This window comes from Panthera leo, chromosome C1 (assembly GCF_018350215.1).
Source record: "Panthera leo isolate Ple1 chromosome C1, P.leo_Ple1_pat1.1, whole genome shotgun sequence".
NCBI classification, from domain to species: domain Eukaryota; kingdom Metazoa; phylum Chordata; class Mammalia; order Carnivora; family Felidae; genus Panthera; species Panthera leo.
Genome location: NC_056686.1, coordinates 84,367,135 through 84,428,082, shown reverse-complemented (window position 1 = coordinate 84,428,082; position 60,948 = coordinate 84,367,135). Strand labels below are relative to the sequence as shown.

At 39.0% G+C, this 60,948-nt stretch overlaps 1 non-coding gene across 1 annotated transcript; it reads right to left on the bottom strand.

Annotated features, from left to right (window-relative positions):
* Positions 1-16,934: 16,934 nt before the first annotated feature.
* TRNAI-UAU lies at positions 16,935-17,007 on the bottom strand. Its single transcript has one exon. It is a non-coding gene; the product is annotated as a tRNA-Ile (tRNA).
* Positions 17,008-60,948: the final 43,941 nt, after the last annotated feature.

Below are 60,948 nucleotides of genomic sequence, written 5' to 3'. Positions count from 1 at the left end.
CCTCAATGATCCATTTGATCAACACTCATTCAACAGTAACCATTGGTGGGCAAACAGTCCAGTGGGGGAGAAAAACACTAAAACAGAATTACAGATCACCCCATACTTAGAGTTGTGTTAAATGCAATGAAGAAAATTTCTAATTCTGAGAACACTGTATAGAGGGACCTATTATAGACTGGTGTGTGGGGGGGGGAGAGGGTTGACAGAAAGTGTCCCTGCATACGTTACACATAAGACTTGAAGAATAAATAGGAATTGGCCAGGTGAAGCTGGTGGTGGAAAGAGTCAAGTGCACATGACAGATCTTACTCTATTCTTTATATTAAAAGGGTTTTGTAACTTCAGAGTCAGCCAGTTGACTATTTCTGGTGGGGCTGATTGAAGGGAATGTGATGAAATTTGGAAAGCTCACATAATAACAACAGGACACTGGAGTGACACCCCTTTCTCCTAAAACACTCCTCTCCACCTTGGAAAGCAGAGACCTGTGGTAGAATTATTGAAATGTAGGTGAACAGGTTGCCTTCCTTTTGGCTTTGATGATGCCAGAAGAGGGAAAGAAGAGTCTGCATGGTCTCAGTAGAGGTGGAAGATAGCAACCAGGAACCATTGGGTTGCTCTTCTCACCATAGCGCAATTATTATGGGCTTTCAGGGACCTCTCTCTGGACAGACAGGGAATGTGTAAAATGCCTTCTGAGGTTGGCAGATATAAAAAGCCCAGATGGCTGATATAAAAATCCCATCTCCAAAGGCATTCTAAGGGGAATTCAGTGCTGCTCTCAGAGCATGAGTTTTAAATCTACACAACCTAGGACCATTGTTTTGCAGATAGCTTCAGCTATTTATTTTTACTGCAACATGGGGGAGAGGTGACTTCAACAACTTTTTCTGTGCTTAATGCTGGATTCCATAAATCACCTCAGAATAAGTCTGGCATTAAAGGCAAAAATGAGTTAAAAATCCTATGTTTTTTTAAAAAAAAAGCTGTGTGGGAGGCAATGCTCAGTCTGGGAGGTTTGAGAGGAAAGCTCTCACGATGTTCACAGCCCACACAATCACAGGGTGTAAGTTCTCGGGGAGGGAATTCTTTGGCAGTAGCAACATACATAATCGCATTTTCCTCAGAGCAGGCTTTATGTTCAAGTTTTTAATTCATGTTAAGGTTTAAAGAATTGCCTTTAATTATAAAAATGGCTAAACATTTTTATCTAGTATCCTTTCAGAAAACAGATTCCTTGAGGAATGATTTAATCCAATGATTAGGGTGGTGATAGAAAAGCACAGACTTGTTATGCACTCAGCTAGGAACATGTGTGTGTTTAAGTGTGAAGCCCAGATAGGAATATGCATTAAATTATTCCATTTTCATGCAATCACATGGACAATAAGCAAATCCCACAAGTATTGTTCTCCTGCAAGAATCCTGGCTATTGGCAGTTCATTTTCAAGTACAGATTTCTCTACATGAAATCGAAGTAACCAAACATAATCGTTTCTCTGTCAGCTCTTGATTATTAGTGTGTAAATTATGTCTTAATGCTTTCCAGAGTCGCTAACATCACTTCATCAGGGAGCCCAGGTTTTGAGTTCTGCCAGATGTCAGCTTAATGCTGGAGATATGAAAAGTTTCATAGTAATGGTAATAATAATCATTAATATTTACTGAGCATTGTCTATGTGCCAGGCAATATTCTAAGTGCTTTCCATGTTTTATTTTGACTCCCCCCAAAACCTCCTGGAGTAGATATTATTCTTATTTCTGTTTTACAGATCAGAGGAAGGGAACTTGTGAAAATTGGCCAAAATCACATTGAGGAGGGCACTTGTTGGGATGAGTACTGGGTGTTGTATGTAAGCGATGAACCACAGGAATCTATGCCCCAAACCAAGAGCACACTTCACACACTGTATGTTAGCCAATTTGACAATAAATTATGTTAAGAAAAAACAGAAAATTGGCCAAAATCAGACATCTCATCATTGTGATCAGGCTGCCAATCTGACTTCTCTACAAATGTGTTACATCAGAAGTGACATATTTTATTGGTTCTTTTATTTTCAGAACGTACTCAATTAAAATTTTATCCAAATTGTTCCTTAGTCATGTATTTTATTTTGCTTACTGACACAAAAGTTAGTGACAGTAGAAGCTAAATATTATTGATCAACACTTGTGGACTTGTTTTAGGATGCTATTTTTGCTTTCTTGCTTTGGTATTATCAGTTTGTAAGTAAATGATAACCACCCCTGCACACACACCACCCCCCCCATTTTCTCATTAGAAAATTCTGAATAGATCTTTAAGAAATGTCCTTGTAGGTATAAAGTATGCAGCATGTCCAAAATGTATTTGACCTTAAGCCTCTCCGCATTTTGGGGGAGCATTTTGTGCAGCAAGTATTTCCCAACTGTGATAAATGCTATTCTAATATTTTATCATAAGCATATCTTACCTCCTTTTCATCTCTCAAATGACTATAATCTAGATAGTCTTCAAGACTTCCATAATTTCAAATCAAATGGCCTCTTCTCAGATGACATCTCATGATCTCCCAGGAAACAACTTTATAAACCGTTTCTGACTTGGAATGTTCTCCTTTCTGGGTTTGAGTTCACCATTTCCTTTTGGTTTTTTCTTTTCCCCTCTGTCTTCTCAGTTTTCTCTATTACCTTGCCTTTGTCTAATTCTTAAAATTTCCCTAAGGGCCTATCCTTGACTGCCATCTCAATGTTAAATTTCTAGTTGCTTCATTCAGACTGCCACACTCATCTTTACTTTCTGAATATTCCCCGACTTCGTTAGAAATAACTAATTCCTCTTCCCTTTCCCTGTCAAGGGCACTTTATTTATGCCATGGTACATAGTTGTATCCTGCCTGCCTTATAACTAGTCTCCTTTGTGAGGAAACAGTAGGCTCTGTTGTGGGTAACTCAGACGATTATCAGAACAAAAGTTTACATCTCACTCATGCAAGAGTCTGAGGCAGATCAGGGCAGCTCTCACGGACGGCTGTCTGCCATTCCATTCAGGGATTCAGAGATCCAGGCAACTTCAAATTTGAGGCTCTACCTTCTCAGCAAAAGGGATTTTTCTCTGACTTCCATGGCAGAAGAGAAAGATTTGAAATTTAATAGGGGCATCCTGACTCATCCTGGTCTGTGCTGTTCATATTTCACTGTCCATCACAAATCGTAGGGTTCTAGATAGCAGAACTGGGCTGTTTAGTCTTCCATGTGCCCAGGAAAGATGGGAGAACTACTGGTGAACAGCTTGGTACATGGATTGTGTCATAACCATTTTTCTACCCCCCATAGTTGGCACAGAATTTGATAATAAACACCAATAATGTCTCATAAACTGAATCTAATCTAGTTCAAACTTGCATCACTTTACAGATGGAAAAGCTGAAGCCCTCCCCAAGGAAAGAGGGTTTCCCCAAATTAGTCAAGGAGATATTTACAGAACTAGGAAAAAGAATCTAAGTTTATTGCTCCTTTTACTACACTTGCTGTTCCTGAAGGAATTTATTCTAGAGGAATTATATGATTTTGCTGGGTTGAGCATTATGTCCATTAAGATTGTGAGGTTTGTTTTTGTCTGTTTTCTTGCTTGCTTTATTTTCTTTTGAAGTTTATTTATTTATTTTTTAATTTTTTAATTTTTAATTTTTTAATTCTATTTTTTTTAATTTACATCCAACTTAGTTAGCATATAGTGCAACAATGATTTCAGGAGTAGATTCCCTAATGCCCCCTACCCATTTAGCCCATCCCCCTCCCAGAACCCCTCCAGTAACCCTCTATTTGTTCTCCATATTTAAGAGTCTCTTATGTTTTGTCCCCTCCCTGTTTTTATATTCTTTTTGCTTCCCTTCCCTTATGTTCATCTGTTCTGGGTCTTAAAGTCCTCATATAAGTGAAGTCATATGATATTTGTCTTTCTCTGACTGACTAATTTCTCTTAGCATAATAACCTCTAGTTTCATCCACGTTGTTGCAAATGGCAAGATTTCATTCTTTTTTGATTGCTGAGTAATACTCCATTGTATATATGTACCACATCTTCTTTATCCATTCATCCATTGATAGACATTTGGGATCTTTCCATACTTTGGCTATTGTTGATAGTGCTGCTATAAACATTGGGGTGCATGTGTCCCTTTGAAACAGCACACCTGTATCCCTTGGATAAATACCTAGTAGGGCAATTGCTGGGTCATAGGGTAGCTCTATTTTTAATTTTTTGATGAACCTCCCTACTGTTTTCCAGAGTGGCTGCACCAGCTTGCATTCCCACCAGCAGCGCAAAAGAGATCTTCTTTCTCCGCATCCTCACCAACATCTGTTGTTGCCTGGGTTGTTAATGTTAGCCATTCTGACAGGTGTAAGGTGGTATCTCATGGTGGTTTTGATTTGTATTTCCCTGATGATGAGTGATGTTGAGCATTTTTTTCATGTTGGTTGACCATCTGGATATCTCCTTTGGAGAAGTGTCTATTCATGTCTTTTGCCCATTTTTTCACTGGATTGTTTGTTTTTTGGGTGTTTGGGTTTGATAAGTTCTTTTTAGATTTTGGATACTAACCCTTTATCTGATATGTCATTTGCAAATATATTCTCCCATTCTTTCGGTTGCCTTTCAGTTTTGCTAATTGTTTCCTTTGCTGTGCAGAAGCTTTTTATTTTGATGAAGTCCAAGTAGTTCATTTTTGCTTTTGTTTCCCTTGCGTCCAGAGACGTATTAAGAAGTTGCTGTGGCCAAGATCAAAGAGGTTTTTGCCTGCTTTCTCCTCAAGGATTTTGATGGCTTCCTGTCTTACATTGAGGTCTTTCATCCACTTTGAGTTTATTTTTGTGTATGGTGTAAGAAAATGGTCCAGGTTCATTCTTCTGCATGCCGCTGTTCAGTTTTCCCAGCACCACTTGCTGAAGAGACCGTCTTTATTCCATTGGATGTTCTTTCCTGCTTTGTCCAAGATTAGTTGGTCATACGTTTGTGGGTCCATTTCTGGGTTCTCTGTTCTGTTCCATTGATCTGAGTGTCTGTTTTTGTGCCAAAAGTTAAGTTATTTATTTTGAGAGAGACAGAGACAGTGAGATTGGGGAAAGGCAGAGAGAGAAGGAGAGAGAAAGTGAGAGGGGAGAAAGAGAGAGAATCCCAGGTAGGCTCTGCGCCATCAGCATAGAGCCCAACCTGTGGTTAGAACCCATGAAACTGTGAGATTATGACCCAAGCTGTAATCACAAGTCAGATGCTTAACTTACTGAGCCACCCATGTGATGGTTGCTTGCTTTAAATCTTGGTTTACATAGTTAGTATATGGCCTGAAATATATCAGGAAAATGAATCAAATGCAACAGAATAATCTTAAATAGATTATCGGTTAGTTGCCAGGCAACATCAATAACTGTTTCCAGTTCCTAAGTAGACAATGTCTCCTTTGCTACTTGGTCTTTAATTGTATAGCAAATACTTTTATTGGTACAGGGGAAAAAAGACATTTGAAAAGTGAACTGTGGTATTGTAAATGATCACGTATACTTCTTTACTATAGTTTCTGGAATAGTAATTCTAAGTGTTTACTTAGCAATTTGGGGACTCAACCCCCATTTTATGTTTACAAACTTTTAAATTAATAGGTAGGGATTCTCTCAGTGCTATTTTATCTATGAAAATATTACATTTTATGACTACTGTAATATCTTTTTTGGGCAATCTTATTTGTTTCAAAGCTTGGTGTTCTCATTTACTTGACAGCTTCAGGGTTCTCCAAACCCCATTGAGATTCTCTCAAACTCTATTTCTACACGGGAAATTCCATTTAAACATATAAACTAATCTTAAACTCAGTGTTTTTAAAATAAACTTGTGATCTTCTTCCTTTCTCCCAAGCCTCTTCAAACAAATAAACATTTATAGAGATTGCTAGTTGTGGCATGTGGCTGATTTCTAGTCAATGGGGTATGTACAGAGGTTATGGGCATCCCTTCCCAGTCTGGCCAATACCATCTTCCAGGCCCACAGCAAACCAACAAACCATCACCACCACCACCACCACTGTCACCACAACCACCACTGTCACTGTCACCACTACCACCACCACCACTACCACCACCACCATCACCGTGATCACCACCACCACTACCATCACCACCACCACTGTCACCATCATCACCATCAGCACCACCACCACCACCGCTGTCACCGTCATCACCACCACCACCACACCACCACAACCACCACCACCACCACCGTCACTGTCACCACCACCACCACCACCACCACCGTCACTGTCATCACCACCACCACTACCACCACCACCACCACTGTCACCGTCATCACCACCACCACCACCGTCACAGTCACCACCACCACCACCACCACTGTCACCATCATCACCATCACCACCACCATCACCACCACCACTGTCACTGTCACCACCACCACCACCACCACTGTCACCATCATCACCATCACCACCACCACCACCACCGCTGTCACCGTCATCACCACCACCACCACCACCACTGTCACAGTCATCACCACCACCACCACCACCACTGTCACAGTCATCACCACCACCACCACCACCACTGTCACCATCATCACCATCACCACCACCATCACCACCACCACTGTCACCATCATCACCATCACCACCACCATCACCACCACCACCACCACTGTCACCGTCACCACCACCACCATCACCACCACCACCACTGTCAACATCATCACCACCACCACCACTGTCACCATCATCACCACCACCACCACCACCACGGTCACCATCATCACCATCACCACCACCACTGTCACCATCATCACCACCACCACCACCACCACCATGGTCACCATCATCACCACCACCACAACCGCCACCACCACCACTGTCACCGTCACCATCACCACCACCACCATAACCACCACAACCACCACTGTCACCGTCACCACCACCACCACAACCACCACCACCACAACCACCACAACCACCACTGTCACCGTCACCACCACCACCACAACCACCACCACTGCTGTCACCATCATCACCACCACCACCACCACACCACCACAACCACCACAACAACCACTGTCACTGTCACCACCACCACTGTCACCGTCATCACCACCACCACCACCACCACCATCACAGTCATCACCACCACCACCACTGTCACCATCATCACCATCACCACCACCATCACCACCACCACCACTGTCACCGTCACCACCACCACCATCACCACCACCACCACTGTCACCACCACCACCACCATCACCACCACCACCACCACCACCACCACCACCACCACGGTCACCATCATCACCATCACCACCACCATCACCACCACCACTGTCACCATCACCACCACCACCATAACCACCACAACCACCACTGTCACCGTCACCACCACCACAACCACCACAACCACCACCACAACTACCACTGTCACCGTCATCACCACCACCACAACCACCACCACCGCTGTCTCCATCATCACCACCACCACCACCACACCACCACAACTACCACAACTACCACTGTCACTGTCACCACCACCACCACCACCACCGTCACTGTCATCACCACCACCACTACCACCACCACCACCACTGTCACCGTCATCACCACCACCACCACCACCACTGTCACCATCATCACCATCATCACCATTACCACCACCATCACCACCACCACTGTCACTGTCACCACTACCACCACCACCGCCGTCACCATCACCACCACCACCACCACCACCACCATGGTCACCATCATCACCACCACCACAACCGCCACCACCACCACTGTCACCGTGACCACCACCACCATCACCACCACCACCACTGTCACCACCACCACCACTGTCACCATCACCACCACCACCACCACCACCACCACCACCACCACCACGGTCACCACCATCACCACCACCACCACCGTCACCACCACCACCACTGTCACCATCACCACCACCACCACCACCACCACCACCACCACCACGGTCACCATCATCACCACCACCACCACCGCCACCACCACCACGGTCACCATCATCACCATCACCACCACCATCACCACCACCACTGTCACCATCACCACCACCACCATAACCACCACAACCACCACTGTCACCGTCACCACCACCACCACAACCACCACAACCACCACCACAACCACCACAACCACCACTGTCACCGTCATCACCACCACCACAACCACCACCACCGCTGTCTCCATCATCACCACCACCACCACCACACCACCACAACTACCACAACTACCACTGTCACTGTCACCACCACCACCACACCACCGTCACTGTCATCACCACCACCACCACCACCACCACAACCACTACTGTCACTGTCATCACCACCACCACCACTGTCACCGTCATCACCACCACTACAACCACCACCACTACCACCACCACCACCACAACCACCACTGTCACCGTCACCACCACCACCACCACGTCACTGTCACCACCACCACCACCACCACAACCACTACCACCAAAACAGGTAGAAGCCCCTCCTTGCTAGTTTCCACTTGGCTGGAGATGCCAAACTTGGAAATCATACCGTTGAACATGGCAAAGCTTTTAGAGACCTCAATTCTTAAGTGGCTATGGCAGTAGAGCCCTGTCACACTCCTGGACTGTTCTGACAGCAAGAAATAAACTTATTCCATATTGAATCATTGGTTGATGTTATTATTACCCTAGCCTACTGTAATATAGAAACTTCAGTTTGCTCATCTGGGAAATGGGAATAATACCTATTTTGAGAACTGAATGAGATAATATAAACAAAGCATTTGTTTTAGTGCATGATTCATAAAAGATACCTGATAAATTTAATTTCTTTACTTCCTTCCATCTTCCCTTAGATATAAGGAATGCAGTCCTTTTTCTCACTTCTTAAACCTCTGATTCTTCTATCATTTTTTTTTCTGCTCTGTACTTGGTGAAGAATAGTGGTTATGTGACTCAACCTGTTAATTTCCTGTTGCCAAATCTATACATAGTCACGGATCCAAATCCCCATTTCATCCTTTCCTCCTATCCCAACTCCACTCCTTAAGCTATTTAATATTAACCAGTATTTATGAAGTGATTAGTATATTCCAGGTAATATGTGAAGCTCTGTATGGGTTATGTCATTAGAGCTCGTGAAGTCAGCACTATTTTATATCCCCATATTGCAGATGAAAGAGTTGGGATCAGAAAAATCAAGCAGTTTGCTCACAAAGCAAGTGTGATTGAACCACCATGTACCTTTAAAGTCCCTCATTCTATTTTCACTTTCTACTTGTATTTAAACATGCTCAAATGTCTACAATCTCAAGGAAAACTATCCCCTGAAGCTTACTGCTCCATTCTTCACGATCTTCATTTACTGTTTCTACCTCCTCACCTCCACTCTCCAAGCACCCGGTTTGTGTCCTCACTACTCAAATAAATTGCCTCCTCTTTTCGAGTAATACATCCAGTGGAAACTGCCTAGTTCTTAAATCACTTACCCTTTCTGAAATATTTAGTTCTGTTGACTACTCTCTTCTCTTTTTCCTTCTCTCCAAGCTTCCTGTTTTAGTGTCCTTTTCATTCCACCCTACTTGTCTTTCTCAGTCTCATTTTGGGTATTCTTTTACCTCTTTAAATGTTGGTGCTCCTTGGGGTTCTAGCCCCCAATTCCATTTTTTTAACTCTAAATATTCTGCTGATATCATTCACTCCTATTATAAACTATATGCCACTCATGCCCATGTCTTTTATCCACATGAATATGAACATTGGTCTTCAATTCTATAACCATTTAAGCAATTTCTATGTGACATTCTCAATTTAAATGCTGCACAAGCACCTCGAACTCATTTCTAACAGATTTCATAATCTCTCTCCAAATATCTTTCCCTGTAACATTTCTCCCTCTGAACTTCCCCATCTCAGCAATTTGTCCATTTGTCCAAGTTGGAAACTGCACATCATTTGAGGCTCTACTCCTTCATCATTCCTCACACCCCAATCAATTTCTAAGTCTTTTTAAAAATTTTTATTTATTTAAATTCAAGTTAGTTAACAACAGTGTAGTATTCATTTCAGGAGCAGACCCAGTGATTCATTGGAATACTCAGGGCTTATCCCAGCAAGTGTCTTCCTTAATGTTCATCACCCATTTAGCCCAGCTCCCCACCCCCCCTTCCCCTCCAGCAACCCTCAGTTCTCTGTAGTTAAGAGTCTTTTATGATTTGCCTCCCTCTCTGTTTTTATTTTCTTTTTCCTTCCCTTACCCTATGTTCATCTGTTTATTTTTTCTTAAATTTCACATGTGAGTGAAACCGTATGATATTTGTCTTTCTCTGACTTATTTTGTTTAGCATAATACACTCTAGTCTTGTTAATTAACAAGAAATTCTGTTTCTAAAATGTAACTCAACTTGAAATGATTTTTTCACTTCCCATTTCCTACCATTTGTCATGATCCATGTCTCCGGAACATTGAATGCTGAAACTACATTATTTGCCATTCTCCGAAAACAGTGGGCCCTTTCATACTTTGAAAAAGCTTACTTATCTTTTTCTTCCTTTTATGCTTGGAAAAATATTTCAATAATAAGCTATATTGTCACTGCTGTTGTGAACCTTGTGAAGTTTTCCTTGAGGCAGAGTTGGCTGCTCCCCTCCCCTGCTTCCTGTGCTACCATAGAACTTTGCACCCACCTCCTTTCTAAACATTTATCAGAAAGTTTGCAATTATTTGAGTATTTATCTCTCCTGCAGATTGTGAGAGACTTGAATTAAGAGAGCTTATCTCTGTTACAGTGAATCAGACACTTCCTAATTTGAAAACACTTTGCTAAAGGACCAGTTCACTGAATGACCATTTGCCAAATGCTTGGATTCATCAGATTTATCAATTTATTCCTAACAGTCTTAAGAGTTAAAGCTCTGTGGATGTTTAAGTGTGTTTCCCAATGATGAAATAAGATTTTATGGATACTAACTTTTTAAGGTTGATGTATCACCTGGGAACTTGGCAGAATGGTAAGAATAGCAAAAACAGTATCAGTATTTATTTAAAAATTTTTTTTCAAAGGAAAAGCTATTTTCCAACCTCCCCCCACCCCGTCATTTTATATGTAATGGGATCACTTGTCTACCTCTGAAATATTTTCAGTTATCTTTGAATGTCATTTTCTATTTTGGTGAATTTTAAGCATTTTTCTAATTCTTTTGCCAATTCCTCAAATGGCATCCAGCTTTCCTTTTATATATCTAGCATTTAAAGTTTAAGATTAAATTAAACTTTAATGAAGATTAAACTTTAAATTTAACTCACAGGCACTAAAATAAATCAGAATTTTAAACTAGATTAAAATTTAATGAAATAAAATGTTTAAATTAACTTAAATTTAGAATTACAATTTAAAGTCATCCAAAAGAATCAGAATTAGTTAAAAACATTACTTCTCCATGAAACTAAAAATGTCATTTCTGTCAAAGAACAGTTAGGGTATCACGACTTGGTTAGCAATTAGCAAAATGATTCAGAAAAGCACAAAAAACAATGGAAAAAAAACAAGGAACACAATAAATCAAATCAAAAAGATGTTGAAGAAGGGTAAAAAATAAATTGATTAAAAATATAATAAACGATAACAGGTGAAAGCTGAAAGATTGGATCAATACAAAATTACATTTTATTTTATTTTTTGTTTTTATGTATTTATTTAAGTTTATTTATTTTTGAGAGAGAGAGAGAGAAAGAGCATGAGCAGGGGAGGGGCAGAGAGAGACAGAGACACAGAATCCAAAGCAGGATCCAGGCTCTGAGCTGTCAGCACAGAGCCCAACATGGGGCTCAAACTCACGAACCCCGAGATCTTGACCTTAGCTGAAGTTGGACGCTCAACAGATTGAGCCACCCTGGGGCCCCCATTTTTTAAAATGACATTTTAAAAAAGAAGTAAAAACCAGTGTAAACTGAGAATCCCCATATGAAAAGCAAAATTTTACTTAGTTCATGTGAACTATTTCACATTTGGTCATCAAATCAAATACTCTTCTTAAAACTTATAAGATTATCTTTTGTCAAATCCATATATTTGATGGATTGGTTGTCAGTGATTTGGCCATTTGGTGAACTGAGTTTTGGTGAATTTGTCTGCTTGTTTGCCACAAAAGTTGCCTGTGCTGTCAATCTTGTCTCCAATTTCCCCAACTTGCTTGTGTTAACTCAAGTCTCTCTTCCTCTGGCATCCTTCTTAAGTGATATCTATGAATTCTTTCACAACCTAGGTACTTCTCTGATCATAGGTTTCTAAGCTTCTGTGGTCAGAGGTTATTTTCCTCTTCTTTTTTAAACTCATTGTCTCTTGTCTGGCTGATAGATACTTGTCCTCCTTAAGGACAGTACTCTATGCTGCTATAAAGGCAGCATATAATTTTCTTAGCCCCTCTTTTCTTAACATTTATTTAAAACATTTTAATATATTTGTAAAATACAAATCAGATTATGTCATACTCCTATTTAAAACTTTTTAAATTTAAAATTAGGGAGACAGAACATGAGTCAGGGAGGAGCAGAGAGAGAGGGAGACACAGACTCTGAAGCAGGCTCCATGCTCTGAACTGTCAGCACAGAGCCCAATATGGGGCTTGAACTCTTGAACCACGAGATCATGACCTGAGCCGAAGTTGGACACTTAACCAACTGAGCCACCCAGGTGCCCCACCCTATTTAAAACCTTTTAATAGCTTTCTATTACTCTTACAAACTTTTAATAGCTTTCTATTACTCTTAAATTCATAAGATGGCCCATATGCTCATGCAGTTTTTGGCCCCTGGATACCTTTTTGGGTTTCTTGGAGGACTCATTCTTTTTCCGGGCTCCAGGCATTGACTGGCCTTTTCAGACTCTAGAATATGCCACGCCACTGTTCAGCCCAGAACCTTTGCCTGTTTGCTTTCCTGTGCATGCCTCTTCATACCTACCCCAGTGTCCTTTGTTATGAAATGCCTCTCTCTCTCTCCTTTTTTTTTTTTAAACTAGACTTTATTTTCTAGAGCAGTTTAAGGTTCACAGTAAAACTGAGCAGAGAGAACTCAGGGAGTTCTCATATACTCCCTGCCTCCAAATGCACAGCCTCCAAAATGCTCTTCTATTTTTTAGGCTCCCCTCTGCTAGATATATTTCTTCTCATAGGATCATATTGTCTTCTTCAAACGTCATTTGGAGATTGTAATTTTTTAGTATGATTATATGTTGCTTGTATTTTTTCTCCACAAGGCATAAACTCCATGAGGGAAAAGACTGTTTATTATTGTTTTTCCAAACAATTATTTGCTTCCCAAAATATAAGCCTATGCCTGGCATATGGTAGATCTTCAGTAAACATCCATCATCTTGGGTGAATGACATATATCATATAATCCTTTGTAGTCTATGGTTAAAACACAGTTCTGTATAATTACCATTACAGGACTTTGAATACCTAAAATAAAAATTAACCATAATTTTGCTATTTCTTTCTGTCTCAGACAAATTTAGATTTTGCATTTATAACTATTCTTGTACAGCAGCTTTTAAAAATTAACCACAGATGTTACACTAACATGCATGCTAATGGAAATAACATTATTTTATTATGTATTAAATATAATAATTCCTTTCTACTTTAATTCTCTCTTCTCTGTTTTCAAAACTGACGTGTTGGGTTTCAAATCTATAAAAAATTTGCTTGTTTTACCTAAGAGGCACATACCACCACAAGGGGGCAGGGGTAGACAAATATTCGGGGTTTTTTGACTCCAAGTTCTGAATCACCAGAATATTCTTCTTTGACAGCGTTAATTTGGGCCATTATTTTTTGTATGAGTTTCTTTTTTCATTTGACATTCAGTTTAAAATCTATACATACTATTACCCTTTTAACAGAGTATATGTCTTTTAAAAGATGAACAGACCTCCACTACACAAATTGTAGACATGAAATAACTTGTCCCTTTGGTACATTAAGTCATATTACAGAGTTATAAGAATAATATTCCAAGCATTGCAATAAATTGTTCATTGCTAATTTTATAGCTAGTTTCTATTCTTCTGTTTTATCTTTAGCACCCCTCCAAAACCCCCTGCCACCTGGCTCCCCTCTCCCCACCCCTCATACACACAGAGAGGCTGGTAGGGGGAAAAGGAAATTTTGTGGGTTTTTTTTTTTAATATAACTTAGGAAATATTTAGGTATTTATTGCATATAAGTAAGATATTGAAGATTTTCTGGGAATAGGATTTTACAGCTTAGTTTGCTTTATTTTTCTATCTTTTATGCCCTAAATACTAAATACACTAAATACTAGATACTTCTTCACTTTGATAAAGAAAAACATGACCTGAGCTCTATGTAGCTAGCTTGACATAGTTCTTCTAAACAGTGTGGGTAGAAATTTACATTAGTGATCTAATTTCATGACTAACTTTATTTTATTAAATATTCTGAAATTTAGATCCCTGTAAATGAAGAGTTCATTGAATTCAGAGTTGAATTTTTAAAATGTGATTTTTTTAAAATTAAAAACAATTTTTTTGAACATTTATTCATTTTTGAGAAACAGAGCCCCAGCAGGGGAGGGGCAGAGATAGAGGGAGACATAGAATCTGAAGCAGGTTTAAGGCTCTGAGCTGTCAGCACAGAACCCATCCCAGGGCTTGAACCCACAAACCGTGAGATTATGATCCAAGCCGAAGTTAGGTGCTTAACCAACGCAGCCACCTAGGTACCCAAGAATGTGATGTTTAATGGGGCACCTGCGTGGCTCAGTCAGTTAGGCCTCTGACTTTGGCTCAGGTCATGATCTCATAGTTAATGAGTTCAAGCCCTGCATTGCTGGGTTCTCTGCTGTCAGCACAGAGCCTACTTCAGATCTTCTGTCCCCCTCTCTCTCTGCCCCTCCCCTGCTCGCTCTCTCTCTCTCAAAAATAAATAATAAACATTTAAAAAAAGAATGTGATGTTTAATGACAATGGAAACAAGATAATATGTATGTGAACAGATGCCTTGGTTAGGAGGAAGTTTAGAGGAGAAAGAGGGCTTTTTTAAAAAAATGTTTATTTTTGATAGAGACAGAGTATGAGCCGGGGAAGGGCAGATAGAGAGAGAAAATCCAAAGCAGGCTCCAGGTTCCAGGCTCTGAGCTGTCAGCGCAGAGTTCAATGTGGGGCTTGAACTCACAAACTATGAGATCATGACCTGAGTTGAAGTCTGAGGCTTAACTGACTGAGCCACCCAGTGCCCCTGGGAAAGCAGGCTTTTTAAGAGAAACTAATAGAAAGAATGAGTGACCACAGTGTGAACAAGTTTCAAGTTTAAAAACTTGTGTTACAGAAGCAGATGGTCTCTGGGGCACTTGTCATCTGTTGACATGTTGAGGAAAAGGTTATGAAATGCTTCAGAGCTAATCAATGGAATACATTGTAAGGTGCTTAGATTATCTGTGTCAGTGCTGTCCCATAGAACTTTTTGCCATAATGGCAATGCTATTTGTATTGTTCAGTACAGTAGCCACTAGCGATATGTGGCCATTGTGCACTTGAAATGTGGTTAGTGCAACTGAGGAATTGAATATTTAATTTTATTTAAAACTAGTAATTAAAATTTATATTTAAATACCACATGTGACTAGTGATACTTTATTTGCACAGTGAAGGCCTAGAGGAATAAATGCCTAATTAGAGTGTTGCAATTTTTGAGATGAGATATTAAAAATTGTAACAAACAAGGTATCAGACTAAACTAATGGAAACCTAAAGAATGGTAGTTATGAGAATTTTAAAAAGCAACAAGTTAAGCATATACCATGTACTTGACTCTTGTTAGGCACATTATCCTACTGAATGCTTATAAAACTCTGCAAATAAATATTTTATCTTTATTTCATAGGCAATGGATCAGAAGTAAAGCTTCCTTAATGGAAATAAGATTAGAATTTATACCCATTTGGTTTCAAAAGCCATATTTTTGTAAAATTTGAGTGAGCAGAAAAAAACTACCCAGATGCGATTGTGGATTGTGTTCTAGGAAGCAAGGTCGGCGCTTGTATGAGTATCACATCCACATATTAGTTTATAATTTCTTAAAACCCATTCCTAAGGCTAGGATTGGTTTCTGATGATGTAACAGGGCTGAAGGTAAGGGTGGATTAGATGGTCTGGGTGGGGTGGAAGAAGGATGGTTGGGTCCATGAGCAACAATTGTTAGACTTGCTATTTCCATTAGCCATGCTAACTTGTGACAGCATCCTTGGCTGTAATTTTATGGTTGGATTCTACTTTGATGTTATTTTTCTCTCCAGTAATGCTCTGTGACTTGATTTTATCCTCATTCATCATATGAATTATGCAATGTGTTATTCACCTGGTAAGTGTGAGTTGGGCATTTCCTTGTCATAATTATGTTGAGGAAGAGCTTATGGTGCAGAGGATGGAGATGTGCCTTTACTTGTCAACTGTGTCACTAAATCTAATGTGTCCGGATGCATATATTTTTCTTAACACCTAAATCATCCTGTGGAAAAATGTGTCCTATATCCTCAGAATAAAAGGATAACAGTAATTTTTTCTGCCTGGTGTTCAGAGTGTGTGCCACACACAAAAAAGAATGATTCTGCACTAGCTTAAATATTAAATAATGGAGTCTGCTTAAAGAAAGCTGAATATCTTGGTTTAAGAAGTTGGCTTTACCAGTGATTGAAATACATTGGATATGACTGATAGCCAGGGTATCTATATCAGGCTAGCCCTGTACCTTGTTATCCTGAGATTCTTTTAAAACTAGAAATCCAGTATTAAAATTCTTTGATAAAGTTTCAGATTCTGAGACAGGGTTCACCAAATTTCTTTTGAATGGAAACTAAAGCAACTTTGTGGTTCCACTGGCAATTGAACCCAGGATCTTCTGGGTATAAGGCAGATGTGCTAACCACTACACCATGGAACCTAAAGATAAGATTTTGATTCCGAGACAGGATTATGTAACCTAACCTAATTAGGATCCTAATTTAGGATTGGGTCTGGGGCTCATCAAGTGGGGCTATAAATGGGCATAGATGTCTTGGAGGTCCAAATATGAATCTTTTGCAAGATGGGGGACTCTATAGAAGATTATCAGTCCATGGAAATAGTGGGCTTAGGAGACAGTATGTGAGCCCAGAAGTGGGACATGAAAAGGAAACTAGATTTCTGAAAAAGCAGATGAAATGGTGCATCAATCTTTAGGGGCAAAGCAGGAGGGGAGCTGGAGAAAGAACACAGAAACAGAAACAAGATTGTCACAAGGCGCTAGGGAGCAAATTACTTGAATTGCAGCCCACTCACATTTGAGCAAATGTGCTTCTGGGAGCTTGGGGCTTGTTCTTAAAAGAACCAGTCCTATAGGATAGGTGCCTTGCCAAAGTCCAGATCGGCTTTAGTGCTAGAGAAACAAACACATTTTGCAAAATCCAACTGTTCATAGCTGGGAGAGAGCTGAATTCCCAGGAAATGATTGTTCTTTATTTGATATTCTTAAGCATCAACCACATATTAGACAATGTGGTGCTTTAGAGAGTTGAAACAAATTTCTTCCAGCATAGCCCAATTGCTGGGTGTCTTCTGGAAAAATAAGAAATCCTATTGAGGAACTACGTCAGAATCAGCTTCTATCTCTCCCTCGCCCTCCATGTCTGGCATTTATAAAGAAGGGTAATAAATCTTTCTGAACTTATCTCAATTATGGCAGAGGGAAGTAGAAATATTCTGTGTCTTTGAGAGAGAGGAAGGTTATCTAAGTACCATAGTACATGATTTGTTAGATCCTACTTGATTTAAACTCTGATTATACCCCAAATACTCAGTTCGGCTTCACACATGGTAAAGATGTCTTATAGCCAGTTCTATCTTCCAATCATTCACACTTCTTGTCTACCTTGTAGGGGAAGGCAGACTGCTATTAGCCTATGGAAAACACATCCTAGGTTTCATGTATTATGGAGAACTCTCCTATGATACCTATTAATTTTCCTCTTATTTTATTTCCCACAATGACTGTGGTTGTGTCTGCAAGTGCATAGCTGGCCGTGGCGCTGGATGTGATGCTATGATGGGTAACACAGGGAACAGAAAGGCTGCCTCCTTACTGTCCATAAAAATCACCTCACATTTCTCTCCCTCTGTACATGTAGGCATGTCTGTCAACACACTTGGACACATATGAAATATATGATAGGGTTATGTGTTAATTCAAATCCATCCATTCTTTCAATAAATATGTGTGTTGAACATGCTTTATGGGCAAGAGTTGCCCTAATGAATTGTCTATACACATTATTTTGTATGTTCTTTCCTTCTCCATTGGTCATTTCCTTATTGTCAGCAGATGATTTTGTTTCTTGCTACAAGCTTTCTTTTTGAGAGCAGAAAGTAGAAATTCTTTGAAAGCTACCCTCTTTCTGAAAGACTGTGTTCATAGAGAGTGGAGAAATGGGGAGAGCGGAACACTGTCAGGGTCACTGAGAAAGAATGCTGATTTCCCAGACTAGGGTGGGAGCATGGCTGTTGGGTTTGCCAGTTGAATGACCCTAACCCTTTTCCTTGGCAGCACCCTTGGGCAATGGCAGGACTCAAAGTGTATCCAGAGACTCAAGTCCTAGACATGGACTTTTCACTCTCCTCCATAAAGATTCCTGGGTCTCAAGAGAGGTACAAAGCAGGTAGAGACCATGTGCGACAATGTCAAAAGGGCAAAAAAGCAGTACGGTATTCAGTGCATACCAAAAACAGGACAGGCCTCTGCAATGATTTGGGGCAGAATAAGATGCCTCACCTGGATTTTTATAGGACACTAAGGAAAAGAGGACAGATACTTGTAATAATTATTGGGACTAAAAGCTCTGCAGATTGGTGGGATTTGGAATCAAGTTGTTTAAGCAGTGTTGGATTTAAGTTAATTTAAAGAAAACAAAGCAATGCTTTATTGCTTGCACATCTGGATTTGTGGATTAAGGTCTCTACCTGCTACCACTCCACAAAGAACACAAGTGTAAACAAGTGATTACTATTGTGACTCGACTGATCTATGAGGGAAAAATGCAGGGTACTGTAGAAACAGAACTGGAAGCTTAGTTGGGAGTGTGTTTGTGGAATAGGATGGATGAAGGACATAAATATTCCATGAGTGAACATTAAAAATTTTTTTTAAACATTCATTTATTTTTGAGGGACAGAGAGGTAGAGCGCGAGTGGGGGAGGGGCAGAGAAAGAGAGGGAGACACAGAATCTGAAGCAGGCTCCAGGCACTGAGCTTTCAGCACAGAGCTGAACAGGGGGCTCAAACACACAAACCATGAGATCTTGACCTGGGGCAAAGTCAGACGCTTAACCAACTGAGCCACCCAGGCCCTCCCCCCCCCCCCCCCCCCCCGCCTTGAGTGAACATTTTAGCTGTTTTATTTATCCTGCAGACAAATAAGAGTTAGCTTGGTTAAGGGGACATAAGAGAATGTTGGAGAATGTTCCAGGAAGTGAAAAATATTTGAAAATATCTTGATGTGGAAAAGAGCTTGGACCAACCAATGTGGCCAAGAAATGAGCACAAGGCTGAGAAAGGTCAGAAGCAAAGAACAAAAAGGGGACAGGCTTCAGGTTGTTTGGGGCCTACTAGTATTAAACACAGATAATAGATATGGAAAGCCACTGAAGATTTTAAGTAAGGGAGTGAAATAAAAGATTTGAGATTTTCTAAGATTAACTTTGGCTGCAGATTGGAAAATAAATTAAAGTGACAAAAAGGATTTAGAAGACCAATGAGTAGGCCTCATGATTATAGTTCGTTGGCCTAGATGGCAGCAGGAAAGATGGTGAGAAGTTAAAAATAAAGAGATTTTGGGGAGATTTGGGAGATTGAATCAATAGATCCTAATGACTAATATTGAGGTAGGGGCCTGAGGTAGAGGGTTACAAGAGTGAGAAAAGTTCCTACATTTCCAGCTTGAGTAACAAAACAGAGGAGGGGAAATTATGGAGTTAACAAACACTGGTTGAAGAATACATTTTAGATTTGGGTTTGAGAAAATGAGTTTGATTGGCTTTGGAGACATCTAAGACATCTAAGCTTTTATATACATGTTATAACAACCACATTACTGAATGTAATAGTAATTTATTATTAGACTAAAAGTGATTGTAATGAGTGCTATGATAATAATAAGTTACAAATAAACGATTTTATGTTGTTAGATATGTTAAAAATATTTAAAAAAGAATTAAAATGGATGAGCAATTACTGAAAAAGTTAACACCCTTGACCAAAAGACTGACCGAAGATAGATTGTAGACCAAATAAAATTTCCTCAGATTTTCAGATGACAAGAAGCTGGTGGAAGAAATATCCTGAAGTGGCTAACACCACCCCTTGAAATGCATGAGATACTGATTTCTTTAATTTCAGATTGTCAGGCAATGTCAGTCATTAACATAAACAGCAGATATGCCATCAAGCCACTAGGAAGATAGCTTAGTCTGCACACCTCAAGTGGTGACCCTCCAAGTGCCTCACCTCCAAGGAACCATGAACCGAGTGGAAAATGTGTGGTTGTTGGTCAGAAGGGTCTTTACAACTTGAAATTATAATGTTAGTGATTAAGAGCTATCATTATCAAACTGAGATGTTTGGCTTCTGGCATCAATTTTATCAAAAAGCTTGCCACAGATTGGAGAATCCAGGTAGTTTCTAGCCTGTCCTTGCTTTCCTTTGTGTGGGGGATCACGGTAGAGATTGCTTGTTCACATAAAAAAAGCTTTTCCTTAAAGAAAAGGGAAATGGAAACTGAATAGATGCTTCAGGAAGCAAAATAGTGAGATAACCAGTAAGAGATTATTGGGATTATCAAGGCCTCCTGGCTTAAATTTCTCTTCATGTGGTTTATGAAAGACATAGTGAGGAGCCAGGTGAGTTCCTCGAGGTTCTGTGGCATCTGTTTCCCGAAGCATCTTGTGCTTTTCTTAGTAACATTAAACAGACTCTACCTTTTGCTATAGTTAAATGGCAAGTTTTCTTCTTTCTAAATAAGTCTACGTTGCAACTAGCAGACAGGAAAGCCTTACAGGGTTTCTATGTGCTTATCCCAGCCAGGATCACTTTGGCAGAAATTGATCACAAGGCTGGTTACAACAATTGGGAGGCATTTGGCCAGGACCAGAGGTGGTGGTGGTGGTGGTGGGGGGGTGTTGAGAAGGAAATAGGAAAAGACTATGAAGAAGGAATCCTATTGTTCCAGCAATATGGTCTTCCTTGTGGCCTGGTGCCTGGGAACTCTTTGAACACTTGTACAGCAAAAGGCCTCAAATAGGGGGTAATGCATAGGAAGGGGCAGTCCAAGAAGGTAGTGTGGATCTGTCAGATTGCAAATATGAAAGAGCCTACAAAGCTAGGAGGTGGCTGCGAGCATAGACCACTCGTAGATAGTAGTAGGAATGTATGGGAAGAACACTGTGCTGGCTTTGGTGGGAATGAGAAGGTAAGAACACTTGGCTGGACTGTATCTACTCAATGGGTGGTTGTGAGGATGAACTGAGACAACTGGCTCATTGTGACTCAATAAACATTGGCTGTGGACATTATATGTCAGGCTGGTTAACAAGGCCAGACATGAAATATGGCCAATAAGTGGGGCGCCTCGGTGGCTCAGTCAGTTGAGCGTTTGACTTCGGCTCAGGTCATGATCTTGCAGTTTGTGAGTTCCAGTCCTGCATCAGGCTCTGTGCTGACAACTCAGAGCCTGGAGCCTGCTTCAGATTCTGTGTCTCGCCTTCTGTCTACCCCTCCCATGCTTATGCTCTGTCTCTCTCTTTCTCTCACTAATAAATTAACATTAAAAAAATTTAAAAAGATATGGCCAATAAGGTCACTGAAGTTGTGGCTGTTGGGAGAGAGTACTCACATTTATTATATGTGGCTTCTCTGCTAGATGCCTCGTACAAGTTATCTCCTTCACACTGACATCAAATCTATGCAGAAGCATTAACATCTCTATGTTAGAGAGGGAGAAATTCAGACTCAGAGAAGTTAAAACAATTTGTACAAAGATACATAGCTTATCAGCGATGGAGCCAGATTTAAAGTCTATCTCGTTATGTGTTTCTCCCAGTGGTCTCTGTTTTTAGAGTACTGGGAGAGGTGAGTTAGAGGAAGAAGGGCTAGCAAGGAGAAGGTTTGAAATTTGGAAACTAGGCAGAGAGGAACTTAAAAATGTAAGCATAGTGGCCTCTATTCGGTGCTCCCAGAACACCCTGGGCATGCCTCCATGGCCCATTATACTTAGGAATCCATTTGGATAGCCAAATCTATTGCACTGGATGTTCCCCTTGAGTCAAGAGATAACTTTCTTTTTATCCTCAGTGCCATGTAGGATGTCTAGAGCATAGTTGGTGCTTATATATTTGTTGAATTAATGAATTCATTAAAGCTAGCCCAGAATTGCATGCTACAGCACACGAATGCATGGAAATTGGTAACAAAACACAAACAGAATCAGTGGCATCTGTAAGCAGAAATCTTTTTACAGCAAAGTAATATGTTCTCATATGTTTGGGTTAACCTGTTAAATAGAGTGTTACAGACATTAACTTGAGAGCAGATCTCTTCTTACTTATTGTATTTCTCAAAGTCTTCCCAGACCAAAGTCTTACACATAGTAGACATTCAGTAAAAAATTACTGAATTCTAAAAAGAAGTTAACAGTTTAGTATCATGCATGAGATTCATATCTGTGGGTAGTTTGTTGAAATTTGGGACATTAATGTCTTTAAATCTTAGTACATGAAACATATATGCAATTTGTAGTTTTAAGAGTTAAGGTCCCATCTAAACCATATACAGCATCTGGATAAAAAGTGAAAAATTGAAAACATCCTAAGCCAAATGTTGGGATGTTAGAGGAATATTTTGTGCTATATAGAAACAGCCTAAAGTGTGATATTTTAATTTTTAAAGCCCAAACTCAAATGTACTATCAACATTACATCTACCTTTAAAGCTGGGCAAAGCCAGCCACCCAGCATTCTTCTGATAACCTCAATTAGTTTAGATTTGGGAGTACAAATTGAAACAAGAAACGAAATGCTTGAGCTGCTAGGAAGTGGTATTGACATTACTAAGACTCTTTGGTGCTTTAATTGTGCTGGCAAAAAATACTAATGGGGTCAAACAATTGAAAGCTCAATGAGATGAAAACAACCGGGAACAAGAAGGGAAAGACAAAGGTGCGGGAGGCTGAGAGGTTAATATCAACTTCTGTCTAATTTAGGATTTGGATTCAAGAACAGAGAAGCTCAAACCTGCTCGAGTCATGCTGCCATCTGTGATTCTGATGTGGCATTTGGAAGAGTAAAAACATGTGCTGGAAAATTACCAAGACAAAGAGAAATTCTGGAATCTCGGCACAGGATTTTCCTTTGTGGCTGAAAGGCTGAGTTACTTTGGAAACATTTAGCTTTCTTTTCTGTTTATCCAAGCAGAAAAGCATCCCTTTTAAAGCATAGACTTGCATTCTATATAAGGAGGAACCTCTGTGAGTTCATCAGACATCATTTTCCAGGCTTGTTCTGGGAGTTACATCATTAAGAAATACGTGTTGGCAGTTATTGATTATCTAACAAAAGGAAGAACAAGAGAAATTAAAAATCTTGTTTAAGTGGCATGATACTTAATGAACTCTAAGATGTTCTTTTTAGCCCCAGTTCCCAAGGAAATTATTTAATGCCAAGAGGGAGTTCTAAATACCAAGGGAGGCTGCGTATTTTCAGAGTACTTACGCTGAGAAGCAAAGAATGGTCTGCATCTTTTTTTTTTAACATAATTTATTGTCAAATTGGCTTACATACAACACCCAGTGCTCATCCCAACAAGTAACAACAACATTTAGTGTTACATGCACATCTGCATTCACTCTTCTTTTTTTTATTAAAAACATTTTTTTTAAAGTTTATTTATTTCCAGAGAGACAGAGACAGCATGAGTGGGAGAGGGGCAGAGAGAGAGGGAGAAAGAGAGGGAATCCCAAGCAGGCTCCGAGATGCCAGCACAGAGCCCAATGTGGGGCTTAATCTTACAAACCATGAGATCATGACCTGAGCTGAAATCAAAAGCTGGATGCTTAACCGACTGAGCCACCCAGGCACCTCTGTGTTCACTCTTCTTGAAAAGGCTTTCAGGACGCTGGCCAAGGACAGAAGACAGCATGATTATTCTTCCAATTTCAAACTGGAAAATTTCTACTTTATTTCCTTTACATACATGATTCTAACATGAATTGATATGGACAGACCTTTTTTTTTTTACATTAAAGGGAAATTGTGTCATACAAAAATATCCTAAAATAATACCATTTTTGTGGACTCCCTGGATTATAAAAGGGGCTTCCTTCAATTCAGTGTTAGGAAATTTTTTTAATTTTAATTTTGTGGACCAGGCTTCTGGCAACAGGCATGGTTTAGAGTGTGACAAACATCAAGGACAGTACAGCTGGCCCCTTCACACAGATGGCTTTCTACCTTGCCTGCACGGCTGGCATTCAGTGTCAACTGCGTCTAATGTAACTCTCATTCATTTACCTTCTCTCAGCGGCAGGGGTGCAGGGCCTCGTGGTGAGGGGTAACATAGACTTCCGAGCTTGAAGCTCTGGTTCCATGCTGGCTTTGTCTCTAAATAGTTACAAGGCTGTTGGCAAGTTACTGCACATCTCCATACCTCAGTTTTCTCATCTGTAGAATAAGGACAGCATCAGCTACCACACAGAGATGTAAAAAATTAAATGAGATGCCCAGTAATGCTAACTCCTACTACCCTTTCCCATCAGTTAGCTAAACATGCTATCCTTTACAAAATACTCCACTCACAATAGAAAGATTTCTTTAGATTTGGTGCCCAAATGGAGTTGACTCCTATTTTCCCCCTTTCCTCTCTTTCTCTTTTTTTTAGTAACAAAACTCTACTCTTGTTCTGGTTTACAGCTGTAGTTACTATTATTGCTCTTGAGGAGATGACCTGTACCTACTATTACCACATGTAATGCTTCCCGACCTAAGAACATCACATATATAGTCCCTCTGGCGACAGTGTTTGCTTCAGGGACCCGATTTGGTCTTTCAGCCAAAGCTGCAGGCATATGAGATGCTGTAGCCCAAAAGAAACTTGCCTTTCTGATTAGACTGACCATGGAATCTGTGGAGGAGAGCAGAGCCAAGGTATGGGTTTCAATGACTTTATTTGAGCCCCTAAACCCAGCATGCCCAGAGCTAAACCCTGTATGCCCTGGATTTTTCATCAAAGGAGCCAAGAAATTATCTTTTTTTTTTTGCTTTAGTAAGTTTGGATTTGTTTCTCACCTTTTCAATTGAAAAGGTTTTGATGAACACTTCCAAGGGTGGAGATCAATGGAGGGCAGGGGGGGAGTAAAATTAAATTTGAAGTAGGATTATTTTTTACTTGCAAACCTTTTTCTTTAGATGGCCCATATATTGCAATAATTCTTTAATGTATTTAGAACAGAATAATCAAGATTATTTAAAATTTTCTCATATTGGAGTTCTAATGTAAGACATCCCAAATCATCTTGCATCATGAGAAAATAAGCACAGAGATTATCATCCGAAACATGTACGAAATAATTATGCATCTCCACCAGAAGAGAGCACCGTAGCTGTCTGAGTGTGACAACCATCAAAAGAAGCAAGCATTTTGGAACTTAGGAAAACACTTTCCTTTTTAAGAATTTTTCTCCACCACAGCATCTCAACACCTTCCTTAAGAGACAGACAAAAGAAAGTCGGCATAAAAGCTGTCTGCAAAGGGGAAGTGGTGAACAGGAATGCAGATTAAATAAGAATATGACTATATGATTCCAACATGGTCTCGTTAAACAACCCAGACAGTCTGTACTGGAGACAACCCTCACAGTTGGGAAGGGGTAGGCAGAGGTAAAAAGGGCACATCACAGTGCTAAGTGGACAGCAAATTAATGGCATTTGTTATTCCATGGGTGTTATAAGCCAAGTTAGTAATGTAGAGAGGCTTAAATAAATTTATTCTTGGGAGATAGTTTTCAAAGGACAGAGGACAACTTGGAAAATGCCCTCTATTATTTCATGTCCACAGAGTGCCAGGCGGGGGAAGTGGAAAGACCCTCATGACTCAGGGAGTTGTGAATCTGGTTTAGCCTTTTCAGAACTGTGTGATCTTGAGCCCGCTTGTCAATATGGGGTCACAATACTGCTACCTGACATCACTGTGGGAAGCTCAAAACAGATCGTTATTTCAGTGCCTTTGGAAGACAACGAATGAAGTTGAAAACAAAGTTCTAATATAAGTAAAAGAGTGTTTGTGTCGTGATCACCAGTAACCTCTGGCTGAAACCCCATGGTCATTCCATCTCTTTGTCTTTATCTTATTTGACAGATAGTACTATTTGGCAACTTGCCACTTTCTCCTTGAAACATTTCATTTCACCACCACGAAGCCACCCTCGTCAGCTTTTTCTCCCTTACTGTTTCTCTTTCTTAGTCCCTTTGCTGTTCCTTCTTATCTTCTCAATCTTTAAATGTTGGAGGTGGCTCAAAGGAGAGTCCTCTTTTCTTTTCAGTATATTGTCTTCCTGGTGGAAATTTCATCCAGACCAATGGCTTTAAATACTGTCTGTACACTTACCGACACCCCAATTTATATCTCCAGGTAAGAATTTTTCCCCCCTGCAACTGGGAATCCCTCTATCCAGCTGCCTACCTAGCAGCTTCACTGGGATATCTAATAGGTACCTTGAACTTACGATGTCTAAAGTAGGGCTCCTGGCATTTTCCTGCAAACTTGTTGCTCCTGAAACTTCCTCATTTAGTCAGTGTCTTCTTCATTCTTCTAGCTGCTCAGTCAAGATCTTGGTGTCATTGTTGACTCATCTGTTTCTCTCCTCCCTCATACTATGAGATGAGTCTGTCTCATTAGATGAGGCCTTCCCTGGCCTGTCTAAAATTCCATCACCCTACCCAACACAATACTTCTTATCCCCTTTTCCTTATTTGTGTTTTCATTTTTATTTTTATTTTTTTTTTGAAGATACCAAATTTCATTTCCAAAGAATTCCAGACTCCAGAAGGACAGTGAAGTAAGGTTCCTGGTAATAAATTTTCCAAATGGTGGATTCACTACTGTGAACATGAGCATATGCTTACAACTTAGCTATGCACTGAATAACACTGTTACAGTCTAGACAATCTTCAAATACAGGAACCAGGCCCATGAGACTTAGGGGGTGTTGACTTAGTGTCTTCACATCTGCACAGGGCTGTCTGGGGAAAGAAGAGTGTGGCCATACTAAAGACAAACCAGAACCAGTAGGAGGAAATACAGGAAGCATAGAGCCTGACTTAGCATATGGAAGGACTTATATATTGACTCCCTTGATAGGAATGCTGTGCTTCTTCACAGCAAGTGAGTAGAGACTAGATGACCATCTGGCAGGAATTCTATATCATGGATTTATGCCAAGACCAGACTGCTGACTGCTAAAGTCTCTTTTAACCTTGGAATCTGAAGTAACACCAGCTGAGAGGAATGCCTGGGTTTATGTGAGAGACAGGCTGGTCAACAGGGTCTTGGCTCAGGACTGCTGGGCTCACAGCATCATTCTACAGGCTTGGCTGCTCTTTGTGCCATTGAACTTGATACCTTTGATTCTTCTATATGGACCTGCCCCCCCCCACCCCCCCCCCCCCCACACACACACACAGAGCTGAAGAGCTCCTAGAAACTGTGTGTTCCTGCGTGTTTTACAAATTGGGTCAGGCTCAGGATTTTAAACTGTAGGAAAGTTCCAGGAAGCAGTCAAAGACCTCCACCATGAATTCTTATTTGTGGAGGGAGTGGCTGCTACCTGAATTTACCTTCATGCACTCCTTCCCTAGTGGGTCTTAGGAAGCTGTGACAGAGCCCAGCATGCAGACCTTCAGGGCTTGGTGCAGCTGCCAAGAGATAAACATGAAGGGACCTGTCTCAGTGGGCTCTGTTGTTTGGGGCACTTTGTTTTCAGTTCTTAGGGACAAGCATGCAGAAAGAGGGTTCAGCTCTTTAGAGGAGAGCAACCTCGTAGATTCTCATAGATTCCAGAGTCTTTTCCTCATGGTTTGTCTGGTCCTTCCATGCATTAATGTCATTGAAGATTGTCCCTGACTCCAACCCCTTGGCAGCAAACCTGGCTTCATCACACACACACACACACACACACACACACACACACACACACACACACGCATTAATGTCATTGAAGATTGTCCCTGACTCTAACCCCTTGGCAGCAAACCTGGCTTCATCACACACACACACACACACACACACACACACACACACAGTGTAATCGAGTTAATATGTATATTAATTGTTTAAATATATGCATAATATAATGCATATATATGTATAAAAATGTTTTTGAATTTTGATAACTTTATCAAAATTTGCCCACCAAACCCTTGAAATGACAGAGAAAGAAGAAAGAATTGTCACCAATTACTATAATTTACCCTAAAGGAAGTAACATGTTCATCAAGGAGGACAATATTCATCTAGCAGCTAATTAATTCAATCATTAATGGACTTACAGACCAAGCAAATATTTTTCAAGTGTTTGGAATATGCTGTGTTCTAGACTGTATGTATTCTAGTCCTGAAGTATCTTTCCTTAACTGTTCAAAAGAAAACAACAATGAAGCAAATGGAAGCCCCTAACTCATACTGCCCTCTTATTTTTCATGGTGAAGGCTAGGTCCACCGTGTTATATACACTCTTTGGAGCAGAAGAGTTGTTGGGGAGAAAAAGCCACAATAGCTACCAAAGACCATCTTTTTCTCATGCTATTTGGAAGGAATAAGACCTAAGAATTATTTCATCTTCTCTCCATATAAGGTCTTAGTATTTTATTTGTTATTTACTTATTTGGTATTTACTTACACAAAGCACACTCCACAATGATTTGAAACAACTTAAGGAAACACATAAAATACATAGTGTAATATAGGATTAAAAGGCAAAGATAGAATAAAGGGGGCTGCCTGGGTGGCCCAGTCGGTTGAGTGACCGACTTGCTTTTGGCTTGGGTCATGATCCTGGAGTTGTTGGAGCACAGGGTTGGGCTCTGTGCTGAGGGTAGAGCCTGCTTGAGATTTTCTCTTTCTCCTTTTGCCCCTCTCACCTGATCATGCTCTCTTTCTCTCTCTAAAATAAAAATGAAAAAGAAATAGAATAAGGAAACAGACTGAATAGGAGATCAAGATTAGGAAAAATTAATAAGAAATTCAGGACCTATAGATGAATTCAATTATAATTAAACAACAATTTTGGCACTGAGTTGCCTAGTAGCCTAAGTGAAAAGATAACTTTTCATAATGTCATATCTTTAGGAACTTAATGATATGGGGGAAAGCTCAGTGTAAGCAAGTTTCCCACAAAATAGTTCATATTTTTTTCCACTTATGTATAACATAATAATATAAATAAATATATAAAAATATAAATAAATGTATATACTAAACATAATATATACCGTGTGTGTGTGTGTGTGTGTGTGTGTGTGTGTGTGTATACACACACACACATATATAAAACTTTTAGGGAAGCTAGCCTGGCTGTTATATATATGAAAAATATGATCAGAATTATCTGGAAAGAAAATTTCAGCCATTACTTCTAACTAAAACTAAAAAAATAAATAAGAAAAAGAGGACAAAGGTATTATATAGGATGCTGGAATTTTAGGTAGGCCAGCAAACGCCTCACTGAGGCCACTTTTGAGTAAAATCCTAACGTTAGTAGATGTCTGGGGCTGAGCTTTTCAGATAGCAGAAACAGAAAATGCAAATGTCCTGAAGCAGAAATATGTCTGTGATAGTGGAGAAATAACAAGGAACTAATGTGGCTGGAATAGAGTTAACAACATGGTAAGTAGAAGATGATTTTTTAGAGGTAACAGATCATAAAATGTCAAAGACATTTAAGCTATTTATGTTAAACTACTTAACTATTTACCTTGACATATAATTACTTTTGTTTTTGAATTTCTGTAATGTATGAGCATTTAGGCAACACATTTTTAATGGTTATTAATTATAATATGAATAAATATTTTTAGTGTTCAAATATACAGTCCCTCATTTTATATTATATAGTCACATTTACACAGTTTTGATATTAGGCAGAAAAAAAAATTTTGTATAAACAGAGGCAGTTGGTACTTTTCCCCTTTCTTTAAACAATCTTCACTAGTTGAATACACCAAAAAAAAAGGCAGTGGGTGGGGGTGCACCTGGGTGGCTCAGTTAGCTAAGTGTCCGACTTCGTCTCAGGTCATGATCTTGCAGCTGGTGAGTTCGAGCCCTGCATCAGGCTCGCTCTCTCTCTCTGCCCCAACCCCATTTGTGCTCTCTCTTTCTCTCTCTCAAAATTAAACAAACATTAAAAAAAATGAAGAAGAAGAAGAGGAGGAGGATGAGGAAGAGGAAGAAGAAGGAGAAGGAGAGAAGGAAAAAAGAGAAAAAGACACAGAACAGAAAGTACAAATAAATAATTTTTTTTTTCTTAAAAATTACTCTGTCACAATAACACACATTTTTCCCCCTGAGGTAGATATCCTCCCCTTCAACAGCCTTTCCTTGCTTTGATTTTTATCAGATATGTTGATTTTTATTTTTCTCTAGTCTTCATATGTGAGCCACATCCAAATGGAGTAGTCCCTTTCTGTATTTTTAAAATCAGCCCTTTGGGGGTGGAAAAAAAACATTTTAGAACAATACTTTAAAATGACAATGTAAATAAGATGGCAAGGAGGAGTTTTCTTTAGTATATCACAGAAATTACAAAAACTGAAAAACATTTTAGTGGAAAATACAGACCTTTTCGGCTGTTAAGCTAGTTTTTAGAGCTATGTTCAGAACTGTATGTTCCTGTAACTTTGTCCTTCTCAACAACTGCAACTTATTTTTTGGAACATGTATTTTCAAGATAAACAGAACTCTGTTATCAGTGCTGGAACTGAGCGAGAAAGGAGCAAAAGAGAGAGGAGAGACTTTGTGTAAACTTTTGTTGAAAAGACCAGTTCTCACTCTGTGACTGGATTTTTTTTTCTGGTAGTATCTTTTGTGGGTTGTATTGTGTTCCTCTAAAAGATAAATCAACTCCTAACCCCTGGTACCTGTGAATGTGATCTTATTTGGAAATAGGGACTATTAGGAAATAGGTATCATCACGTGGGGAAGGGGCACTGGTTTAAGTCCCATTCTGAATCAAAAACATGAGAACCAGAAGCACCCAGGTCCCAAGGTTATTGTAGACAATTGGATGTCTCAACACAAGCGGAGAGAAGGAATTTCACCTTTTTCTGTTCAAGACCTGAACCAATTGGATGATGCCCACCACATTGGTGAGAGCAGTTGCTATTCAGTCAATTGATTTAAATTCTAATCTCTTTCAGAGATACTCTCACAGACATACTCAGAAGTATTGTTTTGCCAGCCATCTGGACCCTGAGCCCGGTCAAATTGACACATAAAATCAACCATCACATAAGGCACGGGGAAGGGACATCTTTCATTATTTTATGAATAATTATAAGTCTTTTAGTGAGCCTGAGTTCCTGGGCTAAGTGTTTCTTACCAAGTGTAAACTTACTAAGTGTTCCTTTGCTTTTTTACTGCTTACCCCACTTCAGTAAGACAGAAAGGCTAGAGGTGCGTGGAGTAAGAGAAATGCTTGCTCCAGGAAGGCAAATATATTTTTAAGTAAATGATTATTATTTGAATACATATTAAATTAATACTAAAAGTGAATACATTGCCTAATAAATACTGAAATGTTTGAAGATACTCACCTGTATCTGGAACCTTCTGTCTGTGGTTCTTAACAAAGGGCAGAAGGGAGAGGGGAAACTTGACACTATTCAGGGTTTGTTTTACTTGGTGTTGATGCCTATCCTTGGTTTAGGACCTCTGATATAATAAAAAGATTAAGGGAATGCTTTGTGTGTGTCTTAATGTTGCCTTACATTATATCTGAGGATAGGATATGCCAACTGATATGCCCCAAACCACATATTTAATCTGTGGTACGGGAAGGCTCCAGTCTGGCTTTTTGAATTCCCACTAGAGTGACCAACCATCCCAGTCTGCATGAGACTGGGGCGTTCTCCCAGAGTGTGGGGCTTTCAGTGCTCAAAGTTGAAGGTCCCAGAGAAACCAGAGGTGTTACTCACCATCATGGAGAGTTTAAAACCAAATAAAAAGAAAGATAATATAAGATGAAGAATTTTCCCCACGACACTTATCTGTGTGCTGATTACTTAGAGCATGTCTATGTATGTAATGTGGCAGATTACATGAAGATCAATTTGCTGGCAAACAGTTTATAAATTACTTCATTACTCATATCAGCATTATCTGAGATTTCTATCTGTCTGAATAAACCAAACAATAAGACAGACAGAGGCTTCTCTTTTCATGGGAACTGTATCAGTGCTAAGTCTATCTGCCTGCTGGCAGTCTACGCTTGGGTGGGAGTTTGATGGCAGTGCTCGGTAAATCTTTCTCTCCTCTAGATGTTACCCTCAGAATGAAGAGTGGGAGGAAGCAGGGTGGGGCTGGAGGGAAAGCATCTTGGCACAGTCAGACTTGGGAACAGCTCATCCTGTCTCTATTATCACTTCCACTGCAACGGGATTGCTCTCTCCTTAATGTAGTAATGGACCATGGTTGCTGACTTACTCTAGCTCCGAATGACCTCAGGCCTGTGTGCCTCAATTCTCATTGGGATCAAAGCCTCAAAACCAGTGGTCCAGTTAGTTATTGTAATCATCTTGTCTCTTACTTCCTTGGATCTAGGGCTGTTTTTCTAGGCTGTTCCTTCTCCAAAAAGACTGAAGCCTTGCCCCTGACCCTCATCAAATTGCTTAGTATCCTCTGCACAAAGACTGACACTACCTAACACTTGTGAGCTGCAGTTTAAAGGTCAACATCTCTGAAGGCTGAAGGTCACAGATAATTTGTCTAAAATCTGGTTGGAGATGGGTCTATTGTTCAGGCACTGTACTATATCTGACCTGCTGTAATTCCGGAGTTTGTTTGAAACTTCCTTCTTACTTTCCTGGCCAGCAGGTCAGGCTTGTGTTAGGCTAAACCTGGGAAGGTACAGCCTGGCTGGGTGTGCTGCTGTGGGAAGCCAGGGCACTGAAACAGGAAGTGGCATCCTGGAAATCGACTGATGGTCTGTGACTGGAGCATCAATCCAAGGGACTTAATGGAGAATCAGACCCAATGTATGGAGGCAAAATGAGAGGCAGGAGATTAGAGAAGTGGTAGAATAAAGATGAGAGACGAGGGTGGGGTGCTGTGGAGCATTGGTGGGCAGACACACATGGTAGTTCTTATCCTGGGATGGCTCTAACTCTTGAGGCGTGTTACATTTAAAAAGGATGTAATGAAATGACTACTTACTTGACCTAACAGGGAGCTTTGTTGCCCTATCATGTGCTTCTCTGACAAGTGGTCTTGCTATAAGGAAAACAGCAGAGTCTCTCCAACAATCACAAACTATTTCAAATACTTTCTTTAAAACCAGCCAGTACTCTGGCTCCTGTCTCATCTAGATTGAGTTCTGTTGTTGCACTTCATCTAGATTGTTTCTGAGTCCTTGGGGTAAATATCTATTTAGATGAATTTTTCCTCTAAGGCTAGATCCTCACTAATTATTTAATGATTATACAACTAACAGAGAAATATTCTGAGATGATAATTGCCATGTTAGAGAAAGAAAAATTGAGGCTGACTTAGGCCACACAAAACAGTATTTTAATTTTTTTACATTTGATGTTATAAATAACCATGGAAAATTTTGCTTGAATATTTTCCATCCTTGGAACAGGGGTTTCTATCTTGTTCAGAGGAAATGTAGTACCTTTGCCTCATGACCATTGGGATTTGGAGGGTATTTGTTGATAAGAAACTTATTTTACTGAAATATCATGTTTCCAGCCACAACCCCTACTCAGCTGCAGTAGCACAGGGCTATGTCCCTGAGGTGGGTGCTCATCAGGGGAGAAAGTTTGGCTGAAGGTTTTTCCCAAGTGAGCAGCCATCCCAGAGACCTCCATGTCTACCTTTTCAGAGAGTATATTCTGCTTTCACAGTCCTTGCTATTTTGAAAAAAAAAATGCCTCTGGAAGTCTCTACTGCCCTAGAGGTTGGGTCCTCTGATGAGACACCATAGTTCATTGTTTATAACTTTTCTGGAAAGTTCGAAAGCTTAGCTTTTCAAGACTCTCTTTTCCAGAAACCCATTTCATCCTAATTAAAAATGAAATTCTGAGCTGCCCCTAATATGTGTTAGCCATTGTAGAACCAACACAAAACAAAGACTTTTATGTGAAGAGACCTAATGGTCTTTATAATTGACGTGGGGAATATGGCGCATATGACTGTGTGTGTTGAAATATTTTTGTTTGGTGACTTAGGAGTAACAACCACACCCAGCTACTGCTGGGGACAGTTATGATGGCTTAGTACTTTGCCTCCTCTTCTCCTATTTTTAGCAATTTTTGTAAATAAATAAGACAGTTTTTAAGAAACAAATACTTGGAAATAATTTAAATCTTTCTTCTTTAAATATTTTATGTCAAAACAAAGAGTTAATAGAATGGATCCTATCAGTGAGTTTGAAAGGGAAAGGACACCCTCTGCAAAGATTATACTAGTGGACACTTACATGCTGTTTAGTTAGTACCTGGCGTAAGAACTTGACATGTATTTACTCATCTAATTTTTATAACAATCATATGAAATAGGTACATTATTCTTCTAGTGTTATAGATGAAGGAATTGAGGCCTGGAGAAGTTAAACATGGTCCAAGTTTGCAACACATCATTGGAGGTGAGATATCAACCTAAGGAGTCTTTCTCTAGTAGGGAGCCCAAACTCTCATTTGATTGTGCTGGGCTCAGATTTTGATACAGTTCTCTGGTTCATATGAACCAACTATCAGTTTTCTATGCACCTTCAAAGCTTCTCTGTCAATCTTGGGCACATTGTTGATGATGAAATCCATGCCAGTGGGAATCATTAAACAAATGACATGAGAAGGATTATATTTATTGACTAGGTGCTTGGGGCTTTAATATCTCTAGTTTTATTTGCTTCCCACTGATTGCTTGATCATATGGGTGTGATTTCACCTACTATTTTTGCAATTATTTTCTCAATAACTCTGACTACCTCCTCTCTTTGTTAATCACCCTCTCCAGTTTGGGTGATTTTACCAGAGTGCTGACAGTTGTATCTGCAAGAACAGAAATGCCCCACCTTCTCTTCTCAATTATAATTCTTCCAACATGGAGAGTGTTCAAATCTTTTGTCAACTGTTCTGTCTCTTTTGTAAAGGCCTTGATATTTATTCTTTACTGGTGCATACTCTCCACAACCTGAATTATATTTCCTAACTCCTTCCAACTTTAAATTTTTTTTAAGTTTATTTTATTATTTATTTTTGAGAGAGAGAGTGAGCACAAGTTGGGGAGGGGGAGGGAGAGAGAATTCCAGGCAGACTCCATGCTGTCAGCACAGAGCCCAATATGGGGCTCGAACTCACAAACCGTGAGATCATGACCTGAGTCAAAATCGAGTTGGGTGTTTAACCGACTGAGCCAGCCAGGTGCCCCACTCCTTCCAACTCTAAAGTCTAATTTGTCCTTTCTGTCTGTCCTTTGTGGTTACTCATCCCATGTCTTCCAGTCACCCTCATTTCTTCTCTGTGTGGGTCCTCTTCCCCATCTCTAGGCATCTTTTTTTTCCCCATCACGCTCTGACCTTGCTTCTCTGTGCATTATGCATAAGAGCTAACCCTTCACTTTTTCATTTGTCAAAGTAATCCTTAACTTTCTTTACCCCATTCACTAAAAAAAAACAGCTCATGAACATAAATGTTTATAATCCTTTTTTGGGCTTCTTCTTCTTATCCTCCATTTCTCAGACTATCCAGTCCATTATATTAGAGACACCAGACATATTGAATCATAATAGTCCTTACGACAGCTCTATGAGGTGAGCGCTATTATTACTCTCAGTTCACAGGTGAGAAAGCTGAAGAACAGAGAGGCATTGTAACTTGCTCAAGGTCACACTGCTAGTGAGCAGTAGAGCTGTGTTCTATATGGATATGGTGATTTCAAGGTGTGTTTTTAATTCCTATATCCTACTTCCTTTTTAAAGACAATGATCTGGCTACCTAGCCTCTGTCATCTCATTGCAATAATTATAGTCTCTTCATCATTTAATAAGGGGACAGATCAGTATTGCCAAATGTAGAATTTGCCGCTTCTAAAACATGAAGAGGCCTTCTTACACACTGAATTTCATAGGAATAGTTGATGAGAAATACAATAACTCATTCTTTATTTTGAAGATCTTTTGGCATGCCTCAGATCAATGAGCCCCAAAGAACTTCATGGGCATAGTTGGCTCCAATATCTTTGTATGGTTTCTCTTTCTCTCTGGGGAGCATATTTCCTATTGAGACTTCTGGAGTACTTGCTACTTCTTACTCATCAGGTCTGATTACAGTGATGTCATCAATATAGGGTATTTTTTTTTTTATTTTTTTATTTTTTAATATATGAAATTTACTGTCAAATTGGTTTCCATACAACACCCAGTGCTCATCCCAAAAGGTGCCCTCCTCAATACCCATCACCCACCCTGCCCTCCCTCCCACCCCCCATCAACCCTCAGTTTGTTCTCAGTTTTTAACAGTCTCTAATGCTTTGGCTCTCTCCCACTCTAACCTCTTTTTTTTTTTTTTTTTTTTTTTCCTTCCCCTCCCCCATGGGTTTCTGTTATGTTTCTCAGGATCCACATAAGAGTGAAACCGTATGGTATCTGTCTTTCTCTGTATGGCTTATTTCACTTAGCATCACACTCTCCAGTTCCATCCATGTTGCTACAAAAGGCCATATTTCATTTTTTCTCATTGCCACGTAGTATTCCATTGTGTATATAAACCACAATTTCTTTATCCATTCATCAGTTGATGGACATTTAGGCTCTTTCCATAATTTGGCTATTGTTGAGAGTGCCGCTATAAACATTGGGGTACAGGTGCCCCTATGCATCAGTACTCCTGTATCCCTTGGATAAATTCCTAGCAGTGCTATTGCTGGGTCATAGGGTAGGTCTATTTTTAATTTTCTGAGGAACCTCCACACTGCTTTCCAGAGCGGCTGCACCAATTTGCATTCCCACCAACAGTGCAAGAGGGTTCCTGTTTCTCCACATCCTCTCCAGCATCTATAGTCTCCTGATTTCTTCATTTTGGCCACTCTGACTGGCGTGAGGTGGTATCTGAGTGTGGTTTTGATTTGTATTTCCCTGATAAGGAGCGACGTTGAACATCTTTTCATGTGCCTGTTGGCCATCCGGATGTCTTCTTTAGAGAAGTGTCTATTCATGTTTTCTGCCCATTTCTTCACTGGGTTATTTGTTTTTCGGGTGTGGAGTTTGATGAGCTCTTTATAGATTTTGGATACTAGCCCTTTGTCCGATGTGTCATTTGCGAATATCTTTTCCCATTCCGTTGGTTGCCTTTTAGTTTTGTTGGTTGTTTCCTTTGCTGTGCAGAAGCTTTTTATCTTCATAAGGTCCCAGTAATTCACTTTTGCTTTTAATTCCCTTGCCTTTGGGGATGTGTCAAGTAAGAGATTGCTACGGCTGAGGTCAGAGAGGTCTTTTCCTGCTTTCTCCTCTAAGGTTTTGATGGTTTCCTGTCTCACATTCAGGTCCTTTATCCATTTTGAGTTTATTTTTGTGAATGGTGTGAGAAAGTGGTCTAGTTTCAACCTTCTGCATGTTGCTGTCCAGTTCTCCCAGCACCATTTGTTAAAGAGACTGTCTTTTTTCCATTGGATGTTCTTTCCTGCTTTGTCAAAGATGAGTTGGCCATACCTCTGTGGGTCTAGTTCTGGGGTTTCTATTCTATTCCATTGGTCTATGTGTCTGTTTTTATGCCAATACCATGCTGTCTTGATGATGACAGCTTTGTAGTAGAGGCTAAAGTCTGGGATTGTGATGCCTTCTGCTTTGGTCTTCTTCTTCAAAATTACTTTGGCTATTCGGGGCCTTTTGTGGTTCCATATGAATTTTAGGATTGCTTGTTCTAGTTTCGAGAAGAATGCTGGTGCAATTTTGATTGGGATTGCATTGAATGTGTAGATAGCTTTGGGTAGTATTGACATTTTGACAATATTTATTCTTCCAATCCATGAGCAGGGAATGTCTTTCCATTTCTTTATATCTTCTTCAATTACCTGCATAAGCTTTCTATAGTTTTCAGCATACAGATCTTTTACATCTTTGGTTAGATTTATTCCTAGGTATTTTATGCTTCTTGGTGCAATTGTGAATGGGATCAGTTTCTTCATTTGTCTTTCTGTTGCTTCATTGTTAGTGTATAAGAATGCAACTGATTTCTGCACATTGATTTTGTATCCTGCAACTTTGCTGAATTCATGTATCAGTTCTAGCAGACTTTTGGTGGAGTCTATCGGATTTTCCATGTATAATATCATGTCATCTGCAAAAAGCGAAAGCTTGACTTCATCTTTGCCAATTTTGATGCCTTTGATTTCCTTTTGTTGTCTGATTGCTGATGCTAGAACTTCCAGCACTATATTAAACAGCAGCGGTGACAATGGGCATCCCTGTCGTGTTCCTGATCTCAGGGAAAAAGCTCTCAGTTTTTCCCCGTTGAGGATGATGTTAGCTGTGGGCTTTTCATAAATGGCCTTTATGATCTTTAAGTATGTTCCTTCTATCCCGACTTTCTCAAGGGTTTTTATTAAGAAAGGGTGCTGGATTTTGTCAAAGGCCTTTTCTGCATCGATTGACAGGATCATATGGTTCTTCTCTTTTTTTTTGTTAATGTGATGTATCACGTTGATCGATTTGCGAATGTTGAACCAGCCCTGCATCCCAGGAATGAATCCCACTTGATCATGGTGAATAATTCTTTTTATATGCTGTTGAATTCGATTTTCTAGTATCTTATTAAGAATTTTTGCATCCATATTCATCAGGGATATTGGCCTGTAGTTCTCTTTTTTTACTGGGTCTCTGTCTGGTTTAGGAATCAAAGTAATACTGGCTTCATAGAATGAGTCTGGAAGTTTTCCTTCCCTTTCTATTTCTTGGAATAGCTTGAGAAGGATAGGTATTATCTCTGCTTTAAATGTCTGGTAGAACTCCCCTGGGAAGCCATCTGGTCCTGGACTCTTATTTGTTGGGAGATTTTTGATAACCGATTCAATTTCTTTGCTGGTTATGGGTCTGTTCAAGCTTTCTATTTCCTCCTGATTGAGTTTTGGAAGAGTGTGGGTGTTTAGAAATTTGTCCATTTCTTCCAGGTTGTCCAATTTGCTGGCATATAATTTTTCATAGTATTCCCTGATAATTGTTTGTATCTCTGAGGGATTGGTTGTAATCATTCCATTTTCATTCATGATTTTATCTATTTGGGTCATCTCCCTTTTCTTTTTGAGAAGCCTGGCTAGAGGTTTGTCAATTTTGTTTATTTTTTCAAAAAACCAACTCTTGGTTTCGTTGATCTGCTCTACAGTTTTTTTAGATTCTATATTGTTTATTTCTGCTCTGATCTTTATGATTTCTCTTCTTCTGCTGGGTTTAGGCTGCCTTTGCTGTTCTGCTTCTATTTCCTTTAGGTGTGCTGTTAGATTTTGTATTTGGGATTTTTCTTGTTTCTTGAGATAGGCCTGGATTGCAATGTATTTTCCTCTCAGGACTGCCTTCGCTGCATCCCAAAGCGTTTGGATTGTTGTATTTTCATTTTCGTTTGTTTCCATATATGTTTTAATTTCTTCTCTAATTGCCTGGTTGACCCACTCATTCGTTAGTAGGGTGTTCTTTAACCTCCATGCTTTTGGAGGTTTTCCAGACTTTTTCCTGTGGTTGATTTCAAGCTTCATAGCATTGTGGTCTGAAAGTATGCATGGTATAATTTCGATTCTTGTAAACTTATGAAGGGCTGTTTTGTGACCCAGTATATGATCTATCTTGGAGAATGTTCCATGTGCACTCGAGAAGAAAGTATATTCTGTTGCTTTGGGATGCAGAGTTCTAAATATATCTGTCAAGTCCATCTGATCCAATGTATCATTCAGGGCCCTTGTTTCTTTATTGACTGTGTGTCTAGATGATCTATCCATTTCTGTAAGTGGGGTGTTAAAGTCCCCTGCAATGACCACATTCTTATCAATAAGGTTGCTTATGTTTATGAGTAATTGTTTTATATATCTGGGGGCTCGGGTATTTGGCGCATAGACATTTATAATAGTTAGCTCTTCCTGGTGGATAGACCCTGTGATTATTATATAATGCCCTTCTTCATCTCTTGTTACAGCCTTTAATTTAAAGTCTAGTTTGTCTGATATAAGTATGGCTACTCCAGCTTTCTTTTGGCTTCCAGGAGCATGATAAATAGTTCTCCATCCCCTCACTCTCAATCTAAAGGTGTCCTCAGATCTAAAATGAGTCTCTTGTAGACAGCAAATAGATGGGTCTTGTTTTTTTATCCATTCTGATACCCTATGTCTTTTAGTTGGCGCATTTAATCCATTTACATTCAGTGTTATTATAGAAAGATATGGGTTTAGAGTCATTGTGATGTCTGTATGTTTTATGCTTGTAGTGATGTCTCTGGTACTTTGTCTCACAGGATCCCCCTTAGGATCTCTTGTAGGGCTGGTTTCGTGGTGACAAATTCCTTCAGTTTTTGTTTGTTTGGGAAGACCTTTATCTCTCCTTCTATTCTAAATGACAGACTTGCTGGATAAAGGATTCTCGGCTGCATATTTTTTCTGTTTAGCACACTGTAGATATCGTGCCAAGCCTTTCTGGCCTGCCAAGTTTCAAAGGAGAGATCAGTCACGAGTCTTATAGGTCTCCCTTTATATGTGAGGGCACGTTTATCCCTTGCTGCTTTCAGAATTTTCTCTTTATCCTTGTATTTTGCCAGTTTCACTATGATATGTCGTGCAGAAGATCGATTCAAGTTACGTCTGAAGGGAGTTCTCTGTGCCTCTTGGATTTCAATGCCTTTTTCCTTCCCCAGTTCAGGGAAGTTCTCAGCTATAATTTGTTCAAGTACCCCTTCAGCACCCTTCCCTCTCTCTTCCTCCTCTGGGATACCAATTATGCGTATATTATTTTTTTTTAGTGTATCACTTAGTTCTCTAATTTTCCCCTCATACTCCTGGATTTTTTTATCTCTCTTTCTTTCAGCTTCCTCTTTCTCCATAACTTTATCTTCTAGTTCACCTATTCTCTCCTCTGCCTCTTCAAGCCGAGCCATCGTGGATTCCATTTTGTTTTGCAATTCGTTTAAAGCGTTTTTCAACTCCTCGTGACTGTTCCTTAGTCCCTCGATCTTTGTGGCAAGAGATTCTCTGCTGTCCTGTATACTGTTTTCAAGCCCAGCGATTAATTTTATGACTATTATTCTAAATTCACTTTCTGTTATATTATTTAAATCCTTTTTGATCAGTTCATTAGCTGTTGTTATTTCCTGGAGATTCTTCTGAGGGGAATTCTTCCGTTTGGTCATTTTGGAGAGTCCCTGGCGTGGTGAGGACCTGCAGGGCACTTCCCCTGTGCTGTGGTGTATAACTGGAGTTAGTGGGCGGGGCCGCAGTCCGACCCGATGTCTGCCCCCAGCCCACTGCTGGGGCCACAGTCAGACTGGTGTGTGCCTTCTCTTCCCCTCTCCTAGGGGCGGGATTCACTGTGGGGTGGCGTGTCCCGTCTGGGCTACTTGCAAACTGCCAGGCTTGTGTTGCTGGGGATCTGGCGTATTAGCTGGGGTGGGTAGGCAAGGTGCACGGGGGCTGGAGGGGCAGGCTTAGCTCGCTTCTCCTTAGGTGATCCACTTCAGGAGGAGCCCTGTGGCAGCGGGAGGGAGTCAGATCCGCTGCCGGAGGTTTGGCTCCGCAGAAGCACAGAGTTGGGTGTTTGCGCGGAGCGAGCAAGTTCCCTGGCAGGAACTGGTTCCCTTTGGGATTTTGGCTGGGGGATGGGCGGGGGAGATGGCGCTGGCGCCTTTGTTCCCCGCCAAGCTGAGCTCTGCCGTCCGGGGGCTCAGCAGCTCTCCCTCCCTTTGTCCTCCAGCCTTCCCGCTTTCCGAGCAGAGCTGTTAACTTATGACCTCCCAGACGCTAAGTCGCGCTTGCTGTGGGAACACAGTCCGTCTGGCCCCTCCGCTTTTGCCAGCCAGACTCGGGGGCTCTGCTTGGCCGGCGAGCCGCCCCTCCGCCCCGGCTCCCTCCCGCCAGTCCGTGGAGCGCGCACCGCCTCGCCGCCCTTCCTACCCTCTTCCGTGGGCCTCTAGTCTGCGCTTGACTCCGGAGACTCCCTTCTGCTAATCCTCTGGCGGTTTTCTGGGTTCTTTAGGCAGGTGTAGGTGGAATCTAAGTGATCGGCAGGACGCGCTGTGAGCCCCGCGTCCTCCTACGCCGCCATCTTCCGGAACCCCCCAATATAGGGTATTAATGTGATGTGCTGCAGTGTTCAGATGGTTCAAGTCCCTTCAGATTATATTGTGACAGAGGGCAGTAGAGTTAACATAGCCCTGCAGCAAGATTTTTAATGTTTAATTGTTCATATTAAGTGAATGCAAAGTTCTTCTAATCTCCTGAAGGGTGATGAATAGAACATATTCACCATATCAAAGGCACATATGGCATTCCTAGGGCATTATTAATATGCTCTAGTAAAGATACCGGATCTGGGACAGTAGCTGTAACTGGGGCGAGTGCTGGTTAGTTTGTGTTAGTTTGTGTTATTCCACTGTCATCCATCAAAATCCATCTGGTTTATGCACAGGCCAGACCAATGAGTTAAGTGGGGGACTATCACTCTTGTATCCTTCGAGTCTGGACTGTGGCAATAGTCCATTCTCCCTCACAAAAGATGAAGTTATTTTGATTTACTACCTCAACTGGAGTGGCTTTCGTTATCAAACACTAAGAGAAAGGCTTTGTAATTTAATGGAAAAATACTGAAATCTTAAATTAAGATTTATAGATTGAGCAAAAGATGTTGAATTCATCCATTCATTAAACAAATAATTTTTGTATACCTATTAAATCTCGGTGAAGGATTTCAAGATTCTTAGAGGTGAGAGAGAAATGAAGTAACCTTAGAACACACACACACACACACACACACACAGAAGATATAAATAGAGGTTAGACAGACAGTGAAGATATGGTGAAGAGTCAGTGGAAGGGCTATGCAAAGCATCCAGAAGTTGCTGGAGGTATTTGATAAGGAATACTGCAGGTACTTGTTAAGGAAATACAATACTACTAATGGGTATTATTATAGTAATATTTAATATTAATGAGGACTAATTATGGACTAGGCACCTTATTTATATTATCTCAATTAATCCTTTCTATAAACCAATGAGTTGAGGGCCATATGGTTTCCATTTTATAACCAGGGACACTGAAGTTCAGAAAAGTTAAGCAACTTAATTCTGGTCCCCAGCTGGTAAATGGTAGAACTCAGACTCAAATGCTTTAGATTGGGGGCTGTAACCCATGCCGACTGTGTAGCTGTTGGCAGTGATCTATCCTGTTGGAAGATCCGGTAATCTCAGCTCTGATGCCTAGAGTGGAAGTGAAGGCTCTTAAATTGTAGAAGAAAGCTGCAGAAATGACCCCCAGAATGCCTGAATACTTCTACCTAAAGATTATTAATGAAGGAAACATCATTTTGGTGTTAAATTTGCTGAAGAAGATGGTTACATACGGGGAATTTGGTGACTAGAATTCCTTATCTTACAAAGGGTTGTCAACATAATTAATGGTCTGTAGATTTTCTAGATCTCGTACAAAGAAATAGAAGACTTTTATGAAGGTGACCTCTTGAGAAGGCACTGAAGGCTTTGTAGCTTCTTTTTTCTGCTATAGGTGTATGATAATGTCTCTGCCTGCCCCAAACTATACATTAACCATCTACCAGGATTTTAACTGAATTCTTACTTATTTAACGCTAATATCACATTTATTTGAAATGGGAATGGTTTGAGGTGGTGTTTAAATGCAAACACGCTGGTTAAAATGCAGTTTCCACATAATACAAGTATATTCCATGCTACTGTTTTTCTTCTGTTTTAAAGTAGTTTTTAGAAGGCTGTATTAAATAACAATAATGAAAATTAAAAACATTATCCCCAACTGCCATAAAAAAGATGGCTTAATATTTTACTCCCTTATAGTTCTTATTAATATATATGCATCATTTTTACATAATTGTAATCAAAGCAGAGATATAATTTTATTTTCTTTTCCCCCATTAATGTATGAGCATTTTCCCATGTAGCTAGTTAGTGTTTTTAAATTAACATGTTAATGGCTGTATATTACTGCATAGAGTTACTAGAGCAAAATGCAAGTAACTATTCCTATACCATTGAACATTTAGGTTGTTTTTAACTTTTTACTGGCACAAATAAAGAGCAATAAGGGGTGCTTGGCTGGCTCAGTTGGTAGAACATGTGACTCTTGATCTCAGGTTCATGAGTTCAAACCACAAGTTGGGTGTGGAGCCTACTTAAAAAAAATAAAGAGCAGTAAGCAAATGGAATTTGGAGTTTGGGTGATCTAATGCTAAGTCCTGACTTTGCTACATAAAAAGTATGGAACCCTGGGCTAGGTACATATCTTCCTTATTCAATAGTATAATGTGCTCACAAATATCTGTTGTGTTAGAAACTGTGCCTGGTGCTGGGCACACAATGGAACACAAGAAAGATGTGGTCCCTTCTCTATACAACTATGTAACTAATAGGTCAGTACAGTGTAAAGTGATGGTAACAATAATACCTATCTCTCACAATTGTTGTGAGAAGTAAAAGGAATAACTGTAAAGTACTTAACACAGTGCCTGGCATGTAGCAAGTGTCCAATATTACTCTTATTACTATTGGTTTTACTATTATTATAGTGCTGTTATTACTATTTTTATTATTATTTAGGCTTATCCCTTTATTCAAAGCTACTGGTGTTCAAAGATTATGCATTTACTGATTGCTTTTATTAAGCATAATTTAACATTTCTTGAAGCTGCCTTAAGGTAGTATTAGTTTACAAGTTCAGTGTGGTATTTTTAAGTGACAGCTGAAGAGGAGACCACTGGTTTCATTAATTGAGCACCTCCACATATTGTCAGACATTGTGGCAGGGCCAAGGGGTAGGGACCTAATATCTATCCTCAGGGAGCCACAGACTGTTTGTTTCTTTAAGAAAACAATGGGATGAGGATTATGATGTCTATTGGTTTTTTTTTAATATTAGCTACATGGTCAATTTTCAATATTCATGCTCAAAGAATATGAGAACACGGACTTTGGGCAGGAAAAATCCCCAAATCTACATGCTACTATATATCACTTATTGTAAAACAGATATATCCACTTTCTCAAGTTTACTTAAGTCTACATGACTGATTTATTATCATCTTAATTATGATAGCTTCATTGGATCCCTCGGCATAATTAAAACATTGATTTTAACTCTTGAATTATGAGTCATCATTGCCACTATTTAAAGCCCACAAAGAATTCAGCCTATTAATGCATCCAGGTTGACATTGATTAAAACTTTTGTTACAGTATAAATTTTATTCATCAGCTTTGCTGGAATTTCCTTATATGTGACTGTGTATGAGAAATTCATTACTATGATCTTGTATAATTCATTTTTGCTTATGAATTTATTAACTTTAAAAATTAAACCTGAACATTGATACCTTTGTAGTTCAGCAGAGATGCCTATCCATAAGCAGACTTCATGGGAAAGGTTTCAAGTGTAGCCTGATCCACAGTCCTCTTCAAGGGAAATCATTTCTCTGTACCATCCCTTTTACCTCTCAGCCACAATTGTTTTCGCACATATTTAAAGTATTAGAATTTGATAAGTTTTAATGATATGTCTACGCGTATGAAACTCTGATCACAGTCAACTCAATGAACATTTCCATCACTCCCAAATGTTTCCTTATTCCCATTTGTAATCCTTCTTCTCCACCCTTTGCTGCATCCACCCTGAACTTTAATCAGCCACTGATCTCTTCTCTGTCACTACAGGTTAATTTTCTGCTTCTAGAATTTTATATAAATTTGAACAACACAGTATGTATTCTTAGTTGCTTAACACTGCAAAATTATTTTGAGATGCATCCACAATGAAGCTGGATCAATAGTCTGTCCTTTTGATTCCTGAATGTGAGTCCATTGGATGGATAAGATGAAATTTGTGCACCCATTTACCTGTTCATGAACATTTGAGTTGTTTCCAGTTTTTGGCTATTGTACATAAAGTTACTGGAAGTCATGTAAAAGACTCTATGATTTCATTTTTCTTGGGTAAATACCCAGGAGATGAATGGCTGGGTCATGTGGTAGGTATAGTTTATTCTTTTAATAAACTGCCAAACTGTCTTCTAAAATGTTGTATCATGTTGTATTCCCACCAGTAGTGCATGAGAATTCCAGTTGCTCTACATCCTTACCAACACTGGATACAGTTACTCTTTTTAATTTCAGCCATTCTAGAGATTATAATGAAAGAGCCAGCAAACTGTGGCTCAAGAGCCAAATTTGGCCCACTGCCTGTTTTTGCAAATAAAATGTAATTGGAACACAGTGGTGCACATTTACTTATGTTTTCTCTGGCTATCTTTGCTTTACAATGGCAGAGTTGAGTAGCTGTGATGGAGACCATCTAGCTTATAAAGCCTAAAATACTTATGATCTGGTCTTTACAGAAAAACTTTGCTGACCCCTGATGTAGTGATATCTCATTGAGGCTTTAATTTGCATTTGCCTAATGATTAATGACAGTTAAATGTCACACATAGATATTTAAGCTTCAGGCTGTTGTACCTGACACCAGGTGACCGAGTTGCACTTTTCCCTGCCATTACTATTCTAATTACAACTGGAAAGAATCATAAAGATCATGTGTTCCAACTACTCTTCTAAAACTTGACTCATCTTTTTGTTCCCTATGTTCTTTGCTATGTTGTGTTTAGTTGTTATAGTCATATGTGATCTATTTTTTTTTACTCTAGTTTTCTGCATAGTTGAAAACATCTTGTTCCTGAAGCAGCATTGATTTCCCAATTGGGAACCAAAATTTTTATTTGTTGGCCTTTAGACCAGAGGTGGCTGCAAAGTAGTATTTCTATCCTTTACCCAGTATACACTATACGTGTACCCCCCTGGCATATCTTCTATTATTTGTTAGGCTATTTGTCTCTGAAATATTTTATATACATAAATATATATGTGCAGACACAAATACATTTTATACACAGATGCATATAAATACAAACCAATCCATTTTACCATATCTTCAAAATTATGGAATAGTTAAATCATTCAGAAAGTAAAATAAACTCATTTGCCAGCTTCCATTTTGGTCCTGTACAGTAGATTCTCAAATCAGCCCTCAGGGTGATTTTTTTGAAGACAAGTAAATTATGTAAATAACTCTTCTTTTCAAAATCCGCTGATGATTTTCTGTCTTACCTAGAACACAAGGAAAGTCCTTCCTCTGATCTTGCTATGTGCTCTTGCCCCTTGAACTCACTTCCTACCACTCTTTCCCTTGCTACTCTGGCCTCCTTACTATCACCGGAACATAGCCAGGTCCTACCCAGGGCTTATGCTTATTTTTTTTCTTTTTTAAAAGCTTTTTTATTTAGTTTTGAGAGAAAGACTGAGAGAGAGAGAGAGAGAGAGAACACACACGAGCAGAGGAAGGGCAGAGAGAGAGAGGATCTCAAGCAGGCACCTCGCTGTCAGTGCAGGGCCAGATGCAGGGCTCAAACTCATGCCTGAGCTGAAATCAAGAGTCAGATGCCCAGCTGACTGAGCTACCCAGTAGCCCCTATGCTTGTTTTCTTTACCTGGAAAGCACTTCCCTGTTTGCTCCTTCATTTCCTTCAGGTCTCTGCTCAAACATTTTATTAGAATCTCTCCCTGAGATTACAAAGCAGTCCCTTCAATATCTATATCCTCACTCTGTTTTAATTTTCTTCACTCACTTTTCACTCTTGATATATTGTATATTTATTTACTTTCTACTTATCTCTTTTCTCTTATGAGGATGTGAGTTTCTTGAGATCACAGATTTTTGTCTATTTTCTCCACAACTGAATTTCTACTACTCACAATAATCTTGTATATCTGACACATAGATAATGTTTAATAAATACTTATTGAAAATACTAATTGGATGAATACTGCAAGCTGCTTTTCACTCAAGATTCTATTTTTGAGATTTATTCATGTTTATTTGTGTTGGTTCATTTTTAACTACTGTGTAGTATTCTATTGTATGAATATATCTCAATTTATCATTCTTGATTGGTAGATATTTGAGTTCTTTTCAGTTTTTCACTCATAGGAGCAATGCTCAAATATATATTCTAATTATTTATCCTTGTGCACATGTGCTAGTTTCTCCAAGGTGTGTAACTGAGTGGACTTGCTAAATTGTAGGGTATATTTAAATTCAGTTTTAACAGGCACTGTCAAATTTCTCTCCAAAGTGCTTGACTGTTTTGTTCTCCCAACCATGGTCAGTACATTATTAATTTATGTTTATTTTCCATTCTCTGAGCATTAGTGTGGCTGGCTCTTTGTGTGCTTTAGTAGTTAGCATTGTAATGTACAATCCTGAGTTGAGTGTTTTCTGTAATTTTTTTCCTTTGTTGTGGTCTTTATTTTGTTCATTTATTGTACTGTAATGAATAGATTTGACCTATAAAGCCTGGAAAAAAAAGATATGTAAATAATAGTGCTATACTTGCTGGAAAAAAAAACCCAAAAAACTATTATGGTTTTTTGGGGGAAGCTATATAGTTCTTTCAAGGAAATAGTAAAGGAAACAGAGAGTAAATATCAGTAAGCAATTAAAGATCACATTCTGAAGAGCATCAGAAACATCCAGCATCCCGAAAGTGCTAGAAAATGTGTATGAATAGCAGCTGAAAAGAGTTCTTCCTGGAGGCCTGCCATGACTTGAGAGGATGTGAAGAGAGGAAAGAGAAATGTCCAGAGTAGGTCACCCTGAGCACAGTCCCTATGCAATGATAACACAACAGGTAGGTGTGTCATCAGAGACTGATAGCTTTAGTAGACAACAGCCTCATCACTAATATTATTAACTGATGCATAGAGAAAAGTAAAAAGAATATCTATATAGTGCATACTCTGTGCCTGGCCATGTGCTTATTTTTAAAAATATGCATATTTGCCAGTATATCATTATCACCCACTTCCAGGGGTCTCCATCCATAGAAATCAATGCAAATAGTTCTTTCTGGAGGATACAGTATGGTCTCCATGTTTACCAGGCACTGTGATAAGTTCTTTCATACGTCATCTCATTTTATTCTTGCGACGTCCCTTCAGGTTAGGTATTTTGAGATAGTACTTAGTTCATAAAACTTCTTGCCTACGGTCATGTAGCTAAAAATGTATTATCTCATAATGACATAGGAAAGTGTGATATGAAACATAAATGCAATTTGTGCTGTGATTGAAAAACATATTTTTCTTCATGTCTCCTTTACTGACAAAGGAGTTATCCCAGGCAGATTGTTGACTAAATAAGTCTAAATTCTCCTTCCAATGACCTCATTTGTTCCTGATTTGCATATGGCTCTTTAGAGGGGCTTGGGGGTGGGGGGGGGTCAGGCAGAAGTTTGAGTTGGCATCTCTCAGTCCCTATAGACTCGTCACTGCAGAATGGGATGTTGTTGCTGAGCTAGCACAGATGGTTGACTGAATAGAGAATGGATAAGGGGCAGCCATCACATTCTATGACACTTTTAGGACAGGGAATATTTTTGAAACTGGGAAATGATGGCATACCTCTTTCAATGATCTTCAGAGACATTAGCAAAGGAATTATCCACTGGAACCCATGAGAGCTCTATAAAACTCTGGTCAGAGCACACTGCAGTCTTAATATATGGCCTTTGATTTAGAAAATACTAACGTCTAAAATGAGAAACTTAGAATGTCTCATGAAATTTTCCACCTTCCAAATACACATTAATCTTGGTGAAACTTGGTGAAATAAAAGTCACGGATATTACTGCCCTCCCAACACAACATGAGAAAGCTTTCCTTGATATCTTGATATCAAGGTTTATGTGAATTGATCTACATTAAGGACGTTTATAGAGGGTCTAACCATGCTTCCTTTTTTAAACTTATTGAAGCAGATGAAAAGAATTGATTTTCTCATATTTCTTTTCTTTTATGCTTCCACGGGCATTCCTGAGGGACCTTCAACCTAGAGGAAGCACATCAAACTTGGCAATTAGTGTTTTGATCAAGTTGGTATGCCACATCTCATTATTCAATTTACAGCAGATATCTTGGCCTTTGAATCTTTTCTACTTAAGGACCAAAGGATTATCTTTCATATACAATACCCTCCTTATTCAGCCAATAAGATGGAATTTTATTAAGATCATTGGATAAATCACTTGACAAAGGGGGGTCAATGACAGTTGAATGACACTGATAGTTCCTGGAAAACAATGATTTTATCCCACCCACCATACTTTTTCCTAGTGTCTAGAATAGTGCTTGATGTGTAATAGGAGCTCAGAGACTAGTTACTGAGTGAATATTATAAATTCATGAAATCCTGATATCAAATTCTCCTTTTCTGTCCATAAAGCAATGATATATCTCTTTTTTAAACTGGGATTCTTTTATTTACATGTGGATAATTAGTTTTTAATGCTCAAAAAAAATAGTAAGATCTTTATTTATTTGTTAAGATGGAGACATAACAATGTCATTTAAGCCTGGCTCTTGAACATTGATTTCATTTTTGCATGTGGGTAGAAATCATGTGTTTCCTTTTCCTCCCCATTTCATAAAAATCAACAAGCAAAAATGATCACCTAAACTTCTTTCTTCTTTTTTTTTTTCTTCTAAGTTTCTTTTTGAGTATTTACTGACCACATTGGGAATATCCACAAAGAAACACTTTGGGGAAAAATGTTACTGATGGTTGCCATTTCTAAAATTACCATGAGATAAAGGCTGCCATGGAATTCTAAACCTAGAGAGCAATAAATTTAATTTGCTCTGTTGTTTTTTTATTACCCTTGAGCTAAGTAACTGTTCCTTTTAGTTTAATTTTTTTTCTTCTCCAAGCTTTAAATAGACTACAGAAACAGTAAAACCTATCATTTGGTCATCCTAATGTATTCATATATTTCATATATATTTCATATATACATGCTATTCATGTATAGCATATAGTTCATATATGCTAAATATTACTGTAGATGCAAAGAAGAACATCTGCTTTTGAAAATTACCAACATCTCTAAGATTGCAGAGCATTAAAGTGCAGTAGAATTTCCACTCAACAGTGAGCCACCCACACAGTTTTTCAGGCATATGCCTCATAAAAAAGTTCCCAGAATATTATTGTTCATGGAAAGCTTCTGAAAAACTCTGAAATAAAGAAAATACATTTACATGTGGATTGCTATGTTTTGAGGTTCTACAATATGAATCTATAAATTAAATTCTTATTCGAAATATTACTACCAGCTTGTGTAAGAGCAATATTTCAAATGCCTCCCTTTCCTCAGCAAAAATTTCCATGCTAATTACAAGACTCAGAGTTCAGCCAAGTTCCTTTACATTCTTGTATATTTTGAAAGGATGGTATCACCATACTTATATAAGTGGCTATATATGTGAGATAATAAAAGGATGATTTTCCTCCTTAATCCCTGTGCTTTATATTTTTCAGAATGCTAAGTATATAAAACTGAAAAGGAAATTGAAAAGGAAAATGATTCCTATAGAAATGCCTTCTTTTGCAGGAGAGAGGATTTAAAAGAGAATAAAAAATTTTAAGCTTGATAAGTTAATGAATTAGTCATTAACCACCTTCAGAAAATAAATTATAGAAACAATATGAGAAACACATGCAATGTTTTTGTGGGAATTGATCTTAGTTTCTGAAATGATTTCTTCAAATAGAGACTATGTCTTATTCTGTGATGTTTAGTTCACTTTAGGTTCTAATATTCAGGACAAAAAAACCAAAAACAAAATATAAAACAAACCCCAAACAAAATCTCATAAAGATCCACAAATTTTTGGTAGCACATGGTTGTTAATTTTTATTCCATTTGACTCTGACCCAAAGACAAGTCTTCAGTTTCTAGTCTGTGTTTTTTCTTAACAATGAGGTCAAATGCATAGAATATCTTTGAGTGTAAAGTATTTGGGCATTTCAGACACAATTAGAATGGATATTTCATTAAATCAGATAAGATCGCTCTTTTGAGACTGATGGAAAGCAAGTATCTATTTTTATTTTTATTTTTTTCAGCTTTTTTTGTTAGTCATCCTACCATGTCTTTCCTCTTCTGGCAAAATCATTTCCATTTTTGTTTGAGATTCCTACCATGTGAATCTGGCCCTACTCCACTGCACCAGCAACAGAGTGACCGTAGGCTATGACACCCATGCCTTTTTCAGTAGTCATTGGTCCAAAGTTGTATGCAAGTGATCGACTGGGTCAAACCCAGTCCTTCTCTGGAGCACTTCTAAAGCAGAAGAGAAGAACTTGCATTTTGCTGCTGCTTGCACAAAGAACCCCATCACCACCTCATTCACTTTATACCCACCACATGGAAGGGAGGATAAGAACAACACACAGAGATGTGTCAAGACTAGAGGTGGATCCAGGCATTGATAACATTACTTGAGTCCAAGAAACCAGATATTCCTAAGGCCAGCACCTATTTTATATATGTGAGTCAAAAACTTCCCTGTTTAAATGTAATCTTGTTTTGGATGAGTTTCTGCACTTGCGATGGAAGAAGTCCTAACAAATGCATTGATCATTTAGCAGCAATCATTTAGTGCCTACTCCACTACAACTTTCAATGGAGTTAAATAATTGTGTGCCTATGATGAGATGGCATAAAGGTACACATTAAATGGTAAAAGTTGTGGTTTAGTTTGCCATCTTGAGATAAGGTAGCTATTCATAAACATTTCAGATGGGCATATATTCTGTTACTGTTGACATATTTTGGTGAAAATGGAAAGTTTCATTTGTTGGAAGAGACAAGAACAAGGGGATATACCAAGCGATGTCAAGCCTCTCATGATTGTCAGCCAGGTATGCCCTTGTGGGGTACTGAAATACTGATTACTGAACTTACTATGAGTTTAACGGCACCCTATTAGGGATGATATTCAAATTCTGGCAAGAAAGAACATTAATTGTAACTTGGGGATTGAATCCAGGTTGAGTGTAAGAAAAGAGTTACCGGACCCTGTGGTAACATGGAGCTATAAACACCAATCTCAGCAAAGTCTGGATAACTTCAGTTTTGAGGACTATGTTTCTGCCATTTTGTCTGCCTTGATCCTCCTCTTCCCTTGAGTCTCTTTCCCACTGCCACTTTGTCTTGAATTCAAGTCCCTGGGCATTTCCTGGCTCCTGACCACCTGCTTTGGAGACCCTAGGCCTGTATGCAACTGTGTTGTCTGGGATCTGTATTCAAGACACATTACCAATACAATAAAAGCAATTCCTGCATGAGTGTAGAAAATACATTTAGACTCCCTTTTGTGAAAAACTAGAGTAGCAGTGAAAAATATAGGCTTTGGATTAAAACAAACCCAAGTTAAAATTCTATCTCTGTCACTGACTAGCACTGAGATTGGCATCTCTAAAATAGGGACATCTCTAAAATCTTGTAGAGGTATCATAAAAATTAAAATACTGCATATGAAATGCATAATATTGTTCCCACATAGATTATTAATAAAATATATCAGCAATATTTTTATAACACAGTGGGCCCCAATAGGGCCTCTCTAGTGGGGGTTCACTTCACAACCAAAAGAAATGTACCTGTTAAGTTTCTTCTAAATCTAAGGTGCTGGGGCTTTTCTTTATGTTGCTCATGTTCCATTATCAACAGGGGCTTTGAACACATTCACACCTTTAACAATAGGCAGAAGCCAAAGATACTGTAATACATATAGTAAAGGTGTGCTTACGACCTATAGTGCACACAGTACAATATGAAATACTGTGCTTGACACAGTTCCTGGACCGTTTTTCTCTTCCTGGATGCAGAGTCCCCATTAGCTGCTCTGAGCTGGCCTGTCCTCTTCCCACATAAAAGATGCAATTCAACAGAGTAAAAATTGCTGAGCAAACCCACCTGAATCATTCTCAGGAAGCCAGAATTATTTTAAAGAAGAGGAATAATGTAGTATATTAAACTATGGAGATTTAGATTCTGGTTTTGCCATTTTTTCTTTTTCTTTCTTTCTTTCTTTCTTTCTTTCTTTCTTTCTTTTCCTTCCTTCCTTCCTTCCTTCCTTCCTTCCTTCCTTCCTTCCTTCCTTCCTTCCTTCCTGTGACACCAGACATATTACTCACTCTGTGCCTCAGTTTTCTTCATTGTAAGAAGGGAAAACAATGATGTTTTGTGAAGATGAAATGAATTAATAAGTGTGAAGCACTTGGCACCTCGTGATCACTCAATGAATAATAGCTGCTTGATTCTGCTAGGGCCAGCATGAATATTATGGCTGTTTTAGAAGACCTTGCTTTCCACTTCCATTTCCTGTTCCAGTGAGTTTGGAAAACGTTAGGAAGTACACTGCTATCTTCAGAGGTAATGAGCCACTTGAAAGTTTCTTGGGATGTCCAAGTAGGTTAATATTATGTAGTAGTTCACACGGAGCAATTACATTGGAGGGAAATTTTCTTATTTCAGAGCTCAAGGGCAGTGTGTTCCCATGTTTCATGAAGAAAGTTTTCAAAATTGCTTTTGTGAACTATTGGAAATCTGAGGTTTAACTCTTTAAAGGTGAGAGTAGCTGTCATTAAACTAAGCAGGTGTGAAGGTATTTCAGGGATTACTTTGACGCAATTTTTGTGATTTTGTTAAACAAACATCTAGAAGTGTTTAATTTGCTTAACTATCACCACCAAATCTAACAACTTTTTGTTAGTTTGTTCAGCAACAACAAAGTTTGCTTTGTTGAGGTGTCCCGACTTATAATAATGCCCCATTGCTGGAACCTGGTAGACCTATAATGTTATATTTGGGAAATGGAATCCCTTTAACAGTAGAAGAAAGCAGAACCCACTAATTCCATTTTTAGGTACTTCTGGTAAGCAAATCTTAGGAGACAATTTTCAAAACGACTTCTCTGGATTTAACTAGGTTGACACCAACCATTCTTCTGGAGAACCTTGCTGAGAGTCTCCTATTTTATATTAAGGCACAAAGATCCAACGGAAGCCTGGTCCACCACTACCTCACCCTGGGGCCAAGACCTGGGGCGTGGTAAGATTTACCCCGCCCCAGATACATTAATGTTCAGAATGCATACCCAGACTGAAAACTAGAGATAACATTTAAATATTTATTTGGTAAAATTTTGAATTTTGGTGAAAAAAATCATTTTATGTTCTATAGATTATATAATGATGACAATAAAGGAAGTGAACATAAACTACAAGGGCAGACATTAAATCTTAAATATTGAATATCTTCTTTTTCCACTTTAATCTTCTCTTGCTATCAGTTTCCATTTATCTCCCTTGAGGAACATTCATAGCAGTAGCCTGAACCTTAACAGGTTATAACTTTGCACCTCAATTCTGTAAGGATTTCTTCCCTCAACAAAAATGGTGACTGTACCTAAATAGTCTCAAACATTAAAGCAGTGTGGCCAACTTGGTCAAATATGTTTAAGAAAAAAAAAGAAAATATAGAAAAAAAAAGAAAGGATTTAAGCTTTTATGTTTAATGAATATCAATACTAAGAAATCTAGATGATTTAATGATATCAGTACTAAGAATACTAGATGTCACATTTTTTTCCATTTGGAGTAGATAGATAACTATCGCTTTGCCTAATTTTTTATTAAAATACCACGAAATATATTTATACTAGAATTAAATAAAGATGGAAGTTCGTACTTCTTTTTTAAGAAGTCAGCTCCTTTTTCCATTAAGCCCCAAACTATGCATTGCTTCCTCTTACTATCCTGCTTTAGTGTCAACTATCAAGTATTCCATGAATTAATTTTGACCTATGTTTGGGATGAGACTACCATAATGTAATTCTGATTGTGCTGTCCAAGAAAAAATATATATGTTTCACCATTGTCAAACCAGGAGGGGAAAAACCTAAAAAAAAGGAAAACCCAATCATTTTGAAGGTTTAAAAGAAATTGAAGGCTGCTTACTTTTTTTTTTTTTTTTTTTTTGTCTTTTGCCTCCTCTATCCGGGAACATGTTGTAATCATGACAGTTCTATTCTGTTTCTGTGCACTTAGGCCTAAAACTCACATATTTTCTCCACATTACTAAAAGCTTTTTGTCTGATTCATGAATGTCACCATGCAGAAAGATGGATGCATTTTTCCTGACTCTCGTATATTATTTGACATTCTCCCACTCAGAGAGAACTGACAGACTGGCTGGGTAGTTATTGTGCTCTATAAAGAGAATTATTACAAGGAAATATTCATTCAACAGGAAGGGGGAAATGAATCTCCTAGATTTCAGCACAACATGAATTGATTTACTTTAGAGAGTGAAAATCTCCATGTTAAGGTTATGTAATTAAGATCTTTCTCGTTTAAATTCCTTTTTTTTTTAAAGAAGTGAATTCTCTTTCATTAAGAAAATTAGAATACTCTTTCTACTCCCACTCCTCTATATGTAGTACTATTGCTTAAATTATGATAACTATGTTTAAGTAATGTCAGCTCTGATTTATCCCCATATGGTGCCCCCCTCCATTTCCACTCACACATTCACTTTGTAAATTGCTTTCTCAGGTACTCTAATGTGAATCAATTGCATTCAAGGTCACAATTAGCAGCCTCCCTGTATCCATGGCCTTGCAGTGTGACCTTGCAGATTCTTCCATCAAGAGGTAAATCTATTTCCCTAATTCCTTACTCCGTGAGTCTGATCTAGCTTTGTGACTTGCTCTGGCCAATAGAATGTGGCACAGGTGACCCTATGTCACTTGTGAGTGTGGGCCTCAGGGAGTCATACACGCTTCTGCTTTTTCTCTTGAAACCATACCACCATGTCACTGACATGTGAATAAATCCGGGTCACATTGGGGGTTAGGGCTTAATAAATTAATTTTTTGGGGGGTGGGGAGAGACACAATTCAGTCCATAGGAGTATCTAAAGAGGTCATATTGTTTCAACCTTTAAGTAAGATGTGTCTACATCTAGATTTTCCTAACAAAGGGGATAAAAATCCTATTTAAAATATTCCTGGAATTGATGATTCAACAACTATTGTGTTAATAATTTGTTTCTTTTAGAGTCTGTAGGTTCTTGCTTATGTCTACTTACAAATTTTCAATTTGTGAATTTAAGTTCTTTCAATTCAATTTAACACTTATACTTTCTTCTGTACAGTCAGGGAATGAATGGTGCAGTATCAAAATTTCATTTTTTCTTTTTTCTTTTTCTTTCTTTTTAGAGAGAGAGAAAGCGTGCACTCATGTGTATGAGTAGGGGAGGGGCAGAGAGAAAGAGAGAGGGAGAGAGAGAATCCCAAGCAGGCTCTGCACTGCCAGCACAGAGCCTGACACAGGCTCTATCTTGTGACCCTGGGATCATGATCTGACCCAAAATCAAGAGTCGGATTCTCAAGCAGCTGAGCCACCCAGGCACCTCCAAATTTCATTTCTTGGTTGCAGAATAGTCATATCATTACTTCCTCTCCTCATTGTGTTTGTTGATATTCAACTTTATGATTTTCAGGACTATATCCAAAACCACCAGTAATAGCAATTAGGGTCTCTGGAATTTTTTTCACTTAAGATATATTTGAAATTTTCTTAAATTGGATAACTGGTTACATAAAGCATGCTGTTCCCATGGAACCCACAAGATAAAACTCATAACTGCATAAACCTCTTCCTCCACAGAAGGAAAATGCACATGTGAAGAATTTCTTTTAGGACAAGAACCAAAAGTATATCAATTTTAGTTGATTCAACTGATGTTTACGTTAGTATAGGAGCTGATCTGTCTTAGTCATCTTTGTGTATGGCTTTAGTCACTTTCTTAAGAGTACATTGCACTGATCTTTGCCAGTTTTCTTTCATGACATTTTTGAATTAATTTCATTGATTCATTTATTCTGCGAATTAATAGAGAAATCCTACAATATGTTAGGTACCATTCTAAGTTCTGAGGTTACGATGGTAACCAAAAGAGACGAGATTCTAAGAATCTTACTATCTAGTGGTAGATGACAATATAAACATGAATATAAAATACATTGTCTAGTACTGCTCTGTGTTATGAAGAAAAATAAATCAAGTTAAGTAGAGAGTAGAAGGAATTATTTGAATAGAAGGATCAGTGGTAGTATATCTGATGATACATTATTGGAGCAGAGATCTAACTGAAATAACAGAACAAGTTATATATATTATCTGGTAGGAGAAAGTTGCAGGCAGAAGAAACAGCAAATGTCAATGCCTGAAATAGTAACAACTTTGTTTTAAAACTTTCAGCTCAACTTGGAAGACAAAATTTTTCAGGCAAGCAAAGTTGGAGAGCCTAGGTAGATAAGTGATGCTAAGGGAATGGCATGTGCAAATCCACATGGCAATCAGGCACTAAGAATGGCAAGAAGCCAAGGATGGCTGTGGCCACAGGAAGTCCTGATCAGTGATGAAAAATAGCTCACGGGAAGAAAGTTATGAACTGCAAGCTAAGGAGTTTGAATTACTTTCAATAAATATAGCAAGCCTAAATAAACCCAAAGCTTTAGCTTAAGTAATATTTCCTACTCCTTTAGTTGGTTTTTAAATGTTTGGGTTTTTTGTTTTGTTTTGTTTTGTTTTGTTTTTGTTTCTCTTTTGGAAATGAGGTTTCAAAATGTAGCAAGGGAAAGCTTTATATCAAGATATAGAGGAAGAGTGTTCTCCCTGGAGATTTCTAAGATTAGGTTGCTTAAACATTGGAAAGAATTTGTCAGGCTTTGCCAGGCCCATTACATTGTCCTGGAGCCAATATAAGGTTGGGATTTGTAGATCCGCTGGTTACTCTCTCTTCCTCTGGCTATCATTAATTCATTAAGAGTATTTACTGGTACCCAAGATACTTTAGGCACTGTGTTAGTAGTTGACGATACTAATGGACAAGTAAACCATGGTCTGTGCCATCAGAAAGTAGTTTATTCCTAGTTGAGACCAGCTGTCATAGTGGTAAGAACATAGGTTCTGGAATCAGACTACAAGGGTTTATAATCTGGCTCTGCCATTTACTAAATTAAATGTTACACAATTTATGCTTATTTATGCTTCAAATTTCCAGTTTGTAAAATGAGGATTCATTCCTTCAACAAATACTTGTTGGGATATTTCTAGGCACTCTCATAGGTATTTTGAGATACAACAGTGAACAAAACAGACAAAGATAAAATATGTAGTTAATGGGAATGTTTTAATTTTAAGGACGTAAGATTATATGTACCATGCCTAAGCATGGTAACTACTAAATAAATGTTAGCCATACGTTTCTTATATGCTAAAACTAGTGCTTGGTGAATATAAACCCCTGATTAAAGGTAGTTGAATTGAATTGAGTTATTTTATGGGAAACAATCTGTGTTACAGTCCTAAAATACAAAGGAGGTTGATAAAGTAATGGTTAATTACATCAAAATAGGTTAATGAAGAGAAATGAAAATGTCTGGAAGTCCAAAGTCTAGTCCTCAACTTTGTGGTTGACACTGAGCAGCAGCCAAGCCATTCCACATTCTTCTTCCTGTCTGTGGCAAAGCTCTACGTGCCTTCCCAGTATCCAGCTTCCTTTCCTTTCTTGCCCCCAATTTTATTTTGGTTATCATGCTTCAACTAAATGAAAAGTACTACACTTGCCAGCATTCCTGGCAGCCAGGGATGGTCAATGAGATGAAATTAGAATTTACTGGATGAAACTTCTAGGAAAGGTCTCTAAAGAGGGAGGGACTCAGCTCACACATGCCTTTTGCCCTGCAGTGTTTACCCTTTCCCTTCTCCAGAATGTGAACTCAATGCTGGATATGAAGCAGCCATCTTATGATAATGAAGTAACCACACAAACAAAAACGAACAGGGGGATGGTGAAATGAGCCTGGCTCCCAGTGGCATTGTGCAGTTGCTAAATTAGCCCCAGATTTCCTTCTGAGAACCTCTTGTTATGTAAGCAAAACTGCCTAAATTTGTTTAAGCCAGTGTTACATTTGGTGAGGGGTTTAAGGGATTGCTTCTATTATTCACAGCCGAATGCATTCTATAACCATATAAAGTTTCTGGGTGCCCACTATCTCCTAGAGTGGCTGCACGGACCACCACTGATGACTTTCATATTTTTAGTATCTAGGAGGTTGTCCACAGTACAAAGCCCAGTTTTCTGACAAATAAAATGTGTGGCTTAGTTTCTGCCCCCAAATTCAGTCTTGTCACTCCTTATAGACATTTTCCTCCATTGGTTGAATGTATCCATTCTCCATTAACTTGAATTCACAGGTGCAGGCTCATTGTGAGGGGAGAGCCAACCCTCTGCTTGTAAAGGGTAGAAAAGCCTTTCCTCCCTAAAATGCCCATCATCGTGATGGATACTCAGTAGGTGCTCCAACAACACATGTGGTTCAGGCTTCTGATGTCATTCACACCAGTTTTAGTAGC